The sequence below is a fragment of the Carya illinoinensis genome, chromosome 9 (assembly GCF_018687715.1).
Source record: "Carya illinoinensis cultivar Pawnee chromosome 9, C.illinoinensisPawnee_v1, whole genome shotgun sequence".
NCBI lineage: Eukaryota > Viridiplantae > Streptophyta > Magnoliopsida > Fagales > Juglandaceae > Carya > Carya illinoinensis.
Window position 1 is genome coordinate 21676222 of NC_056760.1, and position 72089 is coordinate 21748310.

The 72089-nt window shown below is 37.4% G+C and overlaps 1 protein-coding gene across 1 annotated transcript; it reads left to right on the forward strand.

Annotated features, from left to right (window-relative positions):
- The first annotated feature begins 22965 nt into the window (after positions 1-22965).
- LOC122277541 (probable LRR receptor-like serine/threonine-protein kinase At1g56130) lies at positions 22966-58915 on the forward strand. The gene is made up of 24 exons (XM_043087555.1): positions 22966-23141; positions 24377-24560; positions 25311-25382; positions 25525-25596; positions 28033-28104; positions 37314-37385; positions 37488-37559; positions 37702-37773; positions 37891-37962; positions 38090-38161; positions 38289-38360; positions 38474-38545; positions 38689-38754; positions 48291-48356; positions 48767-48811; positions 49264-49325; positions 50091-50473; positions 50611-50806; positions 50907-51068; positions 51437-51555; positions 51686-51896; positions 56228-56459; positions 57710-57860; positions 57956-58915. Exons 1-24 carry the CDS (start codon positions 22994-22996, stop codon positions 58364-58366), a joined length of 3156 nt encoding a protein of 1051 aa, XP_042943489.1. The 5' UTR covers positions 22966-22993; the 3' UTR covers positions 58367-58915.
- The last annotated feature ends 13174 nt before the right edge of the window (positions 58916-72089 follow it).

Consider the following 72089-nt stretch of genomic DNA (forward strand, 5'->3'; position numbering starts at 1 on the left):
TATATTTACTCTATTCTCACATTTTCTACACTCTTCTTTGTACTCTGGTTGCCTTTCTCTTCATATATTTCTTGGTTATGGAATAATTGACTTCATTATTGAGTTTTGGTTGCTTTTGTCAGGGTACGACTTTTATTTATTCACGTGTATGAATAGAATGTTTTTTTAATGGTGCACCAATAACATACTCATTTGTTTTTTTTGCTTAGTTATTGGAATATTGCAACTGAAGCTGGTAATATGAGTGCTTTTCTACATTTCATTTGATGTTCTTTTTTTTTTTTTTATTTGATGTTGGGTCATTTGTAGTGTTGCGTATCTCTTAGGGGAGGGGGCTGTTTTAGGGTGTGATGATGGTGTTATAGTGCAGGTTAAGTCACAAGTGTTAATGGGGCCCCATCGATATTGCGGGGTAATCCTCACCCGGATGTCCATATTGCAGTTTGTGGTACTTTCCACAAAAGGCAATCGGGGTTCGGGTGGGGTTTTGTAGCCATTCAAACTTGGACTCTTTGCTTACGCATGCTGTCAATATTTATACCATTCTGAGCCTTTTTTTGTATTAATATATCCAATATATTAATAAATCGGATGGGGATGCTCTTATTTAGCATTATTGTGATTTGCTTAGAGATGTTTGATTGTTGTTTTGTATTATGTTGTGATAGAGAAATAATGTGTAAACTAAACCCCATCGGTTGTGATGATGAGAACTGCATGTGGGGATACGGGAAATTTATTATCATTTCCTCAATGACTAGGTAACCTGGACGGTCAACAAGTACTAACAACCGGTTGTTGCAGCCATGAGTGGGTGACCAGATTTCCAAGATGTCACCAATGGGTTTCTAAGCCAACGATCCTGACTAAACCCCAAACTTTGAAGTGACGTGTCTAACAATTCAATGTTTTTTAGAGATAGATTCACAAGACCCTGGACATATGTACTTCACCAACCTCCTTAGTCAAGCTCCTCAACTCGACCCCACTTATGGTGGGCAAAGTGGAACATCTCCTATAACCCTTGATGACTCTCCACCCCTACCCCCTAACAAGCCTATAGGCATTATGAAATCAGTCAGGGGTGCGAAATTCACCCCAAGAAGACAAGTTAATTTGTCTCCTCATAGCTAGATTGTAGCCTTGATGCCGTCCAGGGAACAGATCAAAAACACTCCCAACTTTGGGAAAAAATCTTTGAGTAATTTCAGCAATATAAAGAAAACCACAAATGAGCAAACAATAAAGTCTTTAATACATTGGTGGTCAGTTATTCAAAAGGCCACAAATAAATTTTGGGCGAAACTAGCTCAAATTGAAGGTTTAAATTAAAGTGGCATGACCGAGCAAGACAAGGTAGAATTTCTATACTCTTACTTATTTTATGAGAAATTTATTTTTTCCGTGGTTGGTTTAACATTAATATAATTTGTTTACATGCAATTTTGACAAGACGAAGGTTATGTACCAATTGCTAGAAAAATGCAACTTCTAGTTTGAGCATTGTTGGCACCTGTTGAAGGACCAACCTAAGTGGATTTGGCGCACCACAGCGACAGATTCTGTAACAACCCACTAGAAATTCAATTGTGGAATTTCTATTAGCTTTAGGAACCTCGTGAAGACCCCATAAGTTTTCACGAATCCATTAATCATATAGGTTTTAGTCTAACTACATAGTTAGTATTATTACTTATTATGGTATCAGAAGTGTGTTTTTATTTATTGGAGATAGTTAGAAGTGTCAAAATGTATTATAGTTTGTGCCATTAGACTCGGAGGGTTATTTAAGGTCTTATGGCGCAATAACACTTTTTCATATTTTCAGACGAAACGTCTGTTCAAAATTATAGATATTATTGGATAAAAATATCTTGAGCTAAATTTTGTGGATATTATTGGATAAAAATATCTTAAGCTAATTTTGTGGATATTATTGGATAAAAATATTTTAAGTTAATTTTGTGGATATTATTGGGTAAAAATATATTGAGTTAATTTTTGTAGATATTATTAGGTAAGAGAGTCCTACACTCCACTCTCAATCCAGGTAAGAGAGTCCTACACTTAACTCTCATTTCGGGTAAAAGAGTCATACACTTAACTCTCACTCCAGCCTCATCTCTTCCATATCTCATCCATAAGTATCTCCAGCCACCCCTCCCCACGAAATTATCTTCATTTACACTTTCCATTAAAAGAATACCAAACACACTCTCTCGGACAGTTTTTAGGAGTTCTTTTGCACACCCATTTTGGAAGCTTTTGTAAGTGTTTTATCATAAAGTCTCTTTCATATAAGTTGTTCATTTTTTAGTCTAGATATCTTATTTGTCCCATTTGAAGATCATTTGGTTAGTCAAATATTGTATAAACTATAGAAATGTCATTCTGGGAGATAAACTGGAGAATATGTTATAGTTTGGAGTTTTTGACTAAGCTAATGGATAGATATTGGTCCGAAATTTTTATGGAGTATTGTTAACATGTGTATATGATTATTGGTTGAGGATGTTTGCATGATTAAAGGTTTTGATGAAAGATTTTCTTAGATTTAGAAACTTAGAAACTGGAAGAGGAAAAACAGTTTCTGTTTTGAGAAAGTTTAACTCTTTGGTGGTCTAAACCTATTCCAATGACTTTGATAATTTTATTGAAGGATCCTAAGCATCTAATATACATGTTATATTATTATTTTGAAAATATTTGATGTTAGTTTCAAAGATATGAAATTTTATGCAAAGAGATATTCAAATAAGCCAAAGTGTGGATGTTCTTAGCTAAATTTATGTTTTGGTTAATTTTTAACCATGTGATCTTGAATTAGAAGTTTATATATGTTTTAGGACATCTTTTTAAACCATGTGATGGTTTAGTTTGAAGATCACATCTTTATAAGTCATAGATCAAAAAGTTAATCAAAACAAGTTAGAAACAAAAATCAATAGAAATAGCATATGGGAATTTCGGCCCTATGGAGTTTTAATAGTTGTGATTAGTTTTAAATTTTTTTAAATTGATATTTGAGTTGAGGATAAAATTTACATGAGGCATGTAAATTGTGGTGACTTTTGGAGTTAGTATGCAAAATCCTTAAGTTATGGGTAAAACGGTCATTTTCCTACATGTAAAGAGTAAAATTTTCATTTTACTCTTTAAGTTAGTATTTTCCATATTTCAAGTTATTAGTGATTTAGTGCTAACTTTTAGAATCACTAATTACAGTTCTTCATGATCGCGCTTGAGGTTTTATAAGAAACTCGAAGATCGAGGTAAGTTAGCTTTTAACTTACTAGCAGTCTACTGTGTATGTGTGCTAAGTAAAGGAACTACAATGTATGTATGTGTGTTATCATATATGTCTTGCCACGCCAAGTTATCACGTAATTGTCTGTTATACAGAATTTATTCTATCATCAGATTTTATATGTTACATAATATGTTCTGTCATATATTGTTGTACATTACAAGTACGTCATGCTAAGTATGTCATCTATTACATGTATGTCAAGTCATGTAATATTCACTGTTGCAAGTATGTCATGTTAAATATGTTGTCTATTATATGTTATGCCATGTTACGAAATGTTTCTATCTCAAGTTGGTCATGTATTTCAAGTTATGTTCAGGTCACGTTATGTTACGTCAGGATTTCAGTCATTTCGTATTCCAGTCACGTTTCATCTTGAGTTACATTCAGTTTCGTGGGGTCCACAACAACTGTGGCACATGAAGTATGGGGTCACAGCAATTGTGACGCATACACTACGTGAAATACAACAATTGTGACGCGTAGAATACATGGGGTCACAACAACTGTGGAGTATGTATTTAACTGCATTGTGACGTGTAGAATACATGGGGTCACAACAACTGTGGAGTATGTATTGACACGTAGAATACATGGGGCCACAACAACTGTGAAATATGTATTTAACTGCATTGTGATGTGTAGAATACATGGGGCCACAACAACTGTGGAGTATATATTTTTCATGTTAAGTCAAGTTTCAGAACAAGTTCATGATAAGTCAAGTTTCAGATCAAGTTCATGTCAAGTCAAGTTCAGTTCACGTTTCAATTTAAGTTATGTCAATTATGCTATGTACATGGGGCCACAACAATTGTGGAGTATGTATTTTTCATGTTAAGTCAAGTTTCAGAACAAGTTCATGTTAAGTCAAGTTTCAGATCAAGTTCATGTCAAGTCAAGTTCGGTTCACGTTTCAATTTAAGTTATGTCAATTATGCTATGTTGTACGTCAAGTTATGTTTTAATTACTTATGAATTTGATTATGCATTCATGCTTTTACTGTCATCCATGCATCATTAGCCTGTGTGGAAGTTTTTTGTTAATTTACTGAGATTTGTAATCAAATCTCACTGTGGTAGTCCCAACTACCATTCCTTCCGAATGGTAGATCTTGTTACAGGACCTGAAAGAGAATTAGGAGCTGACCAACTAGACACAGTTGATTAAGCGACGGTGTGACTTCAATGTTAATATAGTAGTTAACATAAATTACTACTTGTACAATGGAGTTGCATTTCTAGTACTTTTTGGATCATAACCATTTTGGACTAGTGTTGTGATCTTAGTTATTGAATGGGTTTTTATGTATGAAGTATGTTTTAAACATTTGAGATATTTTCAATTTGGTGCATGGTGTTGCTAAAGAAAAAAATTTATCCACTGTGAATATTGCATAATGTTAGATGTATGTTAGGAACATTGCATCTTATATGTCATGAACGGGGGCAGGTAACCTTGTGTTACATGTCTCGACGCTTCAAATGTCCGTCCGATCCCAAATGGAATTTGGAGGCGTCACAAATTCAGTTTTTGATCTCGAGACGGAGAATGTGATAGAGAATGAAGTTATCGAATTGGATCGGCTAATGGGAAAGAAAGCTGAAAATGGAAAATGAAACGCCCAAGGCAGGCAAGCAGAGGAAAATTTCCAACTCAGAAAGATGAAGTATACTCTTTTGGAGGAGTAACGCGCTCAGGAGAAAGAGTTTTATCGCCTTAAGGCCGAGAAGATGGAGTATGACAAGGAGAAAGAGGAAAAAAATTACGTCTTGAGCATGAAAGACTGAGGTTGGAGGCCGAGAAGATGAAAATTGAAGCTGAAAAAGAGTAAAGTAAAATCCGTCAAGAGGACGAAAGACTGAGGTTGGAGGCTAAGAAAGTGGAGCTTGTGAAGAAGGAATCAGATCAACACATTATGATGATGGATGTGAGTGTTATACCAAAAATGCAGCGGCTATATTTCCAGCAACTCCAAAGAGAAATCGTGGCGAGACACAGTCATGCAGCAGATTTTGATTGATTGTATATGGTTGTATTTCTTATTTTATGTTTCAAAACAATGATATATGTATAAAACGTAATGTAAATATTTTTTTTGTACTTTTGATGATAGTGTAAATTGATATTTTTGTGCAAGTAAATTGGATGTAACAATTTCAGAAACAATTATAAATTACCTCAAAAATAGTCCACTGTTATACTTAAAGAAATACGAGGCCAAACTTGATTACCATTAATATGGTCACAACTGAGCTTAGGGAAATACAAATGCAAAGCAGATTAACTCAAACATAGTTTAAAATAACATGAAGGAAATAAGTTTGAAATAACATGAAGGAAATAATAAAATATAACACGACCCCGACTAATGTTGGGAATATAATAGCCATTGATGTTCAATTAGATCTTCTTGAAGCTGATGATGTGCCGAGCTATCTTTAATATGATGACGACGCTAGATGAAGTCCGTAAGCTCAGTTGTATGATTGTGCGACAATTCTGGGAGATCATCATCAAGTTGATCATACTCAATGTTTGGACTCTCACTATCATCATGTTCGTCTTCAATGATCATATTATGTAGAATAACACATGCTTTCATAATATTTGTTAGTTCCTTCACTTTGAACATTCGGGAAGGTCCACGAATGATAACAAATTGTTGTTGAAGTACCCCGAATGCACATTCAACATCTTTTCTTGTGGATTCTTGTGTTTTCACAAAATTTTTCTTCTTATTCCCTCGTAGTGATGGAATCGTCTTCACAAAAGTTCGCCACTTGGGATAAATACCGTCCACAAAGTAATACCCCATAGTGTAGTCGTTGCCATTGATTGTGTAATTGACTGGAAGAGCACGCCCTTGGGCAAGTTCAGTGAAAATAAAAGATTTCTCAAGCACATTAATGTCATTATATGAACCGGGTATACCAAAAAATGCATGTCATATTCAGAGATCATATGAAGTAACTACTTCTAAAATAATAGTTGGTTCACGGATATGGCTGGAGTATATATTTTTCCAGGCTGCGGGACAATTTTTCCACTTCCAATGCATGCAATCAATACTTCCCAACATTCTTGGGAATCCCGTTGTTCACCAACCACAAGCAATCGGACAATATCATTGGCATTTGGAGACCGTAGATATTCATATGAAAAAACACTTACTATTGTCTCAGAAAATTTTTTGAGGCTTTCCATTGCGGTACTTTCACCAATACGTATGTATTCATCAATAAAATCTCCAGTAACCCCATACGCCAGCATTCTAAGTGTTGCAGTTAGTTTTTGCATAGAAGATCAACCAAGTCTTTCGGCATTATCTCTCCTTTGGACGAAGTACGGCTCGTAAGACTCTACCTCATTTAGAATACAGAGAAATAGGAGACGGCTCATCCGAAATCTCATTCGAAATAGATTCGAGGGATATAATGGATTTTCTGTGAAATAATGGCGAAATAGGCGCTTGTGCCTTTGAATATGATCACGCCGAATAAACTTACGACGTTGGCGATTGCCACAATGTCTCGATGATTGTCCATCATCCTCCTCATTAAGAACATCGCTATCATCTTTAGAGGATACGTATGTCAATAATTTGCGAAAGAAGGTACAAGCCATTTGATGAAGGGAGTGGGAGATCAAATGATACAATAGTATTTCGGTTCTATAGATAAAATGAGACTTGAGTTTGTAAGAATGTCATTGCTAGCAATATGCGTATTTATAGAGGCAAAAGTTACCGTTACATATAAGACAAAAAATGTTACCGTTTGAGAGAAGACAAAAAAAGTTACCATTGGAGAAAAGACAAAAAATATTACCGTTGGAAAAAGGACAAAAAATATTACCGTTAAAAAAATGACAAAATTTTTTATCATCAATACGTGACTATGGATCCCCATTAGCGAAACTGATAAAGAGTACTAAATAAAAAAAATGCCCCATCACGTTAGAAAATGTATTAACTAAAAATAAAAAAATTACTAATGTTATAATACAAATTTCGGTTTGTAAAAAAATACTGTATTGGATAGTCAAAATCATATAAATATTTAGTAGAAAGTGATATTTGAAAAATAGATAATAAGACAAAAGAGTTAGTAGTTAAGATTGTAAATGGAAGAGAGAGAAAAAAATAATAAAAAAAAATAGAGAAATATTATTTAATACAATAGAGATAGGGATGGGGAATGAGTAGGACTGTTCACTCGGACCGACTCGACCCGATAATGAATAGTTCCGAACCGATCCGTTTTAAGCAACTTCCGTTAACCGATTGGCCGAAGAAACGGTTGCCCGAACCAGAAATATTGTGGAAAATGATGTTCCGACCCGACCCGAAATTTGTTTTGAAAAAAAAACCCAAACATTAATTGAAGTCAGTAATACTTTTTCTTACCGAATGCTCTAGTACTCTAGTAATTGAGTATGCTTTTAAGTCACATCGTCCATTAATGCAAGTCTTTTACAAATCTTACTTTTTTTTTTTTTTTTGTCTTGTTCTTTCGTTTTATACTCTCTTTCAGATGGGTTGTTGCAGGACCTTCAAGAAGGTTTTTTATGTTTGTGTGATCGAAGTCCCTCTCAAGTCTCGTCAACTCCAATAGCAGATCTCATCCTGTCCCTCTCTATATATAAATATATATAGCCATGGCAGAAACTAGTCTTATGATCTACGAGTTCTTTCTGTGCTTCTTCTTTAGCTTTGTAGTTCTCACGCAATCCACCCCACAAACTGCTCTTCACCGAAACTCTCCCTTCCAAACACTACAAGATAAGTTCGGAGAACAAGATCTGAAATCTAAATAAAGTCTAACTGTGATGACCCGTTTTTGAGTGTATTTTCGCTGAAATAGTTGTTTTTATTTTAATTAATATTTTAGTTATTTATTTTAATTTATTTGCGTTTTAAATTTGTTTTTAATTTAATTGATGTTTTATTTTATTTCTTTTGGTTGTTTACAGTTTTTAATCTCTTTTCGGCGGTTCATTGTTGTTTTTCCCGGACCAAGGATTAGACCTCGTCTTTTCCCTACATCTCTTTCCCTTTTTCCTTTTCTTTTCCTTTTTCTCTTTTTCCTTCTTTCTTTTTCCTTTCTTTCTCTTTTTTTCTTTCTTTTCTTTTTTCTTTCTTTCCCGCTCGAGCCCCCCCGGTCTCTCTCTCTCTTCTCTCTCCCTCACGTCGGAAGCTTCTCACCCCCGGTGTACCGCCGTCCGGCCACCGTGCGGCTCACCGCCGGTCCCATCCTCTTCGTCTCCCTCCGGCGCACCTTCCCACTAATTTCCACCCTCAACCGGCCGGCCGTTTGGCCGGAAAAGCCCTTTGAAGCCCGCACGGCTTTGGCTCCGATCTGCCGCCGTCGCTCCACCTCCGGCCACCATTTCTTCACCACTTCATCACCGGTCCCTTGCCGTCCTAACCCACCTATTTCCGGCCACCAACGACCACCGGAACAGCTCCTACGAGCTAGCTTTCCTTTTTGGGAAATCCGGCCTCTTTCCGGCGATTCTGCCGCCACCCACGGCCAACCACCACTTCCAATAGCTTCACAACCATCCCTAGACCATTCCCTATCAATCCCAAGCCCTAGTTTGTCCCCGTTCAAAAGTGGGTTTTTCACAACCCACGGCCACAGTGAATTTTCACTGTGATGTTGCTTTTTCGCCGCCGTTTGCAACGCCTCGTGTTTTCTAAAATTGCCATATAGCGCTGTAAGTATTTTCCAAACCCTATTTTCAGATTTAAATGTATATTGCTCTTTCAATTAATTAATCTGCTGGTTGGTTGATTCCGGACTGAGTCCGAGGAGTTCGGGGGTCGGATGGATGGAGGACGGAGTTGCTTGTTTTATTTGTTTTATGTTGTTGGATTATTTTATTATGCATTGTTATGGCATTGCATGGTGCATGCACGTGTGTTCGTGAAATAGTGTGAAAAGCCTGTGTTTGGCGTAAGTGGTCTTACGGGTGCGTGTGTATCATGACCCCAAGCCAGGATGGGGTATTATCCCGGTGGAGCTCCTCTGGTCACTCGGGAGCGGAATAAACTGAGTGATGTCCCCTGGGTCGTCGCTAGACGACGGGAGCGGGGGTTAGGGGTTGCTTGGCTACGAACGCGCAGGGCGCGGAACGGGGCATCGCTCTACGCACCGACTCCGTGGCACTTCACTGGTGAGGGCTAGAGGATGCTTGGCTACGAATGTGCGGGGCACGGAACTGGGCATCGCTCGTTAGGTGTCACATGCGTGGTGGTACTCTGCGGTGTGGCACTGGAGCCAGGGTGTGCGGATGACCCCTAGGGGAGGTCATGGTGCATACGGTTAATATGGATAATGGTTTGAGACGGATAAAGGCCAAATGTGACTTTTGGCATGTTTTTCGGAAAGGATGTGTGTTTGGGCCAAATGGGTTTTTGGCGTGTGTGGAAAATTATGTTTTTTGGGTTTTGTGCATCGGGCATGCTTCATGCATTTTGTTTGAGTTCTATATGTTTTTATCTGGTAGCGTTTGGGTTTTATTTACCTGCGGTACCATTTTTGGTTCCGTAGCTTTTGGTGCAGAGTTGGAGGACGAAGAGGAGGAGGCTGAGCCTGAGGATGCGGCTCCGCCAGGTTGCTGATGCTATGCTTTATATTTGGTTTAAAACTGTATTTGTGTTTTGTAATATTTTATTTATGTATGTTTTAAACAGCTTGTATTACGTTAAGAAAAATTCTGGTACTTAGTTATGACTTTCGTTATCCGCTGCGTGTTTTCTCTGTGCACATTTGTTGCTTTTGCACACACTTGGCACCCGTCGATGGGATGGTGACCCGGGTTGTCACCATCCGGAAGTCTCGATTTCCCCGTGTTCGGGCGTGGGGATTTGGGGGCGTCACAGGTGGTATCAGAGCGGTTTGATTCTGGGTAAAACCACATGTCCCGTAGGCTGTACCAGAATGCTTTTTAAAGTGGTGTTTTGAAAATTATGTTAAGTACAGTTGTTTTATTTGTTTTATTTGTTTGAACTTGTTTGTTTGTTTGTATTTATTTGGTTATGTTTTTGCAAGCTGGTTTCTTTTGTTTCTTGCTGTGTGGTGTTGGTTTTGTTTTTGTTGGTTTTATGATGGTTTTATTTGTTTTCTTAAAGGAGGGTCAAGAGTGGTGTTGTGGCAGGAAAATAGGGAGACCAAGGAAATCTACTCAGGAACCACGGGACAATACCTCCAGGGATGACTCCCTAGCCGAAGCAATACGGCAGATGACAGAATTTATACAGCAGAGTGCGAGGTCTCAACAGACAGGGCCTTGGCCACAACAAGGACCTTGGCCACAACAAGGGGGTCCCTGGCCACCATCAGGAGGGCCTTGTCCACCGTCAGGGGAGCCTTGTCCACAACAAGGAGGGTATTGGCCACAACCAGGGGGTCCTTGGCCATATCAGGGAGGGCCTTGGATGTATCCAGAAGGGTCCAGTAGCATGGTGCAAGCCGGATGCACCTATGAGCGCTTCCTGGCGCATAGGACTCCACACTTCACTGGAAATGAGGATCCACTTCAGGCTGGAAGATGGATCAAAGATCTGGAGAAAACCTTTGAGGTGTGTGGATGCACTGGGGCACAGCAATTACTCTACGCCAGCTATCTCTTGCAAGGTACCACTTCTGATTGGTGGGATACCAAGAGGGTGTTGTTGGAATCTGAACTAGGATCTTTTGCTGCGGTGACCTGGCAGCGTTTCAAGGAGTTCAATGACCGCTTCTTTCCCGCATCGGTAAGGAAGCAAAAGGCAAGAGAGTTCTCAAATCTGGTCCAAGGGGGCGCGACAGTGGAACAATACGCTCGGAGGTTCATCGAACTTGAGCGATTTGCTCCTCACCTTGTCGCCACTGAGGAGATGCGAGCAGATCGGTTCCAGGAGGGGCTACGTCATGACATACGCCGTATGGTGGTCAGCCATCGGATATCCACTTTTCAGGAATTAGTGGATGTGGCCACCCTTGTAGAGCGGGAAAATAATCTGAGTGTGGGCTCCCCTCCAGGGCATAAGAGGCGGAGTTTTTCTGGTGAGGGAAGCAGCTCGGGTTCGCCCCAGAAGTTTGTTCAGCGGACCGAAACTCGACCTCAAACGTCCTCAGGTGTTCGTATGGGAGGACGGGTCCCTATTTGTGGAGCTTGTAATAGAGCTCATGAGGGCGAGTGTCGGATGAGTAGCGGACCCCAGTGTTACCGGTGCGGCCAAGTGGGACATATCGCTCGGGATTGCTCCATCAGAGTTCAAGGAAGCCGTGGAGGTAGACACGGTAGAAGAACCAACCCGAGACAAGCAGTGCAAGCCCGGGTTTATGCTGTCACACCCGGAGAGGTGGATGATGAGGCATCAGCGACCCATGATGCTGGAGTAATTACAGGTATGGTTTAATTTAATTTTAAGTTGGATTTAATTCTTGGTGTATGTGGTTTATTCTTTGTTTTTGGATTTCATGGGTTGATGTGTTTGGTTCAGGAAGAGTCCGTTTGTATGAGTTTTATGCTTGTACTTTGTTTGATTCCGGTGCTTCACGATCGTTTGTATCTTCCACGTTTGCTCGGGTGTGTAATTTGGTCACGGAACCATTGCCGAAGTCTATGGTAGTGGCTCTACCCGATGGTGAGATGGTGTGGTGTTCCAAGGTTGCTTTGGGATGCCCGTTAAATTTTGAGGGAAGGTTCTTGGATGCTGATTTGGTGGTGTTCAAGCTGTTGGGTTTTGATATCATCCTCGGGATGGATTGGCTATACCGATATTCCGCAAGTATTAATTACAGAAGTCGGATAATTAGCTTTCAGCTTCCAGATGGTGATTGTCTGGAATTTGTAGGGAGTAGATTAAAAGAAAAACCGATAATTATATCGGCGATTCAGGTAAGAAGAGAGATTGCATGGGGAGCGGATGCATTCTTGGTTCAGATGGTGTCCACGCCGTCTGAGAAGAAGTCCTTGGCAGACATTCCAGTTGTGGAAGAATTCCCTGATGTGTTTGTGAATGACTTGCCCGGACTACCCCCTGTTCGGGAAATGGAGTTCGTTATAGAATTGGAACCTGGAGCGGCTCCTGTGCATAAAGCTCCTTATCGCATGGCACCGGCTGAATTGAAAGAGTTGAAGACTCAGTTGCAAGAACTGGTAGAGAAGGGATTTATTCAGCCTAGTACGTCGCCGTGGGGTGCACCAGTTTTATTTGTTAAAAAGAAAGATGGAACCCTCCGTATGTGCATTGATTATCGCGAATTGAATAAGGTGACCATCAAAAATAAATATCCTCTCCCGCGGATTGATGATTTGTTTGATCAGCTTCAAGGAGCAGCCGTGTTCTCTAAGATTGATCTGAGGTCGGGATACTACCAACTGAGAATCAGAGACCAGGATGTGCCTAAAACTACTTTCAGGTCGAGGTATGGGCATTATGAATTTAAGGTGATGCCGTTTGGGTTAGCTAATGCCCCTGCAGCTTTCATGGATTTGATGAATCGAGTGTTTCGACCTTATCTGGATTCCTTTGTGGTAGTATTTATTGATGATATACTGATTTATTCCCGAGATGTTGAAGAGCATGTGTATCATCTTAGTCTGGTACTTGAGAGATTGAGAGAACACCAGCTATACGCCAAGCTCAGCAAGTATGAATTCTGGTTGGAAGAAGTTAAATTCCTTGGGCACGTAATTTCCCGGGGCGGAGTGGCTGTTGATCCTAGTAAGGTAGAAGCCATTTTGTCATGGCAGCGCCCGACAACAGTGCGCGAGGTCAGGAGTTTCTTGGGGCTCGCCGGATACTACCGAAGATTTGTAGAGGGTTTTGCTCGCCTATCTGGACCTCTCACAGCTTTGACTCGGAAGAATACAGAATTTGTTTGGTCAGAGAAATGTGAGAGAAGCTTTCAGGAATTAAAGAACAGGTTGACGACGGCACCAGTGTTAGCGCTGCCAGAACCGCATAAGCCATTCGTAGTCTTCAGTGATGCGTCTAAGTTTGGTTTGGGTTGTGTCCTTATGCAGGAAGGACGGGTTGTAGCCTATGCATCTCGTCAACTAAAGGACCATGAGAAGAATTATCCGACGCACGATCTAGAATTGGCTGCGATTGTTTTTGCCCTCAAAATCTGGCGGCACTTCTTGTATGGGGAAGCTTGCGAGGTATTTACTGATCACAAGAGTTTGAAGCATTTGTTTTCCCAGAAAAATCTGAATATGAGGCAGAGACGATGGCTGGAGCTAATCAGTGATTATCAGTGTGAGATCAAGTACCATCCGGGGAAGGCTAATATAGTTGCTGATGCTTTGAGCCGGAAGTCACACTTGGAAGGTGAAGCCGAGCCGTCAGAATTGGATTCGTTGCTTTGTGGGATGAGAAGGCTCCTTATAGAGAGTTCGCAGCAAGTGGAGATTTTGTCTTCAGTTCTTGATATTCGGGTAACTGATTTTGAAGAATTGAAAACTCTCCAAAGAAATGATCCGAAGCTGCTGAACATCAGGAAAAGAGTCAGAAAATCTCGAGGGCCGTTGCATTATAGCATGGATAACGATGGGATACTTCGGTTCCGAGATCACAGAGTGGTCCCAAAGGACTCAGATTTCAAAGAACGGATCATGGCGGAAGCTCATGCGGCCCCTTATTCAGTTCATCCCGACAGTACAAAGATGTATCAGGACTTGAAGAAAAATTACTGGTGGGACGGAATGAAGAAGGACATTGCCTTATATGTGGAGAAATGCCACACATGCCGTCAGGTGAAGGCCGAGCATCAGAGACCTGCAGGCATGCTCCAACCCCTCCCTATTTCTGAGTGGAAGTGGGATGACATCACGATGGACTTTGTAGTGGGTTTGCCGCGAACGCCTAGTGGGAAGAATTCTGTTTGGGTGATTGTGGACCGGTTAACGAAGAGTGCTCATTTTCTGCCTGTTAATAACACCGACTCTTTGGGTAAGTTGACCCGTTTGTATGTCAAAGAGATAGTGCGGCTATACGGCATACCAAAGAGTATAGTGTCGGATCGAGACCCGAGGTTTACGTCGCAGTTCTGGAAGAGTTTGCAGGCAGCTTTGGGTACTAAGTTGAAGTTCAGTACTGCTTATCACCCGCAGACAGACAGCCAGTCAGAGCGCACCATTCAGACCCTGGAAGACATGTTGCGAGCATGTGTCATGGAATTCCAAGGAAGTTGGGAAAACCATTTGCCGCTCATCGAGTTTGCATACAATAACATCTTCCATGCGACCATTCAGATGGCTCCCTATGAAGCTCTTTATGGGAGAAAGTGTAGGTCGCCCTTGTGTTGGGATGAAGTTGGGGAGAGTAGGATAATTGGACCCGAAATAATTCAAGAGATGCAAAGCCAAGTCCGGATCATCAGAGATAAAATGGCGGCAGCTCAGAGTCGCCAGAAGAGTTACGCTGATACCAGGATGAGAGAGTTGTCGTTTGAAGTTGGTGATTGGGTTTACCTTAAAGTCTCTCCCATGAGAGGTGTTAAGCGTTTTGGTAAGAAGAGGAAGCTAGATCCGAGGTACGTCGGCCCTTTTCAGATTCTGGAGAGAGTAGGGTTCGTCGCCTATAGAGTTGCTTTGCCAGATTATTTTGGGGATGTTCATGATGTCTTCCACGTATCATCCCTGAAGAAGAGCTTTGGACAGCAAGAACCACGCTTCGTCGATCCAGCGGGTATTCAGCTGCAACCGGATCTCACTTATGAAGTTGTTCCGTTGCAGATTTTGGATTGGAAGGAGCAACAGTTGAGGTCCAAGACGATACCTTTGGTTAAAGTGGCTTGGGGAGATCCGTTAGCTCAAGACTTCTCTTGGGAGCGAGCAGCGGACATGAGGGAACAGTACCCGTATTTGTTCGAATAGAGAAGGTATGTGTCTTAATCTTGATCACAGTTGGTTTATGTGCTTCCTTGTGGCTTGCTTTAAATTGGGGGTTGATCTGCAAATTTCGAGGACGAAATTTGTTTTTAAGGAGGGGAGGATGTGATGACCCGCTTTTGAGTGTATTTTCGCTGAAATAGTTGTTTTTATTTTAATTAATATTTTAGTTATTTATTTTAATTTATTTGCGTTTTAAATTTGTTTTTAATTTAATTGATGTTTTGTTTTATTTCTTTTGGTTGTTTACAGTTTTTAATCTCTTTTCGGCGGTTTAGTGTTGTTTTTTCCGGACCGAGGATTAGACCTCGTCTTTTCCCTACATCTCTTTCCCTTTTTCCTTTTCTTTTCCTTTTTCTCTTTTTCCTTCTTTCTTTTTCCTTTCTTTTTCTTTTTTTCTTTCTTTTCTTTTTTCTTTCTTTCCCGCTCGAGCCCCCCCGGTCTCTCTCTCTCTTCTCTCTCCCTCACGTCGGAAGCTTCTCACCCTCGGTGTACCGCCATCCGGCCACCGTGCGGCTCACCGCCGGTCCCATCCTCTTCGTCTCCCTCCGGCGCACCTTCCCACCAATTTCCACCCCCAACCGGCCGGCCGTTTGGCCGGAAGCCCTTTGAAGCCCGCACGGCTTTGGCTCCGATCCGCCGCCGTCGCTCCACCTCCGGCCACCATTTCTTCACCACTTCATCACCGGTCCCTTGCCGTCCTAACCCACCTATTTTCGGCCACCAACGACCACCGGAACAGCTCCTACGAGCTAGCTTTCCTTTTTGGAAAATCCGGCCTCTTTCCGGCGATTCTGCCGCCACCCACGGCCAACCACCACTTCCAATAGCTTCACAACCATCCCTAGACCATTCCCTATCAATCCCAAGCCCTAGTTTGTCCCCGTTCAAAAGTGGATTTTTCACAACCCACGGCCACAGTGAATTTTCACTGTGATGTTGCTTTTTCGCCGCCGTTTGCAACGCCTCGTGTTTTCTAAAATTGCCATATAGCGCTGTAAGTATTTTCCAAACCCTATTTTCAGATTTAAATGTATATTGCTCTTTCAATTAATTAATCTGCTGGTTGGTTGATTCCGGACTGAGTCCGAGGAGTTCGGGGGTCGGATGGATGGAGGACGGAGTTGCTTGTTTTATTTGTTTTATGTTGTTGGATTATTTTATTATGCATTGTTATGGCATTGCATGGTGCATGCACGTGTGTTCGTGAAATAGTGTGAAAAGCCTGTGTTTGGCGTAAGTGGTCTTACGGGTGCGTGTGTATCACGACCCCAAGCCGGGATGGGGTATTATCCCGGTGGAGCTCCTCTGGTCACTCGGGAGCGGAATAAACTGAGTGATATCCCCTGGGTCGTCGCTAGACGACGGGAGCGGGGGCTAGGGGTTGCTTGGCTATGAACGCGCCGGGCGCGGAACCGGGCATCGCTCTACGCACCGACTCCGTGGCCCTTCGCTAGTGAGGGCTAGAGGATGCTTGGCTACGAACGTGCGGGGCACGGAACTGGGCATCGCTCGTTAGGTGTCACATGCGTGGTGGTACTCTGCGGTGTGGCACTGGAGCCAGGGTGTGCGGATGACCCCTAGGGGAGGTCATGGTGCATACGGTTAATATGGATAATGGTTTGAGAGGGATAAAGGCCAAATGTGACTTTTGGCATGTTTTTCGGAAAGGATGTGTGTTTGGGCCAAATGGGTTTTTGGCGTGTGTGGAAAATTATGTTTTTTGGATTTTGTGCATCGGGCATGCTTCATGCATTTTATTTGAGTTCTATATGTTTTTATCTGGTAGCGTTTGGGTTTTACTTACCTGCGGTACCATTTTTGGTTCCGTAGCTTTTGGTGCAGAGTTGGAGGACGAAGAGGAGGAGGCTGAGCCCGAGGATGCGGCTCCGCCGGGTTGCTGATGCTATGCTTTATATTTGGTTTAAAACTGTATTTGTGTTTTGTAATATTTTATTTATGTATGTTTTAAACAGCTTGTATTACGTTAAGAAAAATTCTAGTACTTAGTTATGACTTTCGTTATCCGCTGCGTGTTTTCTCTGTGCACATTTGTTGCTTTTGCACACACTTGGCACCCGTCGATGAGATGGTGACCCGGGTTGTCACCATCCGGACGTCTCGATTTCCCCGTGTTCGGGCGTGGGGATTTGGGAGCGTCACACTAACCTATTGTTTGCTTCTCTTTTTTTCAATGTCATTGATAACTGCTTCTTTATCTTTGGGTTGGCAAAGAACATGATCTTGGAATCTGTCTTGGAAGACAATATATGAAGAAATTGAAACTGAGGATCAAAGGAGGGGTGCGCACCCACTGTACTTGAGGTTCCACCGAAAATGTGGGTCCCTTGTTACTTTCTTTCTTTTTGTATCCAGATCTGTCTCTTTCTTTCTCTTTGAATGAATCTGGTTTGGAATCCCTTCCCGAGTACCATATCCAAATGATAAATCTCAGAAATAAAAGTCCAGGCAAAGAAGACAACGGGGAAAACGGAAATCGGTTAATAACCCGATTCCGAACCCATTTTTTGGAACGGTTACGGAAGATTTCGAATTCCAAACTAATTGTTTTCGGATCAGTTAATTCTGGTCAGGTCGAGTCTAATTTTCGGTGAAAATCGGTTGCCAGTTATTTTGTTCACCCCTAGGAATGAGATGTATGAGGTTTTTAGGAAATGAATAAAATTTAAAGATAAATTTAAGGAAATGTAATTTTGAGTTAAATTATAGAGATGAGGATAAGGAACCGGATGATGATGCTTTAAGAGGACATTATTCATAACTTTTCCTTTCCTATTTTTTCCGGTCTTATCTTGCAAAATTTTAATTTGATAACCCATTATTAAAATAAAAATAATAATAAATAAATAAATAAAGCATACAATTTGTATTTTCAAACTTCATCCCACCCTCGCTTCTCTTTTCTTGTTTTTTATTAAACAAAAGGCCATTAGGAGGGATTAGAACCCACTACTACGCCCTCGCTTAAGTATCATAAATGAGTTATGCAATTTAATGTGTTTATTAAATATATATATATATATATCAAAATACCAATACCTTTCTAAATAAACTGATATAGTAAACTTCCAGGTACGTAATAAATGGTATTACAAATAGAGAACATAATAATTGAATTACAAGTCAACAAATCTCAACCAGTACTATTATGCACCATCTATAGTTTTCCAATGTTTGGAAGTATGAATGCTGTTGGGTAAAAGCGTTAGCTGAGGGCGAGGAAATGTCAATAGGCAACCAAAGAGGTCTACACAAAAAGTCTACGTGAAAGAATGCAAAGAAGGGTCAAAACTAGATAAAACGTACCGTTCGGCGAAACCATGTGATAGGACGGAGAGTTGCTGTGGCTGACAAAGCATTATACCCAATAGGTCTACTTATTTCGTAAAAGACTCACACGGATGAAATGGTTGCTCAAAAATACTTTTCCAAAAGAATATCGTTGTTTTCAATATTGTGTTCAAGGAGGGCAGTTCCTCCATGTTGTGTTCTTCAAACTCCATAAATATATTTCTAAGTACACGCTGCATCTTAGATATTCTTATTTTTTTCCACTAATTACTTAATTTTCGATGATTTCAGCAAATTGAAAATACTCCTTATTGAAATCATCCAAAATTATCTCGCAAATATGAAATAGTTATCATGGACGGTACAAGCTAGCATTACATACATAGAATGACTTAGAGCACTCTCATTAAAATAGCTAAATTCAAATATAAATATTAGTTAATAGGATATGAATTTATCTTTACCTATTCAATTCATTTCTAATCCCCAATTAGATTATCTATATATTCTTTTATATAATAATAAAATAATATTAATCAAATTTTATTAAAATTTAAATTATTTAGTTATATTATATTTTACCATTCTATCCATTATATGTTAATTAGTAATAATATTATAGCCGTCAAAAAATTATTACAACCAAATCACGATAGCAAATAAGGAAGAAAATATTTTTTATTTCTTTTAGTCATACTACGGTAACTATCAAATTTAACCAACGATACTAATTTATTGTAACAAAAAATCATCCATTTTTATATTTACATAATTCAATATAACAGTTTTTAAGACTCTATTAATCAAATATCTTTATTGAATTTGTATTTATATAATCTAATGAGATATAATCTAATGAGAGTGATCTAATTTATTCATATTCCATCGTATCTTATAAATTTGGAGTCCTACGCTGTCTATCTGTCCGTACGAATATTTATATATCTTATTATTATACCGAAATAATACCGAGATGATTTTAGGAAGGCGAAAGAATTTTCTTTCGAAAGTAACAACACCATTAATGCCATTAGAAAAAAAAAAAAAACAACACCATTAACGTCAACCGTTGTGAAAAAGAGACCAATCCATTCTGAGGGCGTTTCGGTCAGCCGAATAGCGATGGCATTGAGTGCCTCCACCTTTTTCTATTCTTTGAATTTTCGTAGCGAAATCGATAGCATCCACAGGGACCCCTGCGGCTGCACATCCTCACAAGTCCACACAAATTAAAATCAATGTAGTGACCACAAGTGCGTCGACAGATCAAGCATCAAACTGTCCCCACCTCCTTGAACTTTGAATGCTTCTATCTTCTTGCGTTTTATGAATAGTAATATATTAAATTATAAAATTATTTTTATTATAAAATAGATTAAAAATATTATATAAAATTATATTAATTTATTTATATTTAATTTTTTTACATTTATAACACTACTCTCTTTTTTATAAGTAGACAAGGTTTGGTAATGGGTAAAATTACCATAAAGATCGTGGAAAAAATAAACCTAATATTTGTCTAAAGTTCTCTCCACCTATACATATTGGTGATTAACTACCACCACTCATATCTCAAAAGGATAATGATGTATATATTTATATATTAGCTAGGAATTAGGTTTTTCCATGTGCAGTTGGACGGGGGCGCTGGTACTTTTTGGCTATTATGAACATGCTCACAAACTAATTAGTAATAAAATAAAGTTGGATTTTATAAATGGCTGGGGAGATAAGAATAAAACAGTGCTAACTTGCTTTTAGGGATAAAATTGATCTATTGTAATTTTTATTTTTATTTAATAGTTAAAAAATATTATTAATGAACTAATATTTTTTGAAAAATTTTAAAAATAATTAAAATATGATTTAAAAAATAAAAATAAATTAAAAAAAATTATATTTACACTTATAGCTGCAATGCAGTGCCTAGCATTGCCGTTTAGTTTGCGTTGGATATTGATAGCCGACATAGACGTCAGTGGTAGACTGACTAGTAGAACATGGACTTTGAAATAGCCAACCTACTTTAATTTGTACCGATTGTTTCTCTATTTTTTTTTAATTATTATTATTTTGTCGCGATCATAATAACATCTAGCTCTCGTGGGAGACTTGGACGAACGGGTTAATCATGGATGTAAGATAATATCGTAATATCATCTAGCACAGTCGTTTTAGGCTGCTTTTAAACGTTAAATTGAGCCGAATTAAATTTAATTTTTTATATTTAATAATGAGTTGAGATAATAAAATAAATTATATAACATTTATTTAACATAAATTTAAAATATATTTAAATATTAAAATAAATTTAAATATATTTATAAAAATTTATAAAATTTATGAAATATGACTGTTCACTGACAATGCTTGTCTCCATCGCACCAACCTATAGTGATATTTTGATTAATGTGCTGGCCGGAAAAAATAAACGAGAGAGAGAGAAAGAGAGGGAGTTGGTAGCTTGTCATAGAGATAGAAAAAGAGAGATGATGACTTGTCGGAAAATAGAGTAATAAAGTTCACAACAGGGAGAGAGTTACCGGGAAAAGAAAAAAACTGCGTTATCAGCTTTTGTCTGTCCATCTATGCATGAAGGCAGTTTATTTGGACTATTTGGACGGTTGAAAAGGTCTAAAAGGGAACCGAACTCAACTAAACTGAATACCGTTCAAGAACCACCCTTAGAATAGTTTGCCTTGGATCATTGATAGTCGACATACCGCAAGTAGTAAATGGACTTTGAAATAGCCAATCTACTTTAATTTTGGTGAGGTACTTCATTATTATTTGGTTGACGTAGGCTGTATTTTTTGTATTACCAAAAAAATAAAAATAAAAAACGTAAAAAGTTAAAAATCATGAAGAAAATTATTCTTCTGAATAATACTATGTATAAATTTTAAATAGAAAAACTTCTCACAGATTTTTTTATAAAAAAATATATAAAAAACTAATTTTCTTTTACACTCTTTCAAAATAGTTTTCACTTTTTTATATAAAAATCTGTATGAAATTTGTTTATTTAATACTTATACATGTTATTTTTCTATTCTTTTATTTTATGGCGATCATAATGGCATCTAGATCTCTCACGGGGACTTGGATGTACGGGCCAATGATCGATGCAAGATTAAGTTTTATTTGAATAGTAAAATTATTTCATTATTATAAATATTTTAAATTTTTATATTAAATATAATAAATAATTTAATTTTTAAAAATTTTAAAATAATAATAATATTAAAAAATAATATTTTATTTAACTTTTAATTTTTATTTAAAATTATCTCATTTCATCTCATTATTCAAACTGTAACTAAATATAAAGAACCAAGAACCAACTGTAAATACTACTCTCTTAAATGAGTTCGAGACAACAGTAGAAAGTTAACAAACAAGGATAATGAGTTTCGGTCTCGTCTCCTTAATAATGCTATTATCCTTAGAGATTAGATGCATGCATGGTCTCTGATTTATTAAAAGATTGTGAATAATAGTAAAATATTTGTGAATATTTTAGAATATTAATAAAATAATTTATAAATAATAGTAAAATAATAATGAATAATTTGTAGATAATAGTAAAATAGTTTTAAAATATCTAAAAATAATTGTATTCTTAATCAGACCTAACTTAATCTTACAAGAGAGTGAAGAGTTTTAGCCTTGAATTGGCATACCATGGGACTCCAAAGTGTTCGTAGATATTTTTTTATCTGCTTGAATCTGATGATTGAGTAAGCCTCGCAATGATGCCAATGCTTTGTATGCTCGTACAGTCATACGCTACAAAATAAATGAGTTTTTGTGATCAAAATAATTATTTTTGACGAAAATAAGTAATTTTAATTGTAAAAATATATTTTTGTTGTAGTGATATATATTACACTTGTATACTTTTGTATTTGTCAATAAAGATTATATTTGGAAGTTGATAGGTTGGACCCAACATCTTACCATATTAATAATATGAAAGATAAATACTCCACAACAGCTTATAAGCATATGGGCTCATTTGTTAAACCTATTTCTAGTGTTTCCATATCTCCACTAAGCATAGGTGTCATTTAAAACTATTTAAAATTGAGATATTATATACCAATGGTGAAATAACTTGATGACAAGAAATTGAGGTGGCAATTTTCTATAAGAAAATGCTTTAGTCACAAAAGAATTTCATAAAAATAAATTTATAAATTGATGTAGATTGATATTGTAAGTTAAATTATAAAATTACTTTTATTATAAAGTAGATCTAATGAATTATACGAAATTATATCAATTTATAAATTTATTTTATATACTTTTTTAATGTTTGTAATAATTCTCTTAGTACAAATTTTACTAACAAAATCTTGCAAATTGAGGTGACAATTTACGTAATTTGTAATGTTATATTTTTCCGAATAATCTCGCATACGGCTTATCCGTATATATAGAGGATTCACGAACCCCATATCGCGCACTTTCACATGTACGGAGGGATGAAGATGAGTTTGAGAGTGAAGCAACATTCAGCACCCTCTCCATATCACTTTCTCTGCTTCTGCTGCTCCTTATTCTTCTTCTTCTCGTTTCAGATTTCCAGCGCTCAGAATGCTACTACCGACCCATCTGAAGGTTCTCTCTCTCTCTCTCTCTCTCTCTCTCTCTCTGTGGCTGTGGGTATGTTGGATGCAAGTAGAACTAAGAGGGGATCGATGAACCAATATCCTACGTACCTTTCTCGTTAACGCTCTAGAATCAGTAAGATGCTTATTATTGTTTGTTTACACTCCAGAATTCACGATTTACACCAAAGGTTTCTCTGCTTGGAGTTGTTAACATCTTGATGGTCATCATCGTACATGCTTTAATTAGATCGAATTAAGGAGAGCTATAAACTTTTCAAACATGTATCTCTTTTTACTGGCTGACTTATTTCACGTCTTTGTTCTTTTGTAAAATCTCCGACAACTTTCTAAGTAAACGAAAGGTAAAAACAATCTAGAGGTGATAATAAAGAAGATGTATAAATTGCATGCTTAAGGGATGGCTTTCCGGTGTGCCAGAACTGACAAGAGATCCCTCTATAATCCCCAAAGGGAACGAAGTACTATGTTGTATACACCTCATGCATACAGAGGAATGCTAACTACAGGTCTAAAACGTGTACACGCAAGACTTTTTAATCTTTTATAGTAATCGTACGTTTACCACCTTTTTTACAACATTTTTTATAACCATTTTATAAAATCTTGTGTTTAAATCGAGTATTTATGTAAAATGATGTTATTTTTATAAGTTATTTTATAAAAATATCTTTAATTTAAAATATAATTATATAAAATGTTATAAAAAGGATTGTATGTGTGTCATTTTTTATTATATATATATATATTTTATGACGAGGTCTATTTTTTTTTTTTTATAAAGGAAATATTGTACCATACTTAATAATGGAAAATACTTTTGTCACAAATAGATTGCATAAAAGTTAACATACAAAATATTGTGATTTGATGTGGTACATCATATTTTAAAGTTATTTTTATTATAAAGTAGATATAATGAATTCTATGAAAACACAACAATTTGTGAGTTTACCTTATTTGTATCTATAACAGTTTTCATAAATAATTATTTGTGTATATATGATATGATATAATAGTAGAAGTAATGCATCTAGATAGGTTTTAAATACAATCAAAATATAAGTTGATTAGCTTTACATGATTCTAGTGTAAAAATGTAAGTTAATTCATGTACTTAGCTTCTGAGGTATTTGGATTGCAAGTAAAAGCCTTTAGTTTTGTGTTTGGATGGATGGTGTTTTCTAAATTAATTTTTGTTAATTTTGGAATGATGCGAGACAGCTAAGGCATTGAACTCAATTTTCCAACAATGGGATGCGCAAGCTGTATCATTATGGAACATAAGCGGAGAGCTATGTACCGGATCTGCCCTCGATGAAACGAAACTTGAAAACCCTAGTAATAACCCAGCCATCCTTTGCGATTGTAATTATGGAAACGGCTCAATTTGCCACATCACTCGACTGTATGTTTCTATCTCTCTTTTATTTATTTATTTATTATTATTATTATTATTATTATTTATATTTAATAAAAAATCACTTTATGTATTTTATCAGATGACTAACGAGATTGATTATGATAAATAAATTAATAAATTTATCAACTAAATTGATTATTTAATTTATCAATTGATCATACATAATATGTTGGATGTGAAAAGTGTTAGTTTCATAATATTATGATCTAGTAAAATTTTTGTGCTAATAAGATACGTGAAAAGTGTTAGTTTCATAAAAATATTTCACAAAAGTAAAATCAATAAAGTAATTAAACTAGTTGTTATATATTAGAGTGTTTAGTGTTTACTGGAAAGTAGATTTAGCGCGTTTCATATCAAACCATATTTGTAAGTGAGTTTATTTTTATAAAATATTTTTTTGAACAATTTTTTTATTATTTAAAAAAATTATAAACTTATATAAATATAGTTAAAAATTCATAGAAATTAAACAATATGCTGTCTCTTACGTCTGATCCAGAGTCAAGACCAAACCAGCGCTTTGAGATTTCCTCAACTATCTTCAGCGCCAATCCATATCAAGAAATGGATTTACTTCCGTTCTAATCCAGGCTAGAATCTGTTGGTTTGTTAAATATGCTAGATGTACGTCTAACATTGTAGTTTTCAGAATAACATTTGCAGGTACGGTTTTCGAAACATCTCCATTACTTATTGCATACTAACCGTTTATTTTTTTGTTTGTATTTTCAGGAGAGTTTATGCTCTGGACAAACGTGGAGTTATTCCAGAAGATATTTTGACTTTGAAATATCTGACCTTTTTGTATGGATTACTCAGTATCTCCGCTTGGCATTTATTTTCTGAAATTAACTTCGTATTTTTACATTTTTTAACTACACATTATCCTTTCATGATACAAGAACTAGAGCCGGTGATAATTATGGTTTCTTCTTTGGAATTTTAGGAAGATTGATCAAAATTTCTTCTCGGGTACCTTGCCAGCATTTATTGGAAACTTAACTAAATTGCAGATTCTGTAAGTCTAGAAAAAGCTATCATTTGTGATTGGAAATATTTCTGTGCTTGATAATTGAATTGCGTTCAGCAAAAATTACTAATTTAGTTTATGTGTTGCTTCTTAATCACGCAGCTAGTCATCACATTAATATAGTTATTATATCTTTCTCATAACTTTTAGGTAGAGATTAAGCTCGCTGGATTTAAAATTGGCTTTTATTGGTAGATGGCTGTTTCTTCAGTGGAAACAATTACTTACAGAGAGAAAATTTATATTTAGTTACAAGAAGACTAGAGAAAACAGTAAGGTAACTAAAGAAATGATCAAAATGAAACAATGTAACTGTAAAAGCCATCACGGAGGTTACCCAATAATGTTGGCATTAACTATCATATACAGGATGTGGTTGCATCTTTTGAGTCTATTTGATTTATATTTTATGTTTCTTCTTATATATCTAAAGTACACTAGTAGATAAAAATGATCTAAAGATTGCTGAATTTTTCTTTCTTCATTTTTCTCTTTTCCCTCTCTCTCCCTTTGGCTGGATTGAGGTTTGTTGGGATTTTTTTTCTGAACTTATACCCAGTCGTCCACTTGAGAAGCTTAAGTGGGATTTCTTATGGGGTGGAGTTAGTAATGAGTTCAAGTTCCACCTAGTCAAGTGGCGGTAGTTTTGAGGATTAGAAGTTTACTTCTACTCAATAAAGCTTTGCTAGGGAAATGGTTATGGTGTTATGCTACAGCAAGGTACGCTTTGTGGCACTTGGTGGTTGATGCAAAATATGGTAGCATGTGGAGTATATGGTGTTCATATATATATTTGGTGGGCCTTATGGGGTTGGTGTGTGGAAAAACATTAGGAGAGGTGGGGAAACTTCTCTTGTTTAGTTAGATATCAGGTGGGCGATTGTTCTAAAAGCAAATTTTGGTTAGGGACCATCCTTTGAAGACTATCTTCCCTTAAGGGCTTGGTTGGATGTTCAGATGAGAAATTTGTGAATAAAAGTGAAATAGCTTGTGAATAGTAGTGAAATGATTTGAGTTAAGATGTTTTATGGGGTTTTGGATAATGAGAAAGAAAATTTAAAATATTATAAAGTTAAAATATTGTTAGAATATAATTTTTTAATATTATTTTTGTTTTGTGATTTGAAAAGGTTAAATTATTTTTTGTGTTTTGTTTGAAAATTTGGAAAAGTTGTAATGATTAGGTAGCAATTAAATGAAAATGTTGAAAATTTGAAATTGAAAAGTATTTGTCTTTGTGGTGTTTAGATGTTGAGATGAGATAGGAGGAGATAAAACTATCTTGAAATCCAAAGGGGGTCTAATTGTTCGGTCTATCTCAATTATTGCAAAACACATGGAGATTTTTGACAATGTGTTCCACTGGAATGTTAACGTTATTAGATCAGCCAGCCCATGATTGGGATATGGAATTGTTTTCTTTGTTCTTTGACAAGTTCTCTTTTGGGTGGAGAAGAGGCAGTGAAGATCAAATATATTGAATCTCCTCCAAAAGGTGGATCTGAGGTTGAATATTTCTTTAATGTACCCATCCCTCTAGTTAGAGGTTGGAGACAAGATGCTTTCAAGGGTAGATTGTTTTTGGAGGCCACCTTAGGAAAGATATAGTCTCTATGGACAATTTAAGAAAGAGCCACATTTTAAAAAAAGAATGGTGCCTAATATGCAAGTAGATTGGGGAAAGAATTGATCACCTTTGTTACATTGTGAATTGGTTGGAGAATTATGGGCTGCAATGTTAGTAGGTCCAGGATTGAGAGAATCAGATTCTAGCGGGTGGTGGAGTTGTTGGCATGGTGGCAAAGTCCTTGTGGAAATCGTAAAAATTCAGTAAGTTTGACAGACAGTCCCTTTGTGCTTAATGTGGTGCATTTGGTGAAAACACATTGGCCAAAGTTTTGGAGACCATGATAGGACAATGAAAGAACTAAAGGCCACAATGTTCAGCACTCTATGTTTGGCTGCTCACAATAGTTCCCAACTTTTTAGCTTTCTAGATTTTTAAAAACTTTTGCTGTTTATTATTTATTATTTTCTAGTTGGCTGTATCCTTTTATATATTTCCTCTGTAATAGGGTTGTGTCTATCTGCACGCTTAATAAAATTGCATTACTAATAAAAAGCTAATATATTGTCTATTTTGAAAACTAGGATTTTTTGGACCACTCATCCAATCAAATCTTATATATTGTTGCATTTAAATTTAGGTTTCTATCATCATTCAGGGTGCCATTCCTCAAATGGTTTGCGATGGAGTACTTTGTACAAAAAAATTGACAGTGAATTTTCATGGTTTCGCATAGGGCACCATTCTGTAACTGTTGAAATAGTCAACATCATGGTTGTTACCTGAGATATAAGGTCTCCTGGTTAGCTCTAATTCCTAATTCTGATTTGTGTTTTCTTTTTTGTTTTATCTGTTAGGTCAATTGCCCATAATACATTTTCTGGGCCCATCCCAAAGGAGCTTGGAAACCTTAAGGAGTTGACATTGCTGTAAGAATTCAGAGCATTCTCCACAATTAAATGTAATTTGGTTGTTAGCAGGAATTGTCAATAGCGATCTTGTTTTTGTAGTTAAACTTACTAATACTGCTGAGTAAGGCCTTGCCTTTCATATCAAAGTACATTGCAGATACAATATATGTATGTGCACACACACAACATCATATTTGAATCCTGTGGAAAAATTTTGGTAAAAAAAAATCTCATATAGACATTTTTAGGAGGGTAAAAGGAAAGAAAAGAAAGGAAAAAGGATGCAAAACAATACATTGGGAACTCTGAGTACTAAGTAAAAATCTATTCATGGAACACTGTTTCATAACTAGGAATGCAAAACAATTGATGCTTGGTCGTAAGGGTCCTCAACAGGGTTGGGAGTGGAACTGTCTTTGTTGAGAAGCAGGTTGTTGCTTCTGGAATTCGACATGCATTGATGGATGCTTGGTCGTAAGGGTCCTCAACAGGGTCACTAGTTAGAAAGTTCCATTAAGATGGGAAAGCTTTGAGGTTAACTATACATGCAGGAAAATACAATAGATGTCGACTTAGGAATGAGTTCTCCACGTGCAGCCCCTGCATCCTTTACTAGTCTTGTTGAGACTGGTGAAATGAGAGGACTTGTTTGTGTCGATATCAGTACAACACGTGGCCTCCAAAACAACCACTACACACTGTTGCTATCCTTTTGGCATTCCACAATGTTGATCTTATAGTCAGCTTTTTGTTTTAGGAAGTTAGCTCGTCCCGTCTAATGAATAACAGCTATATCTACGAATCAAAAAAATATGAATAACAGCTATTTTTATCTTACACCATCTTCTTGCCTTGATTGGCTTTTTGGTCTAGCTTGCCCTCCAGCTGCTAGTAGTTCCATAAGTAAAGGGTTCAGTCCTTCTTTATAATGTGCTTATGTCACTCCTTTACAGCTCTTATTGGCTGCTTTGTAGCGCTCATTTGAAATGAAATGGTTCGGCTCCCTAGGCTTGAATTCTTCACTGCAATGGCTTAGTCCAAGTCTGCTAGAACTACTGACTAGCGAACGATTTATTAAAGCATAAAAGACTGATTTGGTATAAGGTGGTCAAAATAGAGTGGGAAGACCAAGTAAGAAGAAACAAACTTGATATTCCTCATAGGTTTGAGAGTGGAACTGTCTTTGTTTAGAAGCAGGTTGTTGCTTCCAGAATTCGACCTCCATTGATGGATGCTTGGTTGTAAGGGTCCTCAACAGGGTCACTAGCTAGAAAGTTCCAGAGAGCTTCGAGATTAACTATGTTATATACTTGCAGGAAAAAACCATAGATGCTGACTTAGGAATGAATTCTCCATGTGCACCCACCGCATCCTTTACTATTCTTGTTGAGACTGCAGAAATGAGAGGACTTGTTTGTGTCAATATCAGTACAAAGTATGTGGCCTCCAAAACAACCACTACACACTGTTGCTATCCTTTTAGCTTTCCACAATATTGATCTTCAAGACAGCTTTTTGTTTTAGGAAGTTAGTATATCCTGTCCAATGAACAACACCTATATCTATCTTACCCTATCTTCCTGCCTTGACTGGCTTTTTGGCCTATCTTGCTCTCCAGCTGCTAGTAGTTCCATAAGGGGTTTGGCCCTTCTTTACAATGCACTTATCTCACTCGTTTACAGCTCTTATAGGCTGCTTAGTAGCGCTCCTTTCAAATGAAATGGTTTGGCTCCCTAGGCCTGAATTCTTCACTGCAATGGCTTAAGTGTCAAATTGGATTGAATACCTCCTTTGTGAGGATTTCCTTTCATTATATGGGCACAAGTGTGCATGATACAAGGCTAGAATCAAGCCAAATTTACAGTACTCAAATCTGTCTACAAAAGGAAACTAGGACTATTTACATAACCTAAGTAAGGAACATGATCTGTCTAAGTAAGGAACCTGATCTGTCTAAGTAAGGAAGTATATATATACAGATTAGGAAAGCTAAATAAGGAAGGTAGGAAAGCTAAATAGGGAAGGTCCTGCTGTCTAAGGAAGGTCCTGCTGTCATTAAGTCCAAGTCTGCTGCAATTGGAAATTTCATCGGATAAGTTTTGGTTGTTGTAGACCCCTCCAGCTCCATTGGCTAATCTTTCTTGTTTCATTGATCTTCTCCCTCAATTCTCTTTATTGAATGAGCCATGGATGGAATCGTTTGTTTTTATAGGTAAAAAGAAATTTATTAAACCATATAATTAGGCATAGCCCAAGTACGCAGGGATTATACAAGAGAAAACACCTAATTACGCCTAATCTCATTCTACTGTAAAGAGCCATTGGAGGTGTCCATATAATCTGGCATAGAAGCTCCCTAATCGAATGAAATACTAAAAAGAGAAGGCAAAACATTCTTTAGGGCTATGTCCCCACACCAAATATCATGCCAAAATCTAATCCGAGATACCCCACCCACCACAAATCTGTAATTGCTATTAACACCAAGCCGTCGCCCCCCCTTCCCATCCATTCCGAGTAAGTTTCCACACTCCCACACCATGCACACCTCTCACTACATTTGAACACCACTCTCCCCAAATACTTCCATGTTTGGCATCAATGACATTCCTCCAAAGGGCGTCCTCCTCTTGGTGTTATTGCCATAACCATTTCACTAGGAGTGTCTTATTAAAGGTTCTTAGCTTTTGAACCCCTAAACCTCCACTAGAGCTTGTGGTACAAACCTTACCCTTAAGTAAATGGAACTTATTCTCAACCCCCCCACCCCCCCACCCACACCATACCACCCCACAAGAAAGCATGAAAGATCTTCTCCATTCTATCAACCACCCTAGTAGGCAAAGTAAATAAAGATAGAAAATAAAGATAGAAAATACGTTGGGAGGTTAGATAAAGTGCTCTTATTTAAGATAATTCTTCCCACTTTAGACAAATAAATCGTTTTTCATCCTGCAAATCTCCTCTCTATTTTTTCACCGATAAAAAAAATCTCCTCTATTTTTCCAATAACACCATCCCACATTGCCTTTGTTTATAAGGAGCCCCTAAGGGGAGACCAAGATACTTCATGGGCAAAGACGACACCTTACAACCCAAAATATTAGCCAAGTCCCCTTGCACGAAAGCAACATGTACCATTCTTGACTTCGCCAAATTCACCTTTAGGCCTGAAACAGTTTCAAAGATGTGGAAGGGGTGTTGCATATAAGAGGCTTCTCCACACCACTCATGTGCTACATATCCAAAGAGCAAATGCAATACATGATGGCAAAAATACTTAAGGGAGTCTACAGAAACCATTTTGGTGGTAGAGCCTTAACATAGAAGGTTATGAAAGCAAGATACCATGGGCCCCATGTGCTCAAAGATGTAGAGGAATTTGTTAAGAAATGTGTGAAGTGCCAACTACAAGCAACTGTGCCTCACAGCCTGTCGGAGGAGTTGATCACCATGACTTTTCGTACAATGGGGAATAGATATTGTAGGACCCATGCCACCAGAAAAGGGAGATGTCAAGTTCACAGTGGTTGCCATCAACTACTTCATGAAGTAGGGGGAATCGGAGACATTAGCAACAATTGTGGTGAGCTACATCATAAAATTTCTCTAGACATTTGTGGTGTGTCAATCCGGCATATTGCGGTCCTTAGTCTCAAACAATAGGCTGCAGTTCAACTGCAACGAATATAGGGACTAGTGCTCAAAGTCGGGAATTAAGGTAAGATATTTCTTCCCCAGCCATCTGTAGGCTAACGGACAAGTTGGGGTGACAAATAAAACTGTGTTCCGCATATAAAAAAGCGGCTTGAATATCGAAAGGGAACATGGGCTGAAGAGCTCCCGAGAGTACTATGGGCGTAAATGACCACCATGACAACCCCAACAGGAGAGATCCCGTTTTTGCAATGACATAAGACACCGAAGCAAAACTAAAAAGGCGTGAGGAAATAAACGACAAAGGGAGATCCACCTTTAGAGATCCCATTTTTCGTCAATTTTACCTTTAGGCTTGAAACAGTTTCAAAACAAAACAAAAGGGCCAGCAACGAACAAATCTGTTCAAGATCCGGCTCACAAAAAATTTGTCCTCAGCAAAGAGGAGATGTGAGAAATTTACACTGCCATTTGAAGATCCACCCATTGAAAAACTAGAAAGAAAATACCCATCCACCACCACCTCCAACATTCTACTCATGACATCTATTATTAAAACAAATAGGAAAGGAGACAGAGGATCCCCTTATCTCAAACCACAAGAGCTGTTAAAGAACCCATAGGGTGCCGTTCACCAAAACCACAAATTTAGCAATGGTAATATAATGCTTCATCCACTTGCACCACCTCTCCCCAAAACCATACCTTCTAAGTAAGTAGACCAAAAAATCCCAATTAATGTGATCCAATTTGCAATTTGCAAAGAATACCAGGGACTCTGACTCTATTCTTCTTTCCAAGCATCCATTAGCAATAAGCACCGAATCTAGAATTTGATTTCCCTTGGCAAAAGCATTTTGTGACTTCAAAATTATTTATCCATAACCGCACTCATCCGATTGGCAAGAACATTCGAAATGATCTTATAAACCCTACTCACAATGTTGATTGGGGCGAAAAGCCTTCACCTCCATTGACCTAGCTCTTTTAGGAATGTGGGCTATAAAAGTCGTGTTAAGGCTTCTCTCAAATTTCATAAATGGGTGAAATTCAAGAAAGGCCTTCATGATGTTCTCCCTAACAATGTTCCAATAGGCATGAAAAAAAGTCATAGAAAAGCCATCTGGACCCAGAGCTTTATCTTTGTCCATCACTCTTGTCACATTAAGCACCTCATCCTCTTAAAAAATTCTCTCCACCAAGCAGCGCTAGATTGATCAATCATATCACAAAATAACTCATCAAGCTTAGGTCTCCAAGTGTATTGCTCCAATAGAAGCCTATCATAGAATTGAACAATATGATCCTTTATCTCAAAAATGTCCAAAAGAACACTTCCCTCTAATGAAGCACCTCTATTGCATTGTTTTTTCAATCGGAATTAGCCACCCTATGAAAAAACCTAGTGCACTTGTCCCCTTCCTTCAACCAAAGGGCCCAAGAGTTTTGTCTCCACGAAATCTCCTCTATGAGAGTATTTTTTCAAGGTCAGCAACAAAACTACATTTTCTTGCCTTCTCCTTAACCTAAAGAATCCCTGAAATGTCATTTTCCTCTAGGCTTTGAAGCTCCTAAAAAAGACACTTCCTTTGGTCGTCAATCTTCAAGTCGTTTTTCAATGTTTTAAGTTTCCCAGCCAAAAAAAAACTAGGGGTGCCTGAGAATTTAATATGAAGATCACCACAATAACCTTGTCCACAAAGCCATCAACTTTTAACCACATGTTCTCAAATTTAAAGTATTTGCATCCCTCTTGAAGACCCCCACAATCCAACAAGATGGGGAAATGACCCTAATATAACTTAGAACTCTCTTTTGACATAAATCATATTTTCTTGTATCTCCCTCATGGGAGGTTCCCTTTCTTTTTGGAAAAAGATCTCAGCATGAAACCCCCTCACAGTCTCGAATTTCATCCACTTTTGCAATACCCAATCCGAATGGAGACCTGCCCAAGTTGGTCTTGAAGGCAATGAGCAAATAGGACTCGGCTCATACTCAAACTACTCTAGCCCATTCTTAGAATAGACAGAGCCATCCTGCTCCCTCCTATCCTGTAAGTATAAATCTGGGCAGGTAGTTTTCTTGCTAGTTTAAGGTCGATGGTAGTGAGGTACAAGAAGGCCATTTCTGTCCACCTTCCTTCTCATGTAGTCGTACATAGACGTTACTGCTCATACAACTCTCAGCTAGCATATAGCCTTCCCCTACAAACAGTGGAAGTGTGGAAGACTCAACGTCAAATGGAGACCTTCGCATGAAACCCTTGCACAATCTTGAATTTCATCCACCTTTTGCAATACCCAATCCGAATGGAGACCTGCCCAATTTGGTCCCAAAGGCAACGAGCAAATAGGACTCGTTTCATACCCAGACTCCTCTAGCCCATTCTTAGAATAGACAGAGCCATCCCGCTCCCTCCCAACCTGTAAGTATAAATCTGGGCAGGTAGCTTTCTTGCTAGTCTAAGGTCGATAGTAGTGAAGTACAAGAAGGCCATTTCTATCCACCTCCCTTCTCACGTAGTCCTACATGGACGTTACCGCTCATACAGCTCTCAACCAGCATAGAGTTAGCCTTCCCTTACAAACAATGGAAGTGTGGATGAGTCAACATCAAATGGAGGAATTTTGTTTTTCTTTTCAGCAATAACATGATGAAAGCAACCATTTCACAAAAACCTATGGATCCTCCACCCTATCCTGCCATTTCATTGGTTGCTTAAAAATAAAAAAAATAAACTAGACTTTTCTTGGTCCTCTTGGTCTTTGTAACTAGTTGCCTATCTAAAAATGCTTTCAATTTGCCTTTTAGATATCTAATTCTTTTGATCTTGCCTTGCGTTAACTCAGGCATGCTTCCTCTTACTTGATGGCATCCCTTGGTGGCATCCCTTGGTGCTTGTTTTATTTCCTTTCCCATGCGGTCTTTGATTCTCACTGCTTTCTCTAATTGTAGCTGTTGGCAATAGCATTTGTACTACTAGAATGAAGCTTGCTCCCGGAAGATGGGAAAGGGGTTAGGGCTGTCAATGGACAGCTTTTTCTGTCCATAATCATTCTTCTATTGGATTTTTCTTTCCTTATTTTCACATTTCCTTAATTTACTTAGGCTTGTACAGTTAGCATATTTGACAGTATAGTTTCCATATAGGGCTAGAATCATTCGGGAATTGCATTCTTTCCATGTACAGCTATTTCTTTCCATGTATAGCATTCTTGTAAAGCTTATTTATAATATATAAATCACTCAAGGCTAGATTCATTCGGCCTTCTCGTATATTTGACATGGTATCAAGAACCAGGTTCCTAATTACCATGCCTCATTCGATTTTTTTTTCCTTTTTTCGGGTTTGTGGGTTTCTCAGTTTTGGCGCACTCTGGGTTGTTTTTTTGTGAGTTCAACGTGATTTCTCATCTTCTTGAAATTGTGTTTCTTGGTCTGGGTGTTCTCAGCATTTTTGTGCCTTTGTGACTGTCATAGCACCTTCTAGTGGGACTTTCGGCTTTGTTTGGGTGTTCTAGGCACGTCTATGTCTTAATGGTTGTCGCAACAACTCTCTTGTGGTAATTTCGCTCCTCTGTGTAGTTTGTGGCTCTCGGTCTCTGCTGAACAGTGTTTCGTGCTCCTTGCTTCCTCTCACAGACACGTCCAAGGTTCTTATCTCGTTTTATTTCGGTCTCCTTGAATTTTGTTTCTGCTTTGCTTTGTCTTGGGATTTATTTCTTTGCGATGAACTCCACCCCTGTGTGTGTCAAGTTTACAGGCAACAATTACTCTATGTGGGCTTTTCACTTTGAACTTTTCTTCAAGGGAAAATATCTTTGGGGCCATATTGATGGCAGGATTGTGCACCCAATCCTGATAAATCTAAGGATTCAACGTCTTCTCCTTCATGAGCGACATAAATTATTTACTCAATCTGTTTGATGTGAATTCTTGGGATATAATGTGTCACAAGGGATTTGTTTGCTATGATCCTACATTAAATCATATATGCATTTCTACAAATGTTATTTTCTTTCAAAGTCAACATTTCTTTCCAGTGTCCTCTGTGCCCTCCTCTTCTACTGTGGTCCTTCCCTCCTTTGAGCAGTAGTTCTCGAATCTTCATCAAGTCAGTTTCCACTTTAAACTAGGTATTGTGTATATGAGACGCTCTTGCCCATAGTCTCTTTGGTGGCTCACTTGATATCTGATCCTACCACGCTCCAGATTCAGTCAGTTGCAGCACCTCCAGAGCCTTTGGTACGTCGCTCTCCTCGAGTGTCTGTACCCCCAGATAGGTATGGGTTTCCATCTTCCAGTTCTAGCAATTCTATTTCAGCTCTTATTGCTGCATTGTCCAATTTTGATATTCCCACATCCTACTCACACTGCCAAGCATGACTGTTGGTGACAAGCTATGCAGGAAGAAATTGCCACTCCAGAGGCCAATCACACATGGGACATTGAGCCTTGTCCTCCCACCATTGTTCCTCTGGGTTGGAAATGGGTTTACTTAGTCAAGGTCTGATCTGATGGAGGTTTGGATCGTTACAAAGCTCGGCTTGTTGCACTTAAGAATAATCAGGAATATGGTGTCAATTATGAAGAGACCTTTGCTCCTGTGGCTAAGATGACTACTATTCATACGATTCTAGCTCTTGCTGCTTCCAATGATTGGCCACTATATCAGATGGATGTCAAGAATGCTTTTCTTCACGGGGATCTTAAATAGTGTATTTATATGAAGCCACCCCCAGGATTGTTTCCCTCTCCTAGTTCACATGTGTATAAGCTTCGTCGCTTTCTTTATGGTCTCAAACAAGTTCCGAGGGCTTGGTTTGATAAATTCCACACCACTTTATTACAATTTTCATTCAAGTAGAGCAAGTATGACACTTCATTGTTTCTTTGGAAATCAGACATTTGTTGCTCAAGTGATCAGTTGCTTTATAATAGTTGTAAATTAAACTCACTCACCACAAGGGGAGAAAAAAAGGAAGAACTGGAAAGACTTCTTTACCTGAAAATGTTTCTACCACCCAAATGTACATAAATTACTTGATGGCCTCTTAAATCAAGTTGCTTCTAGTCCTGAAAGGATGGTTCACTTTTTATTTTTATTTTTCTTGGGGGCTAATTAACTCCCCTTCCTTTTGACATGCCCACATAGGACGGTGATGGGTTTCGAAAAGGTTCAAGTGAATCAAATCTCGACTTTGGGATGTACATGGACAATTAATGAATTATTGCTTTATTTAGGCTAAAATGAATTAATGCTGATGCTGATAACTTCCACAGATCTTTGAATGATAATTACTGGAAAACATCCAACTATAAAATGTTCAATGAAAACAATTATCTTATAAAACAAATAATTTAATGATTCTACTTGTAGATTTTCATTTTTCCATGGTACCATTGAGAAACATCATGTGTGCGAGAGGATTGCTATAACTTTTCTAATGGCAAGAAAATATGCTTTAATAACTTTAAAATGAATTATACTTGAAATAGCGATGTAAGAAATTTACTTCGTTTCTTATTCATTCCAATAACTCTTTGTATATATATATATTATGCAGGTCTATTGGCCATAACAATTTTTCTGGAACTCTCCCTCCAGAACTTGGTAATTTGGTCAAATTACAGCAAATGTAAGTTCCAACATATATTCTTTTTAATTTTTTTCTTCTTCGAATAAATGCATGTTTCAACATTTCAGATGATGATAGTGTATACGTTGCTTGGTATTACAGTTATATAAACAGTGGTGGGTTGGGTGGTGAATTTCCCTCAACATTTGCTAAGCTTCAAAACATGGAAATTCTGTAAGCAGGATTGCTACTCTCACTCTATATGTTTTAAGCTGGCCGCCCCCGCCCCCCCCCCCCCCCCCCCCCCCCCAAAAAAAAAAAACACAACATACCATCTTGTGGTTGCCTTACTATTAGTGAGCTTTTTTAATTTCAGGTGGGCATCTGACACTCCTTTGAGTGGAAAAATACCTGAATTTGTTGGTAATTGGACAAAACTTAAGCAATTGTAAGCAATTAAAAAGGATCTTTTTATTTCTTTTTCTAGTTCATATATTATGAAAGTAACCTGTATTTATGTGATAGATATTGGTCTTCTTGACAAGTCATCCAATTGTTTCTGTAGGAGATTTCAAGGGAACTCCTTTGAAGGTCCAATACCATCTAGTTTTTCTAAGTTGATCGCTCTGAACTCTCTGTGAGTAAATATTTGTTGCTGATTCAGGCTCTGTGTCTCTGTCTCTGTCTCTCTGTCTTTCTCTCACTTCCCACTTTAACAAGGGAAGAAAGACTAACTTTGGTAATGTTTGGGTATGATTGTCCAGACGGATCAGTGATTTATACAATGTGAGCTCTTCCCTTGATTTCATAACTAGCCTGAAGAACTTAACATATTTGTAAGTGAGCATGCTCTCCACACTACAAATATATGCATTTTTTTCAAGTTGCGCATTTTTTCAAGTTGCACATTTAGTCTTATTGTATTAACCATTAGCTACCCCATTTTCTTTTTTGACACCTAAGAGTTCTGAGGAATGCCCTGATCAGTGGAACTGTTCCTTCTAATATTGGAGAACACCAAAGTCTACAAATATTGTAAGCTTCTGAGTTTATGATTGAAATGTTAGCTTCATTATTGGAGTCACTGATAAAAAAAAAAAAAAAATTATTGGAGTTAGCTTTCATTAATTTGGCTCTTTAAAATGCAGGGATCTGAGTTTCAACAACTTAACAGGCCGAATACCCAGTGCCTTGTTCAATATGAGTTCTCTTACAGACTTGTAAAAACCATACACGCTCTTTCTTCCCTTCCTTTAAGATATTTACTCATACAGCTATAATTGATTTTTTTGGTATGACCTTTTCTCACTTCATGATGTTCTGCCTTTTCTTTGTTTTTTCTTCCACCATATTGCAATGGCAGGTTTCTTGGAAACAATAGTCTTTCTGGACAGCTTCCTAGCCAAAAAAGTGAAAAGCTTCAAAAGATGTGAGTCTTAATGTCATAGAAGTGGTGTACTGTCTCCAAATTATTACTATATAAGGTGGTATAGTTCTATTTTAGGTGGCTACAAGAAAAATCAAACTTAAATGTCAGGCACGAAACCCCAATGGGCAGGGTGCATGATAAAACCTTGCTTGTCAGAAATCTATCCGAAATACATTTCACAAAACCTTATTTCATCAACATAATGTAGTATTTATCAGATTCTTCTAGTTTAAAATATTAGTTATAGCTCTATATACATTTTCAAGAACATCAGGCTATCAAAATTGTTAGAGGACATGTTTGTAATTATTATAAGTGTGTGAGGGTATAAGTGTAATTTGTATGTAGTGTATATATATGTTAGTACATCAATGAAATCATAGTATCTTTCTCCTATGTTCTGACATGGTATCAGAGCTCCTGTTGTTGGATAGATCATAGTGGTCTTATGTTGCTTAGTGGTTGTTGGATAGATCACAGTGGTATCATGTTGGTTAGTGGTTGTTGGATAGGTCACAGTGGTTCACGTACATGCTCATCTGAAGTCGTTGGAGTACTCACCAGTGCTTGTAGCTGCTGGATCCAAGTTCGCCGTTGTCTTCCGCGCATCCCGGTGGTTTTTCTCCTTGTCGTCAGTGGCCTATAGGTGTTTGAAGTGTTTTTTGGCCACTTTCCGGCGGCGTGTCCGCTACTAGGCACCAGGGGTGGACTCGCCGGCCTTGTCTGTGCTTACCGGCATCATCATCACCGTCGGAAAGGGCCTTCGTTGTTGGCGAAAGGTTGGAGCTCCAAACTGTTTGGTTGTAGCCTTGCAGGTAGAAGCTATCCAATCCTCGAGTTTGAATAGCATAAACCTAGAGTAAGAGTGTATTCCTATCCGGAATAACATCTATTTGGTAACACATATACGGTTACCTAGCTTTCCTTATCCTCGATTAGGATAACCTATTCCCGTTTGAGGTTAGTTTTGAAGCCGGTACCGGCGAAACTCGATACAGGCCGATACATCCTGAAATTTATTCGATATAGGCTGGTTCAGGCTGAAACAGACCTGAAACCCCCGAAATTTTTTTGTTCGAGTTGTTTTTTGGGTACTTGGACTAAGTATCTACATTTCTAGATTGCGTTTTTCAGATTTTTCAAGTTGAATTGTGATTTTTCTCATATATTGTGTGGATTTTCAATCTCCAAGTTCAGTTGTGATCTTGTGTGGAGTTTCTCTGATATGACAACTAAATTTGAGTCACAGTTACATGATGTGGCTACCTCCTATGTTGCTCCTGGTGGGCGTGGAGGCTGAGGTGGTAGAGGCTCACGTGAGGGATGTGATGCCAAAGGAAATCGCACTCGAGGTAAGTGCACCATTGTGGCCACACTAACCACTCAGTGGACTATTGTTGGGATATATATGGTAGAGCATCTGGGTCTGCTAATCAGGCCATTTGCCAAGATGCTATATCATAGTTAACTAGCTCCAACTCAGGTATGATTAGTATACCTAAGGATGAGTATGAGCAGTTTTTGGGTCACACACAAGTTTCATTTTCCACAGCTACTCTTACCCATTTAGGTATAGCATCCGAATGTCTTGCATCATTCACTCAAGATCCGTAGATCATTGATTCAAGAGCTAATGAATATTTAACTGGTCTGTCTTCTATCTTATATAAGTTAGATACTGTGACATCTCCAAAAAGTGTTAGTCTTGCTAATGGTTCTCTTGCTAAAGTTACAGGCATTGGATCCACTAAGCTCATTGACTCTATATCTTTGTCATCTGTTCTATATGCTCCTAGTAGTCCCTTTAGTTTGTTGTTCATCAGTAAAATTACTCAAAGTCTTTAATTTTTATGATTGCTTGCCATTTCAAAAGTTTGGATGATGGATCTGAATGGACGTTTTTGGGGATTTATGGTCCAAACGTGGATAATAGTAGGAGTTTGTTATGGGATAAAATGGCGGGTGTTTGCTGCTGTTGGAATGTTCCTTGGTGTTTTGGTGGGGATTTCAACATTACACATTCCCTAGTGAGTGTGGTGGTTTGGGGGGGGGGGGGGCAATCATTTCTCTATTGCCATGAATGATTTTTCAGATCTGATTTCTGTGCTTGGTTTGATTGATCTACCAATGGTTGGTGGGGATTTTACGTGGTCCAGTGGAAGGGCTTGGTCTAGGCTGGATAGGTTTCTGGTTTCAGCCTCTTGGGAGGATAGATTTCCTGATTTGAGGCTAAAAAGGTTACCGAGAATATGTTCTGATCATTATCCTATTATGCTGGAGAGTGGGTTAAGGTACTTTAAATTTGAAAATATGTGGTTGGAGGCTGAGGGTTTTGTGGATAGGGTGAGGTCATGGTGGTCTTTGTATTATTTTTTTGGTACTCCGAGCTATGTACTGGCTGGTAAACTTAAAGCATTAAAATCAGATTTGAAGAAGTGGAATGTGGAGGAGTTTGGGAATACAGAAAATAAAAGGAAACTTTTGTTGCAGTAGCTGTAGAGTTTGGAGGAAAGGGAGCTGCTGGGGGATATTTCCGGAGAGGAATTGGAGAGACAAAAAGTGGCGGTGGAAGAATTAGAGAAGATTTCTTTAATGGAGGAAATTTCTTGGAGACAGAAGTTCCGGGTTCTTTGGCTGAAAGAAGGTGATAAGTGCATGAAATTCTTTCACCGTATGGCGAATTTCAATCAAAGAAATAATGCTATTGAGGTTCTTCATGATGGTGATAACATCATTTCAGATCAAGAGGTCATTATGGATCACATTGTCAAGTTTTATGAGAAACTATTTAGTGGAGAATATGCATGGAGGCTAAAGCTTGATGGACTGTTTTTTGACTCCATTGATGAAGCAAGTGCAGTTTGGTTGGAGAGAGCTTTTGATGAGGATGAAGTTCTTGATGTGGTTAGAGGCATGGCAAGGGAGAAGGCTCCAGGTCTGGATGTTTTTTCAATGGCTTTCTTTCAATCTTGTTGGGATATAGTGCGGGATGATATTATGAAGGTTTTTCTTGAATTTCATACATTTATGAAATTTGAGAAAAGTTTTAATGCTACATTTATAGCACTTATTCCCAAAAAGGTAAGAGCAGTGGAGATTTGGGATTTTCAGCCTATAAGTTTGGTGAATAGGGTTTACAAGATAATCTCTAAGGTGTTAGCTAATCGAATGAGTGTAATGTTGGGAAACATTATTTCGAAATCACAAAATGCCTTTGTAAGAGGGAGGCAAATTCTTGACTCGGTTTTAGTCGCCAACGAATATGCGGACAGCAGAATTAAATCTAATGAATCTGGTATTTTGATTAAATTGGACATGGAAAAAGCATATGACCATGTTTGTTGGGATTTTCTCTTGTATTTACTTGGGAGATATGGTTTTGGAGAGAAATGGTGTATGTGGATCAAACTCTGCATATCGACGTCAAGATTTTCCATTTTGGTTAATGGCACTCCGGTTGGGTTTTTCAATAGTTCTTGTGGTTTGAGACAAGAAGATCTGATCTCCTTTTCTTTTTGTCCTTGTTATGGATGTGTTGAGTAGAATGTTGGAAGTGTCAGTTGAAGGAAGGCACTTCTTGGGTTTTGAGGTGGGAAATGAGGAAAGGAATGGCATTAAATTATCTCATCTTCTTTTTGCCGATGATACTTTGATTTTCAGTGAGCCCAACCAAGAACATATTCGATCTTTGAGAGCATTGTTATTATGTTTTGAAGCTGCTTTGGGTCTAAGGATTAACTTAAACAAGTCTGAAATTGTTCCTGTGGGGGCTGTGCATTAAATTATCTCATCTTCTTTTTGCCGATGATACGTTGATTTTCAATGAGCCCACTTTCTGGCAACATGTTGCGTGGCGAGCAGAATTGGCAAAGAAACTATGGTGGACGTTTTTCTACCAAACTAATTGGATAAGAATCAAAGAATTACAACACAGAGAAAGAGAAGACTTCCTGTAGTTCTTCATCTTCACTTTTAGCAAAGCTATATTTACTGCTACTGGTTGAAAAAGTTATAGTCTTATGAGGATGAACAAGAAATGGGTTTGTTTCTGTGTTCGTTGTTCTGTGAATGTGAACACTTCTAGATTTGGAGTCTTGGAGGATTGGGACGAGGTTGGTGTTGATGTTTTCCTATTATTTTTGTTTGTGGTTTTTAGTGTTTCTTTAATCACTGTCGAATCTCAGAACGGTTGCGCGTAGATGTATGTGAGGGAGAGAGTTGTGTACATGTGTGTGTTGTGGCTAATGATTATTTATTTCACTAAATTTTTAATTTTTTTCTGAAGTGCTGTTGGTTTTGACTTGGATTTGCGTCTTGCTCTGCTCGAAGATTTCCATTTTGGGTTGATGGGGCCAAAGATTTGCATGAATGCTTCATGTGGAGAGGTCTGTGAGAAGATGGTTTATCCGGTAGATTAGCATTAAGGGAACAAAAAAAAAAAAAAAAAAAAAAAAGAGAGAGAGAAAAATCGAAGTGTGGGGTGTGGGTTTTGCTACAGTGGATGATCTGTAGCAAAACTAAGATGTCTAAAGGGGGAAGAATTACTTTGATAAAGAGTACGTTGTCTAATCTTCCCACGTATTTTCTTTCAATTTTCCCTTTGCTGGCTGGGGTTGCTAGGAGTTTTGAGAATATTTATTGTAATTTCTTATGGGGAGGAAAAGGAGAGGAAAAGAAATTTCATTTGGTTAGTTGGAACAAGGTTTGTCAACCAGTTTTCTGTGGAGGATTGGGGGTTAGAAATCTTAGGTTGTTTAATAAAGCACTGCACTACTTGTAATATCATGATGAGAGAGATGCTTTATGGAAGAATGTTGTTGCTGTCAAATATGGGATTGGGTGGGGGGATTGGTGTTCTAAAGAAGTTAGAGAAGCGTATGTGGTGAGTTTATGGAAGTGTATTAGGAAAGATGGGGAGAGTTTTCTATACATATCAAATTTAAGGTGGGGGAAGGGAAGAGGATTCTCTTTTGGCATGATATTTGGTGTGGGGAATCAACTCTTAAATCTGATTTTCCATCTCTGTACAGGCTGGCTAGGGATCAAAATGTTGCTGTGGCAGATTATCTTCAATGTACGGATAATAATATTTCATGGAATGTTAATTTTATTAGAAATCCTAATGACTAGGAAGTTAATATTGTCTCAGATTTTTTGGGAAGGATTAAAATTCAAAAGTGATGCAGGGAAGGAAGGATAGGCTATTGTGGGACTATGCTGGAAATTTCAGGTTTTCATTCAGTTCTTATTATAAGGTGCTTATTTGTCATCCTGGTTGTGTATATCCATGGAAAAGCATTTGGAGGGTGAAGGTACCTACTAAAGTGGCATTCTTCAATTGGGTGGTTGCTTTAGGGAAAGTATTGACTACGGATAATCTTAGAAAACATGGATTGTGTATAGCCAATTGGGTGTCATGTGCAAGAAGGATGGAGAATCTGTTAATCATCTGTTTTTACATTGTGAGGTGGCTAACTCTTTGTGGTATGAGGTTATTGGTTGGATTGGTTTATTTTGGGTGATGCCTAAGGAAGTAGTGGATCTTCTTGCATGTTGGAATGGTTGTAAGGTGAGGAAAGATGTTGCTGCCAAGTGGCGAATGATTCCTTTGTGTTTAATTTGGTGTCTATGGCTGGAAAGAAATGGGAGATGTTTTGAAGACAAGGAACACTCTTTTGAAGATCTTCGAAACTTTTTCTTTTATACTTTGAGTTTGTGGGCTAAGATCTTTGTAAGGAATGATGAGAATGTATTGAATCTGTTTCTGTTTTAGTTTTCCTGCTTTCCTGTTGTCTAGAGTGTAGTAAGTATTTCCTTTGTATACTTCCTGTGTACTTAGGCTATGCCTATTCATGATTATAAAATTCTTATTACTTATCAAAAAAATAAAGAAATAGCATAATGTGAATATTAATTTCTTAGAGGGTCAAATATAAGGGGCAGAAAACCAATTAAAGCTATCTGGAAGATGATCCCTCTATGTATCATGTGGTGTGTATGGCAGGAGCGAAATGAGAGGACCTTTGAGGACCAAGAAAGATCAGTAGAGGAGCTTAAACTTTTATTTTTCAGAACACTTTGTATCTGGGCTGTTGCTGTGGATTTAAAGGGCATGGCCATGCATGATTTTCTTGTCTCTAATGTACCTACCTAGCTAGGGCGTTAGAGTTGTAATACTGGCTTTGCCATTGATCAATAAAATTTGTTTAATTATCAAAAAAAAAAATTTCTTAGAGGGGCACCAAAAAAATCTTGTCTTCAACTCCCATCTTGTGCATCTTTGAGGAATGTAACATTCCATCGGGGAATACCATTGGAGATGATTAATAGGTCCGCAATTAAGGCTTCTTTCATTCTTGATAAACCATAAACTGGTGGATAAGTTTCCTTGAGTGCTCTATTGCCACACCATACATCATGCCAAAATTTGACATTAGCTCCGTTACCCACAGTAAAATGGATATTACTTTACTTGCATATGTATCCCAACCTCTTCTTATATGGTTCCACAACCCCACTCCACAAGGCCCACTCACCTCATTAGAGCACCATCCTCCCCATGGTTCCTCATGCTTCAATTTGATGAAAATTCTCCACAAGGCCCCCCTATTCGTAGTGATAACTCCATCACCATTTACCAAACAAGGCTATGTTGAAAGATTTCAAGTTCCAAATACCCAAACCTCCTTTGATGGGAGAGCATATTGTGGCCTGTTTAACCACACCGTGTGAAATTTAGACACGTCATTTATCTCCCTCCCCCCCCCCCCCCCAAAAAAAAAAAAATAAATAAAAAATAAAAGAAGTCCCATTGGAGTTTCTCTATACGATGAGACACCTTGGCGGGGAGCGGAAATAAGTTGGCAAATTGGAAATAGTACTTTTGATTAAGGTGATCCTATCACCTTTGGATAAATACATCCTCTTTCAACTAGCTAGTTCATCTCCATTTTTTCTAGAACATCATCCGAATAGATTTCGATTTGAACGTCGCACCCAATGGGAGGCCAAGATATTTCATGGGCAGCTGAGATATCTTGCATCCCAAAATGGAAGCCATAATCTCCACATTAGGAACATCTCCCATTGACTCTACTTCTGATTTGGCCAAGTTCACCTTTCAAGCCTGATACAACTTCAAAGCATAATAGAAGAGCCCTCAAAGCTTCAGTTTGATCATGGCTGGCCCCACAAAAGATTAACTTATCATCGGCGAATAATAGATTAGATATGTTAAGCGAGCCAGTACTTGCCTCCCCCAATAAGAATCTAGATATGAACCCACTTTCCACGACACCTAAAATCATCTTACTAAAGGCTTCCATCACAAAAACAAAGAGTAGCGGAGATAAAGGGTCACCTTGTCTCAATTCTTGTGAGCTTTTAAAGAAGCCTTTTGGCGTGCCATTCACCAATATGGAGAAACAAGCCGTAGAGATACAATGATGGATCCATGTACACCATTTTGTACCAAAGCCACATCTCTCGAGCATGTAAAATAAGAATCTCTAGTTGACATGATCATAGGTTTTTTCCATGTCTAGCTTGCACAAAAGCCCTAGGTTTTTTCAAGGATTTGCCTACCTTTAACAAAGGCATTCTAAGGCTTCGATATTAACTTCTCCAACACCTTTCTTAACCGATTCGCCAATACTTTGGAGAGAATTTTGTACAACCTGCAGACCAAGCTAATGGGACGATAAACTTTTACGTCTACGACGCTAGACTCTTTCGGTATGAGCACAATGAAAGTTGCATATAGGTTTTTTCCAAACCTTCCATTTTCATGAAACTCATGGAAGACCCCCATGATGTCTTCTTTAAGCACTTCCCAGCATATTTGAAAAAGAATCCATAGAGAAGCTGTCCGGAGCTGGAGCTTTGTCACCCTCCTTGCATTTTAATACTTGCCTGACCTCTAGCTTGTCAAATGGCCTTTCGAGTTGTTCCATTTCCTGTTAATCAAGGACATCAAAAGCAAGCCCATCTAATCTCCGTCTCCAAGAAAATTGTTCGGAGCACACATTCTCATAGTAATTGACAATGTGATATGTGATCTCATAAACGCTACATCATGTGCAAGCCGAAAACATAATTCTCAACTATTCTCAATCCAATCACAACTGAATTTAATTGAGAATTCAAGCTTAAATTTTTAGATGTTTTTCTTGTAGCAGCACAATTAATTTGCAGAAAACATGATTGGACCAATAAGTTCTCAGAATCATGCATGATTGAAACTTTTAACTTTAATATTCCTTCTATACACCTCAATATGACTGAAATGAAGATAAAATTAGCTCAATTAGTCTGGAAACTTTGGCCTTTGTACCTGATATGGTTCAATTCATTAAGAAACGCCAAGATCAGAGTTAGTCTGGTTTAGATCATATCGGTGGCTTATACACCATTCCTGACCAACTCATCTATGGGTTGATCTATAGATGATCCAGATTGCATTTTGGGGTCTAGTTGCTGCTGCTGAGCAACCCGGAGGAAAGGAGTGGGACATTGTTTGCAGTTCTATTGGAGATTGTCCCATAACTATTGGTTTTGCATCTTCTGATGACAGCAGGGTACGAGGCAGCTGGTACTTGTGTGGGTTGCCATTTGGCACAAGGGGAAGTGGTGTATGATTGTGTTTAAGTAAAGCATGTAGAGATATATATATATATATAAAAGCGAGAGAAATGTGTGTGCATGTGTGTGTGTGTGTGTGTGTGAGAGAGAGAGAGAGAGAGAGACTGATGGGGGGAGAAAGAGACTCTTCAGGGGTGGGGTCTGTTACCTAGAGCATGGGGCATCTGTCTAAGTCATAACTGGTGTATTAGAGCTGTAGAGAAGGGGGGAAGAGAGAGAGAGAGAGAGAGAGTGGCAGTCAGGCTCAGTGAAGGCTCAATTGCTTATTATACAATAAAAAGCAAGAAATGAAAGAAAAAACTGTGGCTTTGATTTCTATTCGATTATCAAGGATTACCATAAAAATGCTGGAGATTACATTGCTACATCTCTGATCAGGTTTTTTTTTTTTTTTTAAGTACATTTCTGATCGGTTTCATGTCTATAATAGGTCCTGGGAGATCATTATCGGAATTTCATCAGCAATCAATGTGTTTCCATCTCATCTTTAATTTAAATATCCTTGTAATATGATGATTGTCCTAGGCATGCTTTTCTTTCTCCAATATTGCAGTATGAACCATGACGATGTGGCTGTTTTAAAAATATATTTCACAGGAAGGAAAATCTGTTAAAAAATGTATGTAGAATGTCGTAGTTTGCTGTGACTGGACCCTCATAAGCATTCTCGTGCTAAGTTTGGATAAATCCATCCCTTTGTTTCTTTGGATAAGTAAATGCATCTCATGCTAAGTTTCCTATCTGACCTATTGAGTATCTCCTTAAAAAATGCGAGGAAGGAGGACATCTTCCATGTGATAGCATGAAATCAATCTAATTGCTTTTCTAATTTCTTTACAAGTGTGAATTTTTTGTGCATAACTTATTCATTCTTGTTAACATGATTTTGGCTGCAGAGATTTATCTTACAATGATATATCAGGAAGCTTTCCGAGTTGGGTAACTACCCCTGGTTTACAACTGTATGTCTCTTATATTCTTATACATCTTTTCTCACACAAATTTTGCTGGCTCTAACATTTTGCTTTGAAACATTAGGTATTCTGGTGCTCATACAGAGCTTCCTTTCTATCTTTTTTCAAGCATCACTTGCATAATCTTTCTTGAACAAATGTAAAGAATCAACTACATATTTTAATTAACCAATTATACAAGTATTAAAGAATCTCTTGCTTGTCCGCCTATCATTTGGTTTCCAGATGGTTATTTTAAGCATTCCACTTGTTTTGAATGCTTGAATCCCTGCAGTGACTACACCTCTCTCTCTCTCTCTCTCTCTCTGTGTGTGTGCGTGGGTGCACGCGCGCGCGTTGGGTTTGGCTGGTACATGAAGACAAAAACATAATAAGGTTCTTTTCATGGAATTATACAGGAACTTGGTGGCCAACAATTTCATATTTGGTAGCTCAAACAAAAGGTGAGTAATTGAATTATGGTATCTCTTATTCATTCATTATAAACCCATTATTGAATATAGGAATGAGAAAAAAAGGAAAACAAAAAAAGAAGAAAGAAACGATAGGAGGAGCAAGCCTTTCTTCTGTGTTTTCTGAAAACAAGAAGAAAGTTTAGAAGGCCTGGGTTTATAATAAACCTCATGTATGGTAATGCACATTTCCACATCGATTAAAAAACATATCATACTTATTCCAGTAATTCTAATCCCATAAAAAGAAAAGAATATAGAACACATTGCATCGATATTCTAAGAGAATAGGCTGTCTTCAACAATAATTATCTGAAAATAGTTTTTGAAGACGCACAAAAATTGCTTTTACGAGCAAGAGCCCAAATTAGCTGCAATTTTTTACTTCTGCAGATGATAAAATTCTGTCTGGATTGAGCATCTATCATTTTCTGTGCTTGCAGTACTTTCCCAGGGTTGAATTGTCTTCAGAAGAACTTTCCATGCTATAGGGATTCTCCAGTTTGTAAGTTTTTCGGTACTCTGGTTTCTTGTTTTGTTTGGCAATTTTCACCAACTCATGGAAAAAGTAAAAGTATATATGTTATACTTTTCTTTTCTCTTCTAGTTGTACCATACATATTATACCCACCCATGGGAAGCCCAACTCGTAAGGGCAAACTTGTGTGCATGAGCCCCATGTCACAGGTTCGGTTCCCCCCGGGATCAAATTGCAATTTAAGTGGGAGGCCATGGCGGTGGGTTGCTGTGCTAGTCTCCCTGGAGGTTTAGGTTGCATGGGTGAGTCCTAAGGGCTCTGTCGTGGGTTGGTTCCCCCGTCATCAAATATATATATATATATATATCATGTATATAACCAGATTGGACTTGGATGAAAAAATGCAAAAGAACTTCAGAAGAACATGGGAAGGATTCAAATTACAGATTTATCCACATACTCATTCCTGCCTGAAGATGTACAATGAAGTGAGGAGCACTTTATTGAGAGAGTAGTTTTAGTGTTTCGTCTATATGTTATACCTTTCCTTCAAAACTTGAGTCCGATAAATTTAGTTCCTTCTCTAGGGACAACCTTACTGGAACCACTTCAAATTATTTTCAATCATCTTGGCTCCACCATGAAACAAGGTTTTTTTATTATTTATTTTAATCTTAAAAGAGTATCCCAGTCAATGAAATGATTTCTTTTATCCGGTTCTTAGAGGGTCAACCCCCCCTTGGTTTACCCATGTATGCATAAACACAAACGCTTTCATTTTGAATCTTACAGTTGCAAACTTCTCAATCAAATGCGGTGGCAACACAATGAGAACTGCTGATGGCACAGTGTATGAGGCTGAAAATAAATCTCTTGGTCCAGCCTCGTTCTATGTAACCAGTTTAGAAAAATGGGCAGTGAGCAATGTGGGGTTGTTCGCTGACCGCAATGATCCAACTTATGTACAAATTACCTTGGCACAAGTAACTGGGACGAATACGCCAGAGCTTTTCCAGTATTCAAGAATATCCCCTGGATCACTTAGGTACTATGGCCTGGGTCTTCAGAATGGACCTTATAATGTAAGCATGCTATTCGCAGAAACAGCTTTTGCAGACCGAAACTCACAAACTTGGAAAAGTCTTGGCAGGCGAGTATTTGATATCTATATTCAGGTAAGAACTGTATAAAGCAAAACTCTGAACTATCCCTCATTGAAGTAGAACCACTAAAATGTTTCTACATGCTAAACCTTCAATGCATTATGTTTCAGATAGAATATATCACTATGCCCTCTCTGTTGCTTTTTTAGGGGAGTCTCCGACAGAAAGACTTTGACATATCAAAGGAGGCAGGTGGTGTTGAAAGAGCACTTGAAAAGGTTTTCAATGCTACTGTGTCGGAGAACTACCTTGAAGTTCACTTGTTTTGGGCTGGTAAAGGGTCCTGCTGCATACCAGTGCAGGGTTACTATGGCCCAATGATTTCGGCCCTCCGCGCTATTTCAGGTACCATTTGTAATAATTTACAGGTCTCTATTCAATTTCAAATGGCATAATGTTCTTCTCTACCTTTGACTGCCACTGATCATTGGCTTCTATTGCTCAGATTTCCAGCCTAATGTAAGTGGGATTCCACCACGTACTTCAGAAGGGAAGAATAGGACAGGGTTGGTTGTTGGTATTGCAGTCTCTGTAGGAGTTGCTAGCTCAATACTGATAGTTGCAGTTTGTTTTATGAAAAGAAAATCAGAAAGCAATGAAGAGGAAGGTAAGCGCATGGTAGTTCTTTCAACAAAGCCTGTCCTGAGTACTTACGCTATGCCTATTATTTCTCATTAATAAAATTCTTATTTACCGATCAAAAAAATTTATTTCAGCAAAACCTTTTTTGTTTGATAAGTAAGAAATTATTTTTTCAATACTTATATAAAAAAAGAAATTATTATTTCAACAAAACCTCATAATGGCATTGGCGCCTATATCTCCTAAAAGTACCAATCAACATCTAACTTCTTTAAATATTAAGCTAAAGTGAACCACATATTGGCCTTTGAATCTCCTTGGGTGCTAAAAATATTATTTTATGTATCTTATGCTAGAAGTTATATCTTATTCCATTTTTGCTTGTCTTTGCAGAGTTTCTTGGTATTGGTCCTAGACCAAATACTTATAGTTATGCTGAGCTCAGATCTGCCACAGAAGAATTTATACCTTCTAATAAGCTAGGAGAGGGAGGATTTGGAGCTGTTTACAAGGTGAACTTTCTTAATACTACATAGCCATTTAATACACAATGACGATTCGATATCAAAATTAATTAAGTGATTCTAACCTTCACCTAAGGAGGGCTTGTTTTTTCTTTTGCTTAACTGTGGTACATTATAGGGCACGCTTTCTGATGGGAGGGTAGTGGCTGTGAAGCAACTTTCAGTTGCATCTCACCAGGGGAAGAGTCAGTTTATTGCTGAGATTGCTACCATATCTGCAGTACAACATCGCAATCTTGTGAAACTGTACGGATGCTGCATTGAAGGAGATAAACGTCTCCTCGTTTATGAATATCTTGAGAACAAAAGTCTTGATCAAGCACTCTTTGGTATGATACAAAATAATCATCTTCGTGTTTTTTTTCTTACCATAGAAACAGAATTCTAAAATTTTTGAATAAAACACAAAAGAACAAATTGTACAAGAGGAACATCTTACTAGAAATAGCAAATTAGACATGAAAATCGTGAAAACTCAACCCATTACAAGTTATAGATGATGCCCAAGGAGAAAAAAAGTATTGGGAAAAGAAAGTTTTAAGCTCATCTATCACCTGCTTGAGATCCTCAAAATCTCTATCATTTCTTTTCCTTGAAATATATATCACTATATGATCAGAGACAATTTTCTACATTGTTGCAATGTGTGGGCTGCCATATAAAAAAGGGCTACTATCCTTCTAGGCATAACCTGCGCCAATCTAACTTGACCCAAAAAGACATTCCACAAGGTACTAGCAATCTCAATAGCATTAAAGGTGGCCTATTCTTATGTCCCTTATACTTGGGCTCTTCCCTATTCTTATGATCAATAAGATTTTGTTTACTAATAAAAAAAAGCTGGCCTACCAATTTCCCACTCTTTTTGCACATGCAACACCAATCTATCACAATGAAATGGCATTTCCTTAAGTAATTAGTAAGTTTTTTCATCAAAAAGTGAAAGTTGACTCTGGTTCCTCTTACAAGATTTTAAGGCATCATCTGTGAGTAAAAGAAGGGAAATGTTAAGCACACTGAGACTACTAGCCCCCATAAAGAAGCTTGAGAGAAAATCACCATCAACAGTTGTTGATAACATTTTGCCTAGAAAATAATGAAGACAACAAATTAATGAAAATAATGAAAAGTAATGAATGAAGACAACAAATTACCCTATCTAAACCATGAGAGCTAACTGAAGTAGTAGAAGTGCCATTCACCAATATAGAAAAGTACACCAAAGAAATGCAATGTGCCATTAAAGAATGTCATTTATCCCCCATATCTCCGAAGCAAATAATAAAAAGATTATAAATTAACACGATTATAAATTAACGCGATCATACATACACCTTTGGAATTTGGATTTCTAGAGCGTAAAATGATTTGTACAGGCCTAGGGTGTGCAAGCCCCATGCAAGCCTTTTTTAAAAAATGGGACCCACTTGAAAAATTACTTCTATATGGTGGGTACCACTTTTGTTTAAAAGGCTTGCACAGAGCTTGTATGTAGCATCACTTTTCCTGAGCACCCTTGGCTTACTTGGGCTAAGCCTATCACCGATGAATTCATTAGCAATTACATAGGGTTTAAAATTTGTCTACTTCTAACAACTGTGTTTTGTGGCTTCGAAATAATCTTCTCAACAACCCTACTCAACTGATTAGCAAGGACATTAACAATTATCTTTTACTATATGCTAAAAATATATATTAAACAAATAAATTTACCTCCTCCTTAGTTTATGTTTTAGGGACAAGTGGTTTCATGGTATCAGATCAAGGGTCCTGAGTTTGAATCCTGACTCTGCACTTTACAACTTTAATTAAATATTTTACGTGTTGGGCCCCCACTTATTAAGCGGAGTCTAACCCACTCATGGGGAGGAGTGTTAAGAATATAAGTAATGGTTTAACACACCCTATTCATAGTCTAATGGTGTGGTAATTTTAGCATCCACAGATCCATTACCCCAACTTTTTAAGTAATTAAGGCTATGAGAGTGGCACTAAGGCTTTTTTCAAACTTACAATAGTATGAAAATCCTGGAATACCCTTATACTGTTTGATCACATCCTAGCAAGCTTGAAAGAAAACCCTTGCAAAACCACCTGGTCTTGGTGCTTTATCACTAATCATACTAGTTACCACATCGAGAACCTAACTCTCTACAAATGGTCTCTCAACCAATGTGACCATCGCTTCATGTATGGACTCAAGTGCTAATCCATCAAGCTTGTCCAAGCAAACCGCTAATGGAAATTGAGCCATCAACCAAAAGCATCTCAATAGCATTGTTCACAATATGACTTCTAATCTTGTTTTGATCAGAGGAGATTGAACCATCTACCAAAAGCATCTCAATAGCGTTGTTCCCCTTTCTAATCTCTATAGTGATTTCTAATCTCAGTTAGCTGCTTGATGGAACAACTTTGTACACCTATTGCCCTCTTTTAATCATAGTGCCCTTGTTTTTACCTCCAAGACCACTCTATTTTAATGACCCTTTCTAGATCAATGATTGCCAGGTTTTTCTTAGCTTATATTCTTCATATGGTGCCCTCTCTTATTCCTTACCAATCTGACCTTGTAACTCCTCTAGTGCTATATGTTACCAAAGACTTGCTCATTCCAAGACCTTAGGACATTCTTTAAAGCGTTTAGTTTGTGAGCGAAGATAAAGCTTATGGTTCTTTGGAAATGGTAGGATAACCACCACTATCTAATGCTATCATCAAAATCTTCTACTTTTAACCACAACTAGTTGGCACGTGCACTATCTATGGGAAAAATTGTTTAGTCTTTAGTTCTATTTTATTTCAAATTTTGTTTAAAACTTGATTGTGAAGTTGTTTGACTAGCTCTTTTAGATTACTAATTGCAATGAATTATATATACATTAAAGAAGATAAGTGTTATAGATGAGAGAATACATGTTCATCTTGACTTTTAAAATTCCATGATCTTGCAAATTATAATACAAAACATTTTAACACAAAAACTGGATGACGTGGCCCAACAAGAAGAAAACTGTTGCTTCAAAAATCACATATAAAGGAAAGAAGACGAAATGTAACAAATGAAAGAAAACTAAGAAATGTAACAAATGAAAGAAAACTAAGTGTTCCTAACCAAACAAAGTGTTACTAACCAATGAAGTTCCATGATTTTTCAATTGTATTAAATTATAGTCATTTAACACTTGAATGGAAACATGACTCAATAGTAGCAAAGCTATTGCTTTGAAAATCATTTATGTTATAGATTCTCGGATTTGAAATACCTGTTACCCCTTGAATGCCTTCTCAGTCAATAAAAACAGGGAAATGTTCTGAGTAAAGTCGGGATAACCTTTTATATAGATCAGGAAAGTGCACTTCCCAATCTGTTTGTACAAGGAATCTATCAATTCCAAACCAACAAGAAGTGTCCGAACTTATAGACCACATGAAAGGGCCTCCATTGTCCATGATATGCTTCTCAAAGATGAAGTTTGAGAAATCCACCATGACAAAACAATTATGAGCTTCATCCTATTATTCACTTAGAAACCAAGTGAGATTGAAATCCCACCTTTGCAGTGGTTACCTTGAACTAAAAACTAAAAATATTGGTAACTCAACATTTAAAAAAAAAAAGCCACTTACAATTGGTTTCTATACACAATAAAGGAGAATTATTTTACTTTCATTGAATTGTTAATGTACAAAATTTCTCCTTTTAGTTTGTTTTGTGGGAAAAGACAACAGAAATTCATATATTCAGATTGTCACCTATCATTCAATACTATGGCCAGAACGCATACTGTGCTCTAACCTTTGCACTGAATCCCGTTTGTCATGTATACACCTCATAACTAGTGGGGTCATGTGGGGAAGAAGCAGAAGCTCTTGCCTTGCTGAACTTTATACAGTTTGATTCAATTCATTCAGGTCAAGTTTTGGGTTTATTTCAAGAGACGGATGTAGTGTTTCTCACCAAACCTGGAGAGAAAAACAGAATCATCTAGAGTTTAATGATTGAGATGATTGAAATTCTTGAGAGCCATGTTGTAACCTTGATCAATCCATTGTGAAATTTCTTGCTTTGAACGTGGATGCAGGCCAAACTTTTAATCATGTATACTTATTTCACTGCTTTGTGTTTATTGTCTTATTGTTATCTCATTAAATCTTTGAACCATTTGTAAAACTATCGTAGGCGTTTTTTATACTTTCTGGAGTATTTTCATGTTTTTACTTACATAGATGAAATTAATTAACAATAAAGTTCTGGGAGATTGCACTTTTCACCCGTAAAGTACTGCACCCTAAACTACAAATAGTTGCACCATTAACTATTAAATATGTTTCACTTTGTACCTTCCATTCAAATATATGACCATTAAGATTGTGCCAATCCACATTACTCACTGAATAATTAAATTTGTTTGGCAACATAACACAATCTTAACAGATAGATATGAGTAGAAGGTAGAAAGTGAAACCTATTGGTAATTTAGGGTGCAAATTCAAACCTTTGTAGTTTAGGATGCAAAGTGTATGATAAGTGGTAGTTAGTGGGTGAAAATTGTAGCTAACGTATATATTTTTGCCCCAAATTACTCGTGGTTATGAATATTAACCACCACTTCACAACTGTTCAAGTTTTATAAGATGGCAACCACTTCTTATACAGGAAAAAATGACCTGAATCTTGATTGGCCTACCCGGTTCGGCATATGCATAGGAACTGCAAGGGGCCTAGCTTATCTTCATGAGGAGTCAAGGCCGAGAATTGTACATCGAGATGTCAAGGCTAGTAATATCTTGCTTGATGAAGAACTTTGCCCCAAGATTTCAGATTTTGGATTGGCCAAGCTATACGACGATAAGATGACACACATCAGCACCCGAGTAGCTGGGACCATGTAAGCTATATCTTTCAACCCCTTTCTAAATGTGAGAAGGAAAAAGAAAAATAGTTTATTCTAGGCATGATTATATAACCATCACATACAAACTTAAGGGCTTGGAGTAATATATTTTAATATATGGCTGATTTAATATATTTTAATACAAACTCAAAGCTACTAATAGATTGAATTGAGAACAAGAATGACTACTTTAGCTGGATCCATCGGCTTATCACATTGGTCTTAATTCCATGATTTTTTTTTTAAACAAACCGCTGCCGAATCTGACTGGTGTTGGACAAAATTAGTTATTTATTAAGGTACAGACAAGTTGTTGTATGGTGGCCAATAACATTGGAAGATATGTTGCTATAACTTTTAAACACGGGAAAAGTGAGTGTATATGTTTACAAATTGAAAAGGTATTGAATCTTGGTTTTCAAAAAAGAAAGCTTTGAGCTTGTTGGAATTGTCTACTTTAGCAGTTATGTTTTAGGATATCTAGGTTAGATTTTTTTGGGGGAAAGGTTGGGAGAGCTTGTTGGTTTGACATTATTTTATGATGCACGAGAGGGGTATAGTTTGGGCTTTGAAATAAGCAAGAACGAGAACAACACCACCTTTTTAAGTGTTTAGGGTGTTAGATTTTATGTTGAAAAATTATATTTGCAAGCCAATTAGAGGACATGCCCTACATTGTGGACATGGCAGAATTTTGATTTGCAGGAGAGTATGATTTTAAATTCTTTTCCAAATCAAATCCTGCCTTATTAATAGTGTGGCGTGTATTTTCTTGATACTGTCTCACAAACAGAAGCCTCTTTAAGACATTTCATGCTAGAACTCTCATAATCCAACAAAGAGGAGCTAAAAGTAAAACATGACCCAAAAAAGCTCCTGGGCGAGTATAGCCCATGTCCGGTAAAATTTTAGACATTGAGGAAATAATCCAGCCACTTAATCCCATGGAAATATAATCAGAATTACCCAGAAGCTTAATGTCAAGAAACAAAAAATAAAAAATAAAAGTAGTTAGCATAGTGTTCAGTCGTGCCAACCCTGCCTACAAAATTTGCCAACATTATGTGTTGACTAGACCCAAGTCAACGTTATACCATACTTATTCATATATTCTTTAACTTGGTACTCTCTTTTGTGAGCCTATTGTTCTTGATTAACTGAGCAGTCATGAAGATATCGTCAAGGGTATATCCTCAAGGGTTCTTCACTAAGCAATTTATTTTTAATCATTTTCACTCTTTTAGCGGCTATCTAGCTCCAGAGTATGCAATGCGTGGACACTTAACAGAAAAGGCAGATGTTTTCGGTTTTGGTGTTGTTGCTCTAGAGATCCTCAGTGGAAGGCCAAACTCAGACAATAGCTTGGATGCTGAAAAGATTTATCTGCTTGAATGGGTATATATAGAAAATGAATCTCACTCTCTCTCAAATTACTATGTAATTGATTTTTATTGGTTTTTCCTTGTGATAATCACTAGTACATTTTCTAGGCATGGACTCTTCATGAACATAACCAAGCTTTGGGATTGGTGGATCCTAAATTACTGGAGTTTGATGAAAATGAAGCGACTAGAGTGATAAGAGTGGCTCTTTTGTGCACTCAGGCATCACCAATGATGCGCCCCCGCATGTCACGTGTTGTTGCCATGCTTGCTGGAGATATTGAAGTGGGCACTGTTACAACAAAGCCAAGTTATTTAACAGATTTGGATTTCAAAGACGTCACAGGAGAATTTTCAGATGAAGGTAATATTGTGGCAACTGCCTCGAGTAGTAGTATTAAGAGACGGCAGAAAAACCAAGATGGCAACACAGCTGATGTGAGCCCGACTGATCGAACGCCCTCACCTATGAATGTCACCAAATCAATGGTCACTGATGTTATTGGAGAAGGAAGATGAACAGTATCTTGTCTTGCTATATAATCGTGTCAATTTGGTAACAGTCTGGCAGATCTAGGGTTTGGTAGCTCAAGAATTGGGGGTTGCGTTGGGAGGAGAAGACTCGGGAAGCTGAAGGTTCTCTGTCAAGGACAGTGTGCTTGGAGTTGGGAGTTTAGTTCAAGTGAAGGAAGATCTTTGCTTTATTTTGCTTTGCTTAGTAGTTAGCCTTTTTATTTAATACTTTAAAGGGCCGGGAGCCTGTTCCCATGGGCCAACTAGTGTAAGGACTTAAATAATAGTTTAACCTTTAATTTCGTCCTGGCCCATGGCCTTTTAGGGTTGCTGTTTACTTTAGAATTTAGATTCCTTGACTGTATTATATATTGTTCAGAGCAGTATGTAAGAACTTTATACCTTTCCCCTTTTCCCGATTTCCTTTATTTTCTTAGAGGAGCTCTCCTAGAAGAGAGCAACCCACAGTGACATTTATCCAAACAGCAAGGGTGTATTACACAATCATGGTGGTATTCAATTTGCCTTAACATCAATCACAGTTGCCTTTAAGCTTATGCAAAAGGTGTGTTTATAGAGTGAAATTATTTATCAACAGGTGTACCAGATAACTAATGGGTTTTAATGGTTGTGAAGTTATGGATTTATAACATAAAAGACAATGTTTCAAAACCATGGTACCTATCTGACAAAATTTGCACAAAAGTCTATATGCCAAATATAGGCATGGTGTTGAGTTTGGCTTGATTACCTGCAGAAAATGTCATTTATGAGGCATGACTTGACTGTTGCTCGACCTTGGCTCGAGCAAACCTTGACTCGACACTCCGCTCGAGCGGAATGTCGAGTGAGAAGCTAACCTGTGAGTTTGCTCAACACACGCTTGATAGTCAACTCAAGCGAGAAGCCAACCGATGAGTTTGCTCAACACTCAGCTTGAGCGAGTGCCTACCCTAAATGTGTACTCAACACTGCTAGACATTTTGCTCGAGCGAATGTTATGAAATTAGGGTTCTCGTGCCGTGGACTATAACTACATGCTTTTCTTCATGTATTTGAAACTCATGTGCAGCCAAACATTGTAGAGAGAGGGAGAATCCTTTTGTGAAGAATCTTGAGAGTTTATCGGGTGTATTGGGGCTTTGGGATTGAGGATTTTGTGATTGATCTTTTGTACTCCACCTCTGTGGATAGTGAATTCATTGAAACTGACCCCACCAGTGGATATAGGCTCACATTAAGTCAAACCACTTAAATCTTGGTGTTCTTCGTGTTATTGTCGTTATTTCTTTTGTTTTCTTCTGCTGTTATACTTCAAATTAGCCACTGATAACCAATTTATCCCAACAAATGAGTATTAGGCTTTGTGCTAGATATTGACGGATGGCTATGGCAAAGTTTGAAGTGGATAAATTTGATGATCAAAATAGTTTCAGTTTGTGGTGTATCAAGATGAAGGCTTTGCTGCGACAACAAGGGTTGTCAAAGGTATTGGATGGGAAGGTGACTGATGATGCTTCTGCACCATCAAGGGAAGAAGATGAGAAAGCAATAGTGCTATCCTGTTGTCACTATTAGATGGACTTTTGAGAGAGGTTGCTAATGAGGAGACCGCTACTGGTCTTGGGAAGAAACTTGAGGGATTCTATATGAAGAAGTCGCTCGCCAACCATTTGTATTTGAAACAACGATTATATACACTCTCAAGACGAGGGAAGGTATTCATATTTTCGATCATCTAAATGAATTTAATAAAATCATTATGGATTTGACAAATATTGATATTAAGCTTGATGATGAGGATCAAGCATTAATTGTGTTGTGCTTGTTGCCAGTTTCATTTGATAATTTTGTGAACTCGATGTTGTATAAATGAGACATTATCTCCTTGGTAGATGTAAAATCTATTTTTAGTTCTAAGGAGTTGAGAACAAAATTGGGTGTACAAGGCATGGATAATCAAGCCTATGGCTTGTTCATGAAATGTTCTTCTGGTGGTAGATTCCTAAAAAGAAGTTCGGAAAAGAGTAGGGCTAATTCTAGTGGTAGGTCTAAATTTAATAAGAAAAATGTTAAATGTTACTACTGTCATATGTTTAGTCATTACAAAAATGAGTATCCCAGATTGAAAAACAAGGAGGAAGGTAAAAGTCCTTCCAATGTTGTTAGCATTGAAGAACAGTCTAACAACTCTAATATTGTCCTAGCAATCAGTGACTCTAGTGGTCGTTTTGGTGACAAGTGGGTCATGGATTCAACTTGTACGTTCCATATGTGTTTCAGGACAGATTGCTTCACTACCTATGAATTAATCAACAGTGATTCCATTTTAGTTGAGAATAGGATGATTTGTGATATTGTTGGGGTCGGTTCAATTAAGATTACAATGTATGACGAAACCGTTAGAATTTTGTTTAACGTTCGGCATATTTCGTCTTTAGAGAAAAATCTTATATCTTTGGGCATTCTTGATTCCTTTGGTTATCATTATCCAGCTGCAGGTGGAGTCATTCAAGTTTACAAGGGCTCTTTAGTGGTAATGATAGGGAAGAAGATAGATGGTCTTTATTTTCTTCAAGGCAGTACAGTGATTGGTGGAGTTGTATCTTCAGACGTTCCAAATTCAAGTATTACTCATTTATGGAACATGTGACTGGGCCATATCAGTGAACGAGTGTGGTCATTTGTGAGTAGGCAGTTTTTTTGCTTTATGTGATCAGAAAACAGGAAAACTTTATTTTTTTCGTTGGCAACGTATTTTTGTGAAGTAGTGCACTGCAGTTTATTTTTTCTAATTTTCTGGATACACCTTGTGCAAGGTGGTGCCCTGCTTGTATTCATATTTATTGATGACCATTTGAGAAAAAGTTTGGGTTTATTTATTTTTTAAATTCTTTGTTTTTGTTTTGTGACTTGTTTGATGTGTTCAAGCACTTGAGAAGGCTAGTAATCTACATATAAGAAGGTAGAGCATCTTTTAGGCCGTACAATTGGGTCCACTCCACAGATATGGAGTAATTGAATAGATGAACTAGACTCTTGAGAAGAGGCGTAGTATGCTTTTGGATTTGCCAGTGTAATACCCCGCTCCCCAGGTTTAAGAATAAAATCACTTTTAGAAATTCTTGGGAGCCAAAGTGCTATTATTGAACTTGACTTAAAAATATTTATTCTTAAAAAAGTGCCAAGTATAAAGATTTTTTTATAATAAATAGAGTCATTTTGTATTAAAATACTAAAATCATAAATAAGAGTATGCAGATGCTTTTATTAAAATTGTTCAAAATCTATATCATAAAAATCATAACTTAAAATCTCCGTACATGATCTAAGCCACTATCACACCTCCCTGGGCTATGTCCCACCTTGCAGCTCCACCTTAATAAATATTATGAATCAGGGCAGTTTAAAAATATAAAAACAAACTAAAATAAGTTGATGATTTAGTAAAAAATCCATCATAACATAAACATACTTAACATAAACCTTTTCATAAAAGCTTTCATGCTGAGAACTTAAAATCATGACTGATTATATTGATGCTTATGTAATGAATGATTGATTTATCTGAATTAACTAACTTATTTGGCTAGCCAATACATTTAACCCTATGTGCAAAGTTGTGCACTAACTTCCCCTACTGCAACAAAGGAATCCGACTGTGCAGTACTCTAGCATACTATGGTGGACCACACTTGAGTCCATGGCTTGTATGCTCACCCTAAAACTGCATTGGTACCATGCATCTAAATGACCATCTGATTAACTGTTATGAGTTTATCTTACACTTGATCTTATGAAAGTTTACATATCTTATGCAACGTGAGATACATGAGCTGCATAATTCATACATAACTATAATAGGAGGAATAAAATATGATGAATGACATACTTGCAACTATCATGACATATGTTGTATGTAAACACTGGCTTCAAAAGTATTGGCTGAAAGTATTGGCTTTAATAATAATATATATAACTAGCTAACGTATGATAATACTAATTTATGATCAAACTACTTATCTTGTAGTGTTTCTTCCTAAAAGTTTTGACACAAAATCGATCATGGTGCTAAACTAGGAGGTTTATGGTTTTCTCCAAATAACATGCGGAATAGAGATATTTATATAGAGATTTGAGAGAGGATGACGACCAGTTTGATTTGGACTTGGTTAAAGAGTTTTAACAAGAAGATGACTTGTAAAGTTGTATCCTAGTTGGAATAGGATGCCGATAAGTTCGAGTTCGAGCTGGCCTCGACCATGATCATTCAAGAAGAGAGTTTGAATTTAAAAACATGATCTAGTAGTTCATTAAATGTATGATTGGCAGTGACTGAAACTGAGTAAGAGAGTTTAATCAGAGATGATTTTAAATTGAAATAAATTTCTAATGGCCAATCTTTAAATTTTAAAAGAAGTCTAACTCGTTCAATAAATAATAAATGAGATTTAACCTAGTTATTGAGCCTAATTAAAATTTCTAATCAACCTTAATAATTTATTACTCATGAGCTTATCCAATATAAGCAATTAAATATAATTTAAGTCCAATGAAAATTATTAATATCTCATCCTTAGAATTGTTGGGTTGGGTCGTTACAAATTCGCTTCATTATAAAAATTCCGTTCTCAGAATTTGCTAGACCTCCAACAACCTACATTCTTTCCATGTGTTTTTTACTCTTTAATAGTTTAATCAAACTTCATATTCCAACAATTATAATCTTCCCTACATGTCAACCATCATACACTCCAAATTCAATTCAAACCTAAACAAGTATTTGCTTTAATAATGGGATCAATTAAAAGCCTACTAATAAATTCACCCAACAATTATCTTAAAACCACATACAATAATAAGTAACGATCTCCACATAAATAAAACTCTCCACACGAAATAATAATAAAATTCTCCACCTAAAATAATAACTTCAATAAATCATAATCTAAAATTCTCCAAAGTTTGGATCCTAAATCTTACACCTCGTTCTTGGTGACAGAATCGTGTTACCTATAGAACATAAGATATTTTCCACTAGTCATTATGAAATACCATACACACTACATAGATCTATGTAATAACTCCAGAACTCACTAACTTCATTCCCAATTTCCTTGGACCAAACTCTAAAAAATATAAGACTATTTTCTAATAAACAAGATGCTTATCAATCTTAAAACCAAAGGTTCATGACCTCATATTTAGAAATTTCCTCACATTATGCACTAAAACCCTTTCACGTTGTAGGTGCATTTTGACATGCATGCATTTAAAAAATTTCCATTCATAATTTTCATTAAAACAATAAAATAGTAATTAAAAATACTTACCACAGAGACATGTCTTGAGGAGACCTTGGCCTTGATTTTTATTTATTTTTTTCACTTTCAACTTTCAAAATTCCTTTTTCCTTGTAAAAGTTTTTTTTTTTTAGAAAAGTCTACAAAATCTTCAAACCTGGCTTTGATAACAACTGTAACACCCCTCTACCCAAGTTTAAGAATAAAATCATCTTTAGAAATTCTCGGGGAGCCGAAGTGCTACTACTGGACTCGACTTAAAAATATTTCTTCTTAAAGAGGCGCCAAGTATAAAGATTCTTTATAAAAAATAAAGTTGTTTTGTATTAAAATACTAAAATTATAAATGAGAATGTGCGAAAACTTTTATTATAACTGATCAAAATCTATGCAATAAAAATCATAGCTTAAAATCTCTATATATGATCTAAACCATTGTCACGCCTCCCTGAACTATGTCTCATCTTGTAGCTCTAACTTCATAAATATTATAGCCTAGGGTGATTTAAAAATATAAAAACAAACTAAAATGAGTCGATAACTTAATAAGAAACCCATCATAATGTAAATACATTTAACATAAAGTTTTTAATTAAAGTTTTCATGCTGAGAACTTAAAATCATGATTGATCATACTGATGCTTATGTTATGAATGACCAATTTATCTACATTAACTAACTTACCTGACTGGCCAACACACTTAATCTTATGTGCAAGATTGTGCACTAACTTCCCCTGTTGCAACAAAGGAAGCCGACTGTGTAGTACTCTAGCATACTACGATGGACCATGCTTGAGTTTTTGGCTAGCATGCCCACCCTGAAACTGCATTGGTACCATGCATCTGAATGCCCATCTGATTAGCTGTTATAAGCTTATCTTACACTTGATCTTATGAAAGTTTACATGTCTTATGCAACGTGAGATGCATAAGATGCATAATTCATTCATAACTATAATAGGTGAAATGAAATATGATGAATGACATGCTTGCAAATATCATGACATGTGTGGTACGTAAATATTGGTTTCAAAAGAACTGACTTTAATAATAATATATATAACTAGCTAACGTATGCTAATCTTAATTTATGATAAAACTACTTACCTTATAGTGTTGCTTCCTAATATTTCCGACACAAAATCAATCATGGTGCTAAACTAGGAGGTTTATGGTTTTCTCCAAATAACACGCGGAAATAGAGATATTTATAGAGAGATTTGAGAGAGGGTGACAACTAGTTTGAGTTGGACTTGGTTAAAGAGTTTTAACGTGAAGATGACTTGTAAAGTTGTATTCCTGTTGGAATAGGATGCCGAAAAGTTCAAGTTCAAGTTGGACTCGGCCACAATTATTCAAGAAGAGAGTTTGAATTTAAAAACATGATCTAGTAGTTTATTCAATGTATGATTGACAGTAACTGAGATTGAGTAAGGGAGTTCAATCAGTGATGATTTTAAATTAAATAAATTTCTAATAGCCAATATTTAAATTCTAAAAGGAGTCTAACTCATTCAATAAATAATGAATGAGATTTAACCTAGTTATTGAGCCTAATTAAAACTTATAATCAATCTCAATAATTTATTGTTCATGAGCTTATCCAATATGGCCCATTAAATATAATTTAGGCCCAATAAAAATTATTAATATTTCAACCTTAGAATTATTGGGCTAGTTGTTACAAATTCCCCTCGTTATAAAAATTCCATCCACGGAATTTGCAAGACCTTCAACAACCTACATTCTTCCTATGTGTCTTTTACTCCTCAATATTTTAGTCGAATTTAATATTCCAACAATTATAATCGTCCCTATTTTGTTCTGATGCTTTACTAATCCTTTAAGCATACACGTTGGCACGCTACATGTCAATCATCATACACTCCAAATTTAATTCAAACCTAAACAAGTATTTGCCTTACCAATGGGATCGATTAAAAGCCTAATAATAAATTCACCCAACAATTATCTTAACTCCACATACAATAATAACTAACGATCTCCACATAAATAAAACTCTCCACATGAAATAATAAAAAAATTTTCCACCTAAAATAATAACCTCAATAAATCGTAACCTAAAACTCTTCTAAGTTCGGATCCTAAATCTTACACTTTCTTCTTGGTGATAGAATCGTGTTACCTATAGAACATTAGATATTTTCCACTAATCATCATGAAATACCATATGTACTACATAGATCTATGTCTTAACTCCAAAATCTACTAAATTAATTTTATTGACATGGATTATTAATGTTAAAATGTATCCTATCCAATGATTGATGATATTTTTGTTAAGGCATGGTGACCTATGTTGCATCGGATTACCATTTGCAAAGAAACTACAAGATGTTCAATTTACAATTGATAAAGATGCAATCATTCTCAGCTGAATGCTTTCTTTTTCTTTTTACTTTTTTCTTTTCTTTTTCTTTTTCTTTTCCCTCTCTCTGTGAAAACGGGCTCAAAAAGAAAAAACTTGGGTTCAAATTTGAATACAAAGGAAATTGAGCCTGAAATGGATTCACCATAAAAGTAACTTGGCCCAACCTATTCTATGCCACTTTCTAAGCGATTTGGTGTCGAGAGTTTAACCTACTTGTATGGATTACCCAACTCTTCTGATTTTTTTTTATTAGCGTATCTTTAAGGTCAAATTTCAATTAAAGTTGCAATATAAGAGTTTCATCTTTTATTTTCTAAGCAATCTCGATATATTATAATTAAAGGATACATAAATACATGAGTCTAAGGGGTAGAGAACCATGAAAAACACCATTTATTAACTAATGTAGCACTATATAGAAAGAAAAAACAAAATGGCCCCAAAAACAAATAAATGTTTCCTGCCCTTCCCTGCTAAAAAGGAGCTTCACAAAGTGGCAGTTTTTATACAATCTGAGAGTGGGATTGTAGGCCATGATGATTGTAGTAATTGCATCTTGTCTTGAAGTGGCTGTTGGGGAAGTCCACTGCCTCGTCTTTATGATTCTATGCCCAATAGGACAACTCTTATAATAAAAAGCTAGTTAAAAAATCTGTACTCCATCGCATAATACATCGTCACAAAAGTTCACACTCTCCCAAAGGAGTACATATGATTCTTGCGCTGGGGACAAATGTAAAAAAAGTGGGGCTTGGGGGTTGTGGTGGAGAGAGAGTGCCAAGGAACCAACAAGCAGGTGGTGTTTGTCAGGTGCCAACGGTTTGAATATCTTACTAAACTCTTTACATATAAGAGTATCTTAGCAAAATCTTGGAAAAGCAGTTTGTGAAACAATAAGGAAAGCAGTAAGATAGAGGCAGAAATGGATGAATGACAATTTGGACCAATTCCAGTAGACTTCGTAATATGTGACGGCACGTAGGGCCCATGCGCCTATCTCTTTGCTGCTACAACAATTAGATATGAAGGATTTTATGGTGGCGAATCCGTTGGTTCAATGCGTGTGGTGAGAAAAGCTCCAAGAAGGGCTGGGGCATGAGGCCCACATGCGGCAATTTTTGCAAAACTGCCACTTCTCTCTTAACGGTTTATGGTCTGGGATCCTTTTTGTGCTACGCATGTCTATCTGATATTGTTGGAAAACTGTAGATATATCTTTTGGCATTGAAGGAAACAAAACAACTAAGAAAAGATAACTAACTTTATAGACAAAGTGGGTAGATGGAGAAAGAAGATGAGATGGAGAAGGACGAGGACTCCAAAAAACCATATCTGGGTTTAGTGGCTTTTGAGAGAAGTACCCTAATAATGTAAGAGTTTCGTTATTGATTCCTAACTTCATATTATAGATTACGTTTGGATGTTGAGATGATTTAAGATGATCTATGAATAGTAGTGTTTTATAGGTCCCAATAAGATATGTTTGAATGTATGAAATAGGTTGAAATATATGCTTAAATGTATGAAGTAGGTTGAGATGGGTAACTTTTTATGGAAAGTTGAAAAGGTAATGAGTCTCATCAATAATTAGTTTGAAATGGATTAAGATGATCTCAAAATTCAAACATAAAACTGAACGTTACAATTTATTATTATATTCATCCTTGTATTGCCATTGTTATTACTATTATTGTTGTTGTCAATGCCATTTATTGCGTATATAAAACCTAAAGCAATATATCCTCACAAAAGAATAGGTCATGAAATTAGAAAATAAGAAGAATGGGTCATGTCATTAATAATTTTCATCAATTTAATTATTTTGTCATTTATTCATTCTTTTGTATCAGAAACATTTGGTTTCTCAACTTTTCTCCTCCTTTGGTTTCTCAATCTTTCATCTACTCTTATTGTAAAGAAACATTTTCTCTCATTTCAAAAAATTGGAAAAAAAAAAAAAACCACTTTATTCACCATGTCAAGTATTTGACTAAGTGTATATTTGAGATTGTAGTGGAAAATATAGTTTATAGCTTTAGGGGTAATATAACTCAAAGTTTAAGTAATAAGTTCTACTATTAAAAAGTTATTTACTATTTGGTAACCATACATTTAAAACACTTTCAAATATGTTAGTTTTGTTTGGAAACAATTTTTTTTTTTTTTAAAAAAAAAAAAACCTTTTAGGGTAAAAATGACGATCATTTGATTTTTTTTTTTAAAAGATTATGATCATATCTTTAAAAGTTTGAAAATTGTAGTTATTTTAAAAATGTATAGGTGTTTTTGCCTATTGATAGTCTATTCAAAATTTGAATTACATTTCGGATTATTCATAAAAGCACGTTTAAGGAAAAATATTAAAAACGTACTTTATAACTTATTTGAGATTATATATCACCCAAACGACTAAATTTTTTCGTTAAAGAGTTTTTAAGGCTATTTAAGCACTTTTTAAGACTTCTAACACAACCAAAAGAGACCCTATATAGTAATAACAATATAGTTATTCCACCCTGCGCATGGTGCATGTCTACAACTAGTAACTAAAATTGTTTTTTTATTCACTTAGGAATCTCTACATTTTATTAATTTCCTCCCTTTCCCTTCCAATCGATTGTCTTGTAATGCATCATTTTTAATTGTCTCATTTTGGCTTTGAAATTGATTTAGATATTTTGAAATACTTGAAATATATGGTTCTAGATCATGGAACTGGGTCAATTGTTTTGGTGGACTGCCTGTAGATGGGTTAGATGCTAGGTTATATTGCAGGTTGATATTTCTTGCCATTGTAGAACTACTCTTTGAATCAAGGTGTGAAGCCCAAAATATTCATGTGTGTAGGTGCTTTCCTTAAAGTGAAAATTTGAGCCCATGTGGCTTATTGTGGTTTATTTGGTTGTGAGTGCTAAGGGTTGAATCTAGGTTGTAAAGGAGGAAGAAATCGGGTCCAGCCCTTGTGCTTTGAGCCCTTAAAATTGGACCCAGCCCCTTACCCCTCAAAACTACGCCCTTTTTCACATGTGGAAACCCTAGAAAATTTTCTCCCCACTTTTTTCTCCAGGCGCTGCACATTCCACTCTTTCTTTTTCTTTCTTTTCTTTTCTTCTTTTCTTCTTCTTCTTCCTCCTCCCTCCTGCAACCCGTGAACCATTTCCGCCCATGTCACCTTTGCGCCATCTCCATTTATCTTTCAAGCTCTAGCCACCGCCCTTATCTGCCACCACCACCCCTTCCACCAATCCACTCCTCCCACTCTTGTGACGCCCTCAAATCCCACTTACGGATACGTGGAAATCGAGACGTCGGGATGATGACAACACGGGTCACCACCCTATCGGCAAGTGCCAAGTGTGTGTACATGCAACAAGTGTGCAAAAAGAAACACGCAGCGGATAGCAAAAGTCTCATAACTAAGTACCAGAAATTTTTTTTCTTTGTTTAAAACAAACCCGTTCAAAATATACATAATAAAATATTACAAGCCACAAATATTGTTTCAAACCAAGCTACAACGCATGACACTCCAAATCAATACTCCGGCGGAGCCGCATCCTCGGGCTTAGCCTCCTCCTCCTCCTCGACCTCTGCATCAAAATCTATGGTACCAAAATGGTGCCGCAGGTAAGTAAAGATCCAAACGCCACAAGATAAAAACATATTAAACTCAACAATATGCATGAAAGAATGCAAATGCACATGTCCCATAAAAACCACATTTTTCCACGCACGCCAAAAACCCATTTTTGGCCTAAAACAAAACCTTTATCACATGCCCTAGCCATTATCCCAGATAATGGCCCAAAACAAGAAACCACCATTTTCCCAGAAAATGGATCACAAAGCCTAAACATAACCTCGTCATTTTCCCAGAAAATGGCCCGTATCCAATATCCAAAAAACCCGATCCAATTATTGCATGCACCATGATCTCCCCTAGGGATCATCCGCATACTCTGGCTCCTGTGCCGCACCGCAGGTAACGACTACGCGTGTGACACCTAAACAAGCGATGCCTAGTTCTCGCGACCAGCGCGTACTTGGACCAGGCCATCCTCTAGTCCCCGCCACTCTAGGGACTACGGAGTCGACACGACAGCATTATCGTATCGTGCGATCCGGTCGTCGCCCAGCGACAACTCAGGGGATGTCACTCAGTATTATCCACTCCCGAGTGACCAGAGGAGCTCCACCGAGATAATACCCCATCCCGACTTGGGGTCGTGACACACACGCACCCGAAAATCCATTTACACGATTAAAACTGGATTTTCTCAATTTAAATAAAATGCACATGAATGCACCATGTAATGCACACCTCAAGGCACAATTAACAAACCAATCACAAAACAACAAAACCAAGCAACTCCGTCCTTAATCCATCCGACCCCCAAATTCCTCAGACTCAGTCAGGAATTAACCAACCAGTCAAATAATTATTGGAAGAGCAAAAATATATTTAAATCTAAAATGAAGTTTGGAAAATACTTACAGCGCTATAAGGTATTTTTTGAATAATCACGACGTTGCAAACGGTGGAGAAAAAGCAACGTAACAGTGTATTTTACACTGTGGCCGTGGGTTGTAAATTACCCACTTTCGAACGGGGACAAACCAAGACTTGAAATTGATAGGGAATGGCCTAGAGATGTTTATGAAGCTAATGGAAGTGAGTTTTGGCCATGAGTGGCGGTGGAAATGGCGGTGGAAGTGCAAAAAGGGGCAGATCGGAGTTGAGCTCGTGGGAGCTGCTCCGGCAACGGATCGGGGCTGGAAATGGGTGGGTTAGGACGGCAAGAGGTAGGAGATGAAGTGGTAAAAAGATGGTGGCCCGAGGTGGAGCGACGGCGCCGGAAATGGCCCAAAGCTATGCGGCTTAGATGGGTTGTAGGGGGTTAAGGTGGCTCGGATGGGGCTGGTTTTTGGTGGGGTGGTTCACCGGCCGGAGGGGAGTCGACCGGTGGGGGTGGTGTCAGCCACGTCGGCCGGCGGCGGTGGGTCTGGGTGGCACAACTGGACGGCGACGGGAGAGAGAAGAGAGAGGTGCTGCGCGCGCTGGAGAATAAGGGATGTGATGACCCGCTTTTGCGTGTATTTTCACTGAAGTGTTGTTTTTATTTTAATTAATATATTAGTTTAATTATTTTAATTTATTGCGTTTTAAAATTGGTTTTTAATTTATTTGATGTTGTGTTTTATTTCTTTTAGTCGTTTACGGTTTTTAATCTCATTTCGGCGGATTTGTTTTGTTTTCCCGGAGTGAGGATTGGACCTCATCTCTTTCCTACATCTCTTTTTCCCTTTCTTCCTTTTTCCTTTTTCTCTTTTCTTTTTCTTCTTTCTTTTTCTTTTTCTCTTTTTTCTTTCTTTTCTTTTTCTTCCTCCTTCTCCTCCCGATCGGCTCTCTCCCTCTCTCTCCTCACCCACGTCGTAAGCCACCCAAACCCCCGACCCACTGCCGTCCGGCCGCCGTGCGGCACACCACCCCCACCAAAACCTTCCCCTCCCTCCGGCGCACCACCCCACCGAAACTCACCCCCATCCGGCAGGCCGTTTGGCCGGAAAAGCCCTTTAAAGCCCGCACGGGTTTTGCTCCGATCCGCCGCCGTCGCTCCACCTCCGGCCACCACCTCTTCACCACTTCATCACCGGTCCCTTGCCGTCCTAACCCACCTATTTTCGGCCTCCAACGACCACCGGAATAGCTCCCACGAGCTAGCTTTCCTTTTTGGGAAATCCGGCCTCTTTCCGGCGTTTTCGCCGCCACCCACGGCCAACCACCACTTCCAATAGCTTCACAATCATCCCTAGACCATTCCCTATCAATCTCAAGCCCTGATTTGTCCCCGTTCAAAAGTAGGTATTTCACAACCCACGGCCACAGTGAATTTTCACTGTAACGTTGCTTTTTCTCCGCCGTTTGCAACGCCGGGTGTTTTCTAAAATTACCGTATAGCGCTGTAAGTATTTTCCAAACCCTACTTTCAGATTTAAATATATTGCTCATTCAATATTTAATTGTTGTTGGT

Bases quoted from the DNA above. Each gene is read 5' to 3' on its own strand.
- LOC122277541 (XM_043087555.1), top strand. From the start codon at position 22,994: ATGTACGGAGGGATGAAGATGAGTTTGAGAGTGAAGCAACATTCAGCA. The intron at 50,474-50,610 runs GTAAGAACTGTA...TTGCTTTTTTAG, and splicing joins TATTTGATATCTATATTCAG to GGGAGTCTCCGACAGAAAGA. The intron at 51,069-51,436 runs GTAAGCGCATGG...TTGTCTTTGCAG, and splicing joins AGAAAGCAATGAAGAGGAAG to AGTTTCTTGGTATTGGTCCT.